Here is a 60,948-nt window from a genome sequence, read left to right as displayed (position 1 = left end):
ATGCAGGAGGGGGCTCCAGGCTGGGACCAAAGGGTTTGGAGTGCAGGAGAAGGCTCAGGCATGGGGCAGGGCACTGAGATGCGGAAGGGGAGGCAGGCTTGGGGAGGGAGCTTGGGTACAAGGGGGGTACCCAAACTGGGGCAGGGGGTTGAGGGTGGGGGCTCTGGCTGGGCGGACGCTTACCTCAGGCAGCTCCCAGTCGGTGGCGCAGTGGGGCTAAGGCAGGTTACTGCCTGCCCTGGCTCTGCGCTCGTCCCGGAAGTGGCCGGCATGTTCGTCCCAGAGGCGGAGGCGCAGCCAGGTGGCTCTACGTGATGTACGCTGCCCGCGCCCGCAGCCACCACCCCCACAGCTCCCGTTGGCCAAAGGGGGGTGCGAAGCTGGTGCTGGGAGCGGTGGCAGCACTTGGTGCTTGGCTGATCGCCACTGCATCTAGGGGCCGGACATGCCAGCTGCTTCCGGGGAGTTGCGCAGACCCAGGGCAGGCAGGAAACCTTCCTTAGTCCCACTGCGCCGCCAACCAAACTTTTAATGGCCTGGTCAGCGGTGCTGTCCGGAGCTGCTAGGGTCCCTTTTCGACTGGGCATTCCAGTCGAAAACCAGACGCCTGGCAACCCTAGTATCACCAGCTAGTCTTATGAGACAGGGATAAATCACGCATACAAATCATGCATCAAAGTAATGAAATGGGCTACAAATGCAATAAAAAATAAGGCATTTAAAAGCTTAACAAATGGAGGGGTGGTGTGCGTGCCATTTGGTCTAGGGCCGGCCCTGGATGCCAGTCCTCAGTGCCTCTCAAGATTTAGCTCCATTTGTAGGATTTCCAAGTGCTTCTAGTTTCTCCCTTAAAGTAATCATGATCACAATTTTCATTTGCAATTCTGTAATACTAACAGCTTTTTAAAGGGGAAGCTGCCAAAAGGACAGACCCAGAGTTACTGCTACTTCATTCTCCCTCATGCCTTTCTGATAGACCTCCAGGTACTGAAGTCCAGTATAGGAAATCTCCAGCTACTGCTTTCTGGGCCCACCTCTGGCTTTTCAGTATGGCCTAGTGACACTATTAAAAGACCTCTCAGTGGGACATGGCAGCAGAAAGAGGTTCTTGTCCACCATGGGACAGAGTATGAGCTGACTAAAACTTGAATACCCTAAAGAGTTTCAGAGGGAGAAAGAGGGAGTGAATGAATAAACAAACACAGAAAAGGAGAAATTATCCCTGACACCGATTCTTCCCTGTTCTCAAAATTCTGGGTTTTCCCTTCAGGGCCTGTTTAGAACCTGAGGTGTATCCACCCCTTTGGGCATTCCGCTACTCCTCATGACCCGGATGCAGTGAACCCCACATTAGCGTCCAGATAATGCTGCTGTGAGCTTCCAAGCCAATACCAGCTTCATTGCAGACAATCTGTATGGGACTCACTTATTATGGGCAAAGAAACGTTACACAAGGCATTATGTTTCACTAACCGGAGAACTTACCAATTGTGTTTGTCCTCTGGACGCTTGCTGGTGGTAGAAACCAGAACAGTCCAAGGAAGAAAAACACTTGAAAGAAGATGAACAAAACTCTAAGATATGGCAATAAACATCACAGGGAGACATTACTAAATAAAGGATTCTAAGCATCTTTGTATGAGTCTGACCCTAATCTCAGTTACACTGGTGTAAATTTGGAATGACTCCATTGGTTTACTTTTATTAGAGTTACCCTGGATTTATTCCTGGGACCTAGGAGATCAGAATTAGGATCAGGGAGTTGGACCTCATTGAGGTGGGGAGAATGGAAGCTAGGCACTGGATTTTTCCATTCTAGACTCATCCTGTGATGCTCTGTAGGAGGCATCTGGGAGTCGGGAGTCTGAGTGGCTTCTGAAAGCCCTGGGATAGGTTGTCATGGATTCACAGGGTCTGGTCTATGCTGCAGCCTGTAACCAGTCCCTTTGGAGAGATCCCTGTAGTGTGCTGGGCCCAAGGACCTAAACAGTTCCACAGGGGCAGACCTTTGGGTGCCAGCAACCCCTGTCATTTTCCATGGCTCCCTGTAGTAAGTCCAGCAGAGTCAGATTCCAGTGGGAGGTTTGTTCTTTACTCCTTCAGGGAACAATGCTCTCAGTGAGTATTTGCAGTAATGCCAGGCAGCCTTTTCAAAACAAGGTAAGAATGTATTAGCCACTTGGCCTACAGAATCTGACAGTCCTTACTTTAGCATAGAGAGGCACAGAGTAAGATATGCTCCATGCTGACCAATGCCAAGACTCCCATGGGCCAGGCTGCTGTAGGGCAACATGCACAATAAGTTTGCAGGAGAGCATGTATCTTGCTAATCTCTTTAACCAACAGTTGGTGCTGCAGCTGCTCTTTGTCCACCTGTGAAGCCCAACTAGCAACCGAATGTCCATCTACACCGCACAGCAGCCTGCAGCAGCAAGACTCAGAACCAGCTCGACAGACTCGGGCTCGTGCGACTGTGCTGAAAGTAGCTGTGTACACAGAGCTTCTAAGTTGTGGCTTGGACGGGAGGTCAGGCTCTGAAGTGTAGGGAGGGGGATGGGCCTCGGCTGGTCCAAACCACAACTTAAAAGTGTGTCTGCACAGCTATTTTTATCATGGCAGCACACGCCCAAGTCTGTCAAGGTGGGCTTGTAGAGTCCCTGCCACGGGCTGTGTAGATGTCCCCTGATAGGCCAGGGAACCTCCAAAATACCTGAGGACAGAACCCTTCTGGCTTCCCCTCCCTGGCATCTCCAATTAGTTGCCAGCTGGCTACTCCCAGCTATTCAGAGGATAGCGGCTTGCCTGCCACACTCTCCCCTACATCATGGCTCTGTCATCACTAACTCGGCTCTACTTACTTGGAGGAAACGCGAAGCCTCGGTGTCCCATGGCTGCTCAGAAGACAAGTTCTGGGATTATGACTCTTGCAGCTTCCTTATTAACTAGAAACAAGACCAAAAACAGAACTGACACACACTCGGTCACAGCATCTTCCTCTTTAGTCCCCTTATCTCTGGTGTCTGGAAACAGAGTCTTTGGGCCAAGTTCACCTCACTGGAGTCAGTAACTGATCCCACTAAGGGGATGGGCCCTTTATTATTTATTATCTTCCCTAACCCCTGCAGTGTGCTGGGTGCCCTCACAGGGCAACAGGGAATCAGACAGTCCTTATGCTGCAGTTTGTGAAAGAAAATGTACAATCAAATGAAGTAAAAATCTTAAGCAAATCTGCATGTGCCATAGAATCTCTATGGATAGAAATTTTATGCTCTAATAAGAATATAACATTAGGGATCTATTATCGACCACGTGACCAGGACGGTGATAGCGATGATGAAATGCTAAGGGAAATTAGAGAGGCTATCAAAATTAAGAACTCAGTAATAGTGGGGGATTTCAATTATCCACATATTGACTGGGAACATTTCACTTCAGGACGAAATGCAGAGGTAACATTTCTCGATACTTTAAATGACTGCTTCATGGAGCAGCTGGTACAGGAACCCACAAGGGGAGAGGCAACTCTAGATTTAGTCCTGAGTGGAGCGCAGGAGCTGGTCCAAGAGGTAACTCTAGCAGGACCGCTTGGAAATAGTGACCATAATACAATAGCATTCAACATCCCTGTGGTGGGAAGAACATCTCAACAGCCCAACACTGTGGCATTTAATTTCAAAAGGGGGAACTATGCAAAAATGAGGGGGTTAGTTAAACAAAAGTTAAAACGTACAGTGACTAAAGTGAAATCCCTGCAAGCTGCATGGGCGCTTTTTAAAGACACCATAATAGAGGCTCAACTTCGATGTATACCCCAAATTAAGAAACACGGTAAAAGAACTAAAAAAGAGCCACCGTGGCTTAACAACCATGTAAAAGAAGCAGTGAGAGATAAAAAGACTTCCTTTAAAAAGTGGAAGTCAAATCCTAGTGAGGCAAATAGAAAGGAGCATAAACACTGCCAAATTAAGTGCAAGAATGTAATAAGAAAAGCCAAAGAGGAGTTTGAAGAACGGCTAGCCAAAAACTCCAAAGGTAATAACAAAATGTTTTTTAAGTACATCAGAAGCAGGAAGCCTGCTAAACAACCAGTGGGGCCCCTTGATGATCGAGATACAAAAGGAGTGCTTAAAGACGATAAAGTCATTGCGGAGAAACTAAATGGATTCTTTGCTTCAGTCTTCACTGCTGAGGATGTTAGGGAGATTCCCAAACCTGAGCTGGCTTTTGTAGGTGACAAATCTGAGGAACTGTCACGGATTGAAGTGTCACGAGAGGAGGTTTTGGAATTAATAGATAAACTTAACATTAACAAGTCACCGGGACCAGATGGCATTCACCCAAGAGTTCTGAAAGAACTCAAATGTGAAGTTGCGGAACTGTTAACTAAGGTTTGTAACCTGTCCTTTAAATGGCTTCTGTACCCAATGACTGGAAGTTAGCTAATGTAACGCCAATATTTAAAAAGGGCTCTAGAGGTGATCCCAGCAATTACAGACCGGTAAGTCTAATGTCTGTACCGGGCAAATTAGTCGAAACAATAGTTAAGAATAAAATTGTCCGACACATAGAAAAACATAAACTGTTGAGCAATAGTCAACATGGTTTCTGTAAAGGGAAATCGTGTCTTACTAATCTATTAGAATTCTTTGAAGGGGTCAACAAACATGGGGGATCCAGTGGACATAGTGTACTTAGATTTCCAGATAGCCTTTGACAAGGTCCCTCACCAAAGGCTCTTATGTAAATTAAGCTGCCATGGGATAAAAGGGAAGGTCCTTTCATGGACTGAGAACTGGTTAAAAGACAGGGAACAAAGGGTAGGAATAAATGGTAAATTCTCAGAATGGAGAGGGGTAACTAGTGGTGTTCTCCAAGGGTCAGTCCTCGGACTGATCCTATTCAACTTATTCATAAATGATCTGGAGAAAGGGGTAAACAGTGAGGTGGCAAAGTTTGCAGATGATACTAAACTGCTAAAGATAGTTAAGTCCAAAGCAGACTGTGAAGAACTTCAAAAAGATCTCACAAAACTAAGTGATTGGGCAACAAAATGGCAAATGAAATTTAATGTGGATAAATGTAAAGTAATGCACATTGGAAAAAATAACCCCAACTATACATACAATATGATGGGGGCTAATTTAGCTACAACAAGTCAGGAAAAAGATCTTGGAGTCATCGTGGATAGTTCTCTGAAAATGTCCACGCAGTGTGCAGAGGCAGTCAAAAAAGCAAACGGGATGTTAGGAATCATTAAAAAGGGGATAGAGAATAAGACTGACAATATATTATTGCCCTTATATAAATCCATGGTACGCCCTCATCTCAAATACTGCGTACAGATGTGGTCTCATCTCAAAAAAGATATACTGGCACTAGAAAAGGTTCAGAAAAGGGCAACTAAAATGATTAAGGGTTTGGAACGGGTCCCATATGAGGAGAGATTAAAGAGGCTAGGACTCTTCAGCTTGGAAAAGAGGAGACTAAGGGGGGATATGATAGAGGTATATAAAATCATGAGTGATGTGGAGAAAGTGGATAAGGAAAAGTTATTTACTTATTTCCATAATACAAGAACTAGGGGTCATCAAATGAAATTAATAGGCAGCAGGTTTAAAACAAATAAAAGGAAGTTCTTCTTCACGCAGCCCACAGTCAACTTGTGGAACTCCTTACCTGAGAAGGTTGTGAAGGCTAGGACTATAACAGAGTTTAAAAGAGAACTGGATAAATTCATGGTGGTTAAGTCCATTAATGGCTATTAGCCAGGATGAGTAAGGAATGGTGTCCCTAGCCTCTGTCTGTCAGAGGATGGAGATGGATGGCAGGAGAGAGATAACTTGATCATTGCTTGTTAGGTTCACTCCCTCTGGGGCACCTGGCATTGGCCACTGTCGGTAGACAGGATACTGGGCTAGATGGACCTTTGGTCTGACCCGGTACGGCCTTTCTTATGTTCTTATGTTTTTATGTCGTTTACACTCTCATGGGATATCTGACACACCAGGTGAGAGTTGTATACAATTGGTGCTGAAATAAGATGAGCAAAGAAGGGTTACAAAACAAAGATCAGACGAAAAAACAATGAGGAGTCCTTTTGACACCTTAGAGACTAACAAATGTATTTGGGCATAAGCTTTCATGGGCTAAAACCCATCAGATGCATGGAGTACAACATACAGTAGGGAGGTATAAATGCATAGCATATGAATAGATGGGAGTTGCCTTACCAAGTGGGATGTCAATGCTAACGAGCCAATTCAATTAAGGTGGAAGTGAGCTATTCTCAACAGTTGACAAGAAGGGGTGGAAATCACTTTTGAAGTGCTAATGAGGCCAATGTAAACAAGGTGGCCCATTTCAAACAGTTGACAAGAAGGTGTGAGTATCAGCAGGGGGAAATTAGTTTTTGTAGTGACCAATCCACTCCCAGTCTTTATTCAGGCCTAATTTGATGGTGTCCAGTTTCCAAATTAATTCCAGTTCTGCAGTTTCTTGTTGGAGTTTTTTTGTTGAAGTATTGCCACTTTTAAGTCTGTTATTGAGTGACCATGGAGATTGAAGTGTTCTACTGGTTATCTACAATGTACTACTGTTGCAAAAAAACAACAACATAATAATAACCCATTCAACCACTTTCTACCCTCAAATAACCCACGTTAAGGAAATGTAGCTCTCTAGTTACTTTCACATAAGAGAATAAGAATCTACTACTGCTGCACACTAGAGAAGCATATCCTTTAGTTAAAAGGGTCCAAATTCATGCTTTTAGTGCAGAAGATACTAGGTATAATCCCTGCTGATGACCCACAGTAGATAAATAGCTAAATTCACTCCACACTGCAACCCAGATCTGGGGGTTATAGTGGATTACAAACAAAAATCTGAATCAACAATGTATTACTGTTGCAAAAAAAGAAAAACCCATAATTCTGGGATATATTAGCAGGAGTGTTGTAAGCAAGACATGAGAAGTAATTCTTCCACTCTACTCAACACTGATAAGGCCTCAACTGGAGTAGTGTGTCCAATTCTGGGCACCACATTTCAGGAAAGATGTGAATAAACTGGAGAAAATCCAGAGGAGAGCAACAAAAATGATTAAAGGTCTAGAAAACATGACCTGTGAGAAAAGATTGAAAAAATTGGGGTTGTCTAGTCTGGAGAAGACTGGGGGCGGGTGGGGAGGGGAAACACACATGATAACAGTCCTGAAGTACATAAAAGGTTGTTATAAAGAGGAGGGTGATAAATTGTTCTTCTTAAGAACTAAGGACAGGACAAGAAGCAATGGGCTTAAATTGCAGCAAGGTAGATTTAGGTTGGACATTAGGAAAAACTTCCTAACTGTAAGGTTAGTTTAGCAGTGGAACTAATTACCTAGGGAGTTGTGGGATCTCCATCACTGGATGTTTTTAAGAATATAAAAAAATTGAAAGATTTGTTGGGCAAATGGATGAGGGGTAAAAAGGTGGCAAGTTTTGAAGGAACGCTTGATCTTGTTGCTCAAGAGCATTTCTTAAGCATATGTAAGGCCGAAGTAAAGCAGTGTCTATGGGACAAAGATGTAAAGACTGTGGATGAGATGGCTTTTTTAGCTGATGCCTTTGAACAGCATTGAAACTGCTTCAAACAGCAGTTTGTTCGAACATTTTGTTACTTGAACAAAATGCTTTTATTTCATTTGACCAAATTTGACTTGTTTTGCTTTGACTTATAAACACTTAAAACCTATCTTTGTAGTTAATAAATCTGTTTGTTTATTCTACCTGAAGCAGTGCATTTGGTTTGAAGCATGTTAGAGACTCCCCTTGGAATAACAAGCCTGGTACATATCAATTTATTTGTTACACTGATGAACGCATATAAGCTTGCAGTGTCCAGTGGGCATAACTGGACACTGCAAGATGGAGGTTCCTAGGGTTGTGTCTGGGACCAGAGATATTGGCTAGTGTCATTGGGTTGCACAATCCAAGAAGCAGCTGACATACCAGAGGCTGTACGTGAACAGACCCAGGAGTGGGGGTTCTCACAGCAGAGCAGGGTAAGGCTGGCTCCCAGAGTCAAGGATTGGAGTGACCTAGCAAATCACCAGTCCAGATAACACCAGAAGGGAATGTCACAGTGGCACAGAAAACACGATGTATGTGCAGCTTGTTACTCCAATTGGAGTTCACACTTTAAGCACTGATATTTGTGATTTTAACTGAAACTTAAGTGCAGTGGCTAAGAACAGTCTGGAGGAGGTCACAGTTTTGTTATTTTCTGATTGTTTATTTCGGGTGAGGGAAATAAGCACAAGAAAGAAGAAAAATGACTACCAGTGAGGCAGCTACAAAACTAAAGGTGGCCAGACTGGAAGCTGCGGAGAATAAAAAGGACTGCGAGTTTCAAATGTGGTGGGCAGGGAGGCAGCCAGGGAGGTGGATGCACACAGAAGGGCCATGGAAGAAAGAGAGGGAAGAAAGAGAAATGGAGAGAGAAAAAACACCAACTGGGCCTATTAGAGAAGCAGAACCAGAACTCCCCAGCCCCAATGACTCTCATCACTCCAAAAATACACAAATGGGAACACTTATGTCCTGCATACAGTGAGGATGATGACATTGCTGAATATCTGACTACCTGTGAAATGCTGTGTGTAATACATGAAATCCCTGATGATAAGAGAGTTTCTACCCTGATTGCAAAATTAACCGGTAAAGCTCAAAATGTATTCAGTGGAATGTCTATTGAAAATGCTTTAGATTATTGTAAATTTAAAGATACTGTTTTGCGAAGTTTTCAGATTACCCCTGAAACATATAGAGTTAAATTTAGGAATCTTAAGAGGGATATTGATATGAGTAATGGGGAATATGTAAACAAAATGAAAGATTTGTTGGGAAAATGGGTGAGGGGTAAAGAGGTGGCAAGTTCTGAGGGAATGTTGGATCTTGTTGCTCAAGAGCATTTCTTAAGCGTATGTAAGGCTGATGTCAAGCAGTGTCTATGGGACAAAGATGTAAAGACTGTGGATGAGATGGCTTTTTTAGTTGATGTCTTCGAACAGACTCAGGCATCTATTGAGGGCAGGCCACAGAAAGAGGGGTTTAAAACTGGTGGGAAGGGAGGCTTCCATTTCTCCCCTGGACTATTTAGAAAAGATGGATGAGCACAAGTCCATGGGCCTGGATGCTCTGCATCCGAGGGTGCTAAAGGAGTTGGCGGATGTAGGTGCAGAGGCATTGGGCTTGGCCATTATCTTTCAAAACTCAACAGTGTTGGGGAGGTCCTGGATGACTGGAAAAAGGCTAATGTAGTGCCCATCTTTAAAAAAGGGAAGAAGGAGGATTCAGGGAACTACAGCCCAGTCAATCTCACCTCAGTCCCTGGAAAAACCATGGTATAGAGGGGGAGGGATAGCTCAGTGGTTTGAGCATTGGCCTGCTAAACCCAGGTTTAGGAGCTCAATCCTTGAGGGGCCACTTAGGGATCTGGGGCAAAATCAGTACTTGGTCCTACTAGTGAAGGCAGGGGGCTGGACTCAATGACCTTTCAATATTCCTTCCAGTTCTAGGAGATAAAATCTCTCTCTCTCTTTATTTTATTTATTTTATTTTGAAGCACTTAGAGGAGACGAAAGTGATCAGGAACAGTCAGCATGGATTCACCAAGGGCAAGTCATGTGTAACTAACCTAATTGCCTTCTATGAGGAGATAACTGGGTCTGTGGATGAGGGGAAAGCAGTGGACATGTTATTCCTTGACTTTAGCAAAGCTTTTGATACGGTCTCCCACAGTATTCTTGCCATCAAGTTAAAGAAGTATGGGCTGAATGAATGGACTATAAGGTGGATAAAAAGCTGGCTACATCATCAGGCTCAATGGATAGTGATCATTGGCTCCATGTATAGCTGGCAGCCGGTATCAAGCGAAGTGCCCCAAAGGTCGGTCCTGGGGCCGGTTTTTTTCAATATCTTCATTAATGATCATTCTGGAGGATGGCATGGACTGCATCCTCAGCAAGTTTGCAGATGACACTAAACTGGGAGAAGTGGTAGATACTCTGGAGGGTAGGGATAGGATACAGAGGGACCTAGACAAATTAGAGAATTGGGCCAAAAGAAATCTGATGAGGTTCATCAAGGACAAGTGCAGAGTCCTGCACTTAAGACAGAAGAATCCCATGCACTGCTACAGACTAGGGACCGAGCGGCTAGGCAGCAGTTCTGCAGAAAAGAACCTAAGGGTTACAGTGGATGAGAAGCTGGATATGAGTCAATAGTGTGCCGTTGTTGCCAAGAAGACTAACGGCATTTTGAGCTGCATAAGTAGGGGCATTACCAGGAGGTCGAGGGACGTGATCATTCCACTCTATTCGACATTGGTGAGGCCTCATCTGGAATACTGTGTCCAGTTTTGGGCCCCACACTACAAGAAGGATGTGGAAAAATTGGAAAGAGTCCAGCGGAGGGCAATAAAAATGATTAGGGGGCTGGAGCACATAACTTATGAGGAGAGGCTGAGGGAACTGGGATTATTTAGTCTGTAGAAGAGAAGAATGAGGGGGGATTTGATAGCTGCTTTCAGCTACGTGGAAGGGGGTTCCAAAGAGGATGGATCTAGACTGTTCTCAGTGGTGGCAGATGACAGAACAAGGAGTAATGGTCTCACGTTGTAGTGTGGGAGCTTTAGGTTGGATATTAGGAAACACTATTTCACTAGGAGGGTGGTGAAGCACTGGAATGGGTTACCTAGGGAAGTGGTGGAATCTCCATCCTTAGAGCTTTTTAAGGTCAGGCTTGACAAAGCCTTGGCGGGATGATTTTGTTGGGGATTGGTCTTGCTTTGAGCAGGGGGTTGGACTAGATGACCTCCTGAGGTCCCTTCCAACCCTGATATTCTGTGATTCTATGATTCTATAATTACACCCGAGACCTTTCGGCAGCAGCTCCGAAAGGCGACCTACCCTCTAGGGGCCTGACCTCGCACTGTTGCCCATGAGCTAGAGGACCTCTGCTGGTGGTGATTGCTTTTTACAGATCCAGACTAACACAGCTACCCCTCTGATACTTAAGGTTTGTAATGATACCTTACAAGAGACCATTTGCATAAAGCATATTCCAGTTACATCATATTCACACTCATAAGCATATTTTCATAAACATATAGAGTGCAATGTCACACCCTCCTCCTCAACTTACTGCCGGAGTCTGACACTGTCCATGGTGGAGGCAGTACATGTAAAATCCCTGTTTGTCGCTGGTCACACCCCCTTCCAGTACCTTTAAACCCTATGATGGCATTCATAGGTGTCCTAGAAAGTTCTGGTCCCTGGGTGCCTGAAAACATGATGGGGTGCAGTATTGCTAACACTATGCATGCATAACTGGGACCTCAGTCTTGCAACTTAAACTTCCCCTGATGAAGTCTAAGCAGATCTGAGATGACAGAATCAGGACCCAAGGATCTTTTACACAATTTCATTTCCTTTTTGACAAGTTCGGATTCCCTTTGGGAACAAAAGATAATTAGGATGACTTTGAAAGAGATACTTAGCTATACGAATAAGGCCATTTGGTTTTTCCTCCACCATTCACAGTACATTTCAAAGAGAGATGAATACCGAGATATCCCACATTTACAATTCATTTAAATTATATCAGAATACAGCATAGACAGGGACTGTTGATTACATTGTGAACCCTACTCATACATATGTAAACACACAAAAACACAAACATTATCTCCCTACATGTTTTTTGAGGGTTATTTATTTTACAGGATGTTTAACCCTTTCTAGCCATGCATCACACCCCTTCTGGAGCCTTTTGCTTAAAATACAACCCTCTCTGTAAGCAAAATTCTTCCAGGCTTTTTCTGTCGGGATCCTGATCATGGGTCACTCACTGTAACTGATTTTTAACCCTTAAACTCTCCAATATAAATATTAAATTTTGACAAGTGTGTGGTTCCGATCCAAAAACCCAATTAACCTGTGGTAATGTGTATCCAAGCACAACTATGCCACTGTGACGGGTTCGGTCACAGAGACTCCCTTGGGACTGTCACCTGATGTGCTGAGACTACCTCTAAGCCCGTTTTCTCTGGCAGTTTGGGTCTCCAGAACCCTGCCTTGTTCAGCCAGACATGCAAGCCTCCTGCAACACAGACCCAGGGTCTGAACCACGCCCCCAAAGTTGCAGACTTAACTGAAAACAGCTTAAAAAGTGCTCCTATCTCCATCACACAGACACCGAGCTCCAAATCGGATCCAAACCACAAATTCATCTGTTTTACTTACTTTAAAGCTTATACAGGGTAAACTCATGAATTATCCGCCTTCTATAACACTGATAGAGAGATATGCACAGCTGTTTACTCCCCCAGGTATTAATTACTTACTCTGGGTTAATTAATAAACAAAAGTGATTTTATTAAGTATCAAAAGTAGGATTTAAGTGGTTTCAAGTAATAACAGACAGAACAAAGTAAGTTACCAAGCAAAATAAAACAAAACACGCAAATTTAAGCCTAATACATTTAAGAAACTGAATACAGGTACATCTCACCTTCAGAGATGTTCCAATAAGCTTCTTTCACAGACTAGACTCCTTCTTAGTCTGGGCCCAATCCTTTCTCCTGGTACAGTCCTTGTTAGTTCCAGCAGGCATCTTAGGTGAAAAGCAGTGGATTCCACAAGACTGAGACCCCTTTGTTCTGTTCCATCCACTTTTATAGCTTTGGCACAAGGTGGGAATCCTTTGTCTCTCTCTGGGTTCCCACCGCTCCTTTTAAATGGAAAAGCACCAGGTTTAAAATGGATTCCAGTATTATGTGACATGGTCACATGTCCCGTGAGACTCCTAGTCTCCATTCTTCCAAGACTGGCCCGCATGTCTGCAGTGGAGGCTTGCAGATAAACAGAGTAAATGGGAGCCATCAAGATTCCAAGCCATTATTAATGGCCCACAGTTTGCATAATTACAATAGGACTTCAGAATTATACTTCATATTTCTAGTTTTAGATACAAGAATAATACATACATAGAAATAGGACGAACACACTCAGTAGATTATAAGCTTTGTAATGATACCTTACAAGAAACCTTTTGCATGAAGCATATTCCAGTTACATTATATTCACACTCATAAGCATATTTTCATAAACATATAGAGAGCAATGTCACAGCCAGCTGTGCACAAACTTCATTGGTTGGTTGGGGCCTGGGTGCACAAAACCTGATTGATGTGGTGCGGAAGGGAGGGAGGCAAGTGCATGCACGCCTGATTTTGAGAACCAGGGGCATATAACCCTTTCTCTGGCCAGAGCTACCATCTCGTGCAGCAGAGAAGAGCTCAAGTGCAGCTGCTGGATAAAATATTTTCCACCGGCAGCTTCTCCCCCCAATTTTCTCCCCTACTGGGACCTGCAGTTAAACTTGAACAACAGATTGAAAATGAAACCCACAAAAGGAAGGAAATAAAAAGCACAGCCAGTTCCCATGACATGGCTCCAACTTCTCCAGCACAGTCACACTGTGTCATTACCACAGCTTCCATGCCCCACAAGCCCCCCCGAAACACCAGCCGGGTGCACTCAGTGCTCCCGACACAACCAGCCACTGCATCAAACATCCACAACACTAGTGCTGCTGGGGAAGAACTGCTCTGGCGAGGGGAGAGCGTTCCAGTTGCAGTGCGTGGTCTGTGATGTGTGGGGACGTGTAGCTCAGCCTATGCTGGGAGCCTCACTAGCCCTTGCAGTCTGGGCTTGGCCTCCTGCATCAGCTCAGTGTTTTGGCTCAGACAGCCTCTGCAATGAGCCTGAGTTGAACTTCCCCAGGTTGGACATAGAACACTTCTGAAGAACTTCCTCATTCTCGTTAATTGCCCCTTCTTGTCCCTGGGCTAGTTCTGGGCATGACGCTACGCCCGAGTGTGTGGAAGTTCATCATATAAAGCCAGATCCTCAGTTGGTATAAATTGGTGTGTTGACTCCAATGGATCTTTGCCCATTTTACCAACTGGGGACCTGCCCCACAAGCCTGCTCCTTCCCCACCCCCCTCAGAGGCCTGGGGGTGGGCTGCGTACCACAATGTCTAGGGACAGCCCTGGGTGCTTGACTAAAGCATCTTCCAGAAAGACAGTCAGTCTGGATTTGAAGACTCTGGAACTGGTGAATTCCCCTCTTGATCTTCATTTTGATATGCTAAACAGACAGAGCTCTTTAAGTCTCTCACTGTCAGGCAGAGTGGGAGAGGGACAAGGATCTGGGCCAGAATGGATGGATTCCCGGGGAAGTGGTTTCACAGTGGGAAGATCTGTCACTTCCCCCCTCCCAGGTACTGAGACTTGGCTCGTCACAGGGAACTGCAGTGCGGACAGCGAGGCCGTCAGGCTGAGAGCTCAGGAGGAGACAATGGACATTCACTGTGATACAGTCACCATGGCAACTGCACAAGGTACCATCCAGGGGATGGAGATGCCCAGGGACCAAACTGCAGCACAGAGCAATTCCCAGGCACCAAACCCCAGTCCTGGTTCTATCTTTGCTCTGTCCCCAGGATCCCCAGGCCAGGACCCTCGTCTCTGGCTCCAGCACTAGTGTGGACCTTGCTGACTGAGCCAGTGGTTCTCAGGCTGTCGACCATGGGACTGTGCAGACACCTTCATTTCTGGTTGTCTCACAGAGGTGGGGGCTCAGAGGGGAGATGGCTCAGCAGAGGGGCTCTGTGATATAAAGTGGGCCCAGAGAATGGAAAGGGGAGGGAATTCATAGCCCAGCTAAACCCCAGGCTGGAGAAGAGCATCTCCCTGGATAGGGACCAGAATAACATTTTCCCTCAACTCCCACTTTTGGGCTGATATGACCTAACTGAGAGTTTGTCCACGTGGCAAGTTACTGCACTGCAAGTCAGGTTGTGAATCTCCAGCGCACCAGCTTGCGGCTCAGTAAAATCCCCTGTGAGCATTGCTGCAGTTCAGGGTGCTACAGCAGTGCCCTCAAAGGATGTTATTGCGCAGCGAGCTGGTGCACCATAGATTCTCCACCTCGCTTTTACAGGCTCCAGGTATTAAGGTCAATAACTTGTGCTTGTCTAAATTGCCGAGTGCCTTTCAGAAGGGCAGTCTGTCTGGATCTGAAGACAGCATGGGCTGGAGAATCCAGTGGTTCCCTGGGAGTTTGTTCCAATGGTTAATTGCTCTCGCTGTGGTGTCTTATTTCCAGTTTCCTTTTGTCTGGCTTCAGCTTCCAGATGTTGGTTCTTGTTCCCCTCCACCCCTCCCCGCCCTGAGACATGAACAGACTTCTCTCACCTGACCTGTCCAGGGGCCCCAAACTGCAGCTACATGGAGACAAACAAACCAACACCAGACAACTTGCCAAGTCCCTCTACCTCCAACCCTGGGCTCTGCAGCTATGCTCTCTGAAATTCCCCTGCTAGCCGCACCTGGCTGGCTCTTTCTTCACCTTCAGCGTCCCTATCTCCAGAACGAGGTATCATCTCCTGTTCCAACAGGTTTCACCGCTGTTGCTTTTATTACTTATTCCACCCTGGACTCCATCATTAACGAGACATTTCTCAGTGAGGGGAAATCTACCAGCTGGTGAGAAGCTGAGGAATGTTCGGCTGAACTCCAGGGTGGTGAGTGGGGCCATCAGAGACCCATTCACCTCTCCAGGCCTGTGAACTTGACCCTGCACCATAGAGAGGTGTGTGGAGATCCCCTCACGTTGCTCCCTGTCTGGGGCTCCCCTACTGAGTGTTTGGATTGTGCTGCCTTTCTGGGCTCCCACTGGGTCTGAGACGTGGACAGACCTCCTTATTCCTGATGCACTGGGGCTGTTTTACTAGGGGATGTTACACGGGTTCACATCGTGTCACACTGGGTTATGATTCATCGTACAAAGTGCTCATGGGGTTCAGGGAATCAGCATGAAACAGTGCTTTCTTTGATACAGAAATGAGCTGGGAGCGGGGCAGTTGTACTCCTGCCATCTACTGGATGGAACGAGACTAGCTCGGCCATGGGCCACATGCCCTGTAGTGCTTCTAGCTAACAAGGGCTCTCAGGTAGCAAGGACTTTGCTTTTGGAGCTCTGGGATCTGAGTTCTCTCTCCACCGTCATCATAAAATGACCCATGGGCACTGGGTGCTGTTTGGGGAGAGTCATGGGGCACTATGTTGCCTTGAGTTTGTTACTGTTTGGGATATAGACCCACAATAACAGAAACAACATTGTCTCAGTGATCTCATGAGGATGATGATGGTGTTATTGTGTTTCCAGGCAAAGACAGCCAAGGAAGAGGCTCTCTGCATCCACTGGAAATTCATCACTGGCAAAGGCACCTGGTCTCCAGCTGGCTGCACCGCTCTGCACACAAAGAGCACTCACACCACCTGCAGCTGTGACCATCTCCCCAGCTTCGCTCTCCTTAAGGGTCCCACCGCAGTGGAGGTGTCTCACTCTCAGACTCAGCTCAAAGGGCTGGACCCTGAGCCACTGGTGGCTTTTCTGGGGTAATGTCTGAGTAGGAACCTCAGGATCTCAGGGCCAAGCGGGCTGGGCTGGGCTCACTGGTGATTCTCCCTTTGCTGTATTACAAAAGAGTTACCCACTGACCATCGTCACCTACGTGGGACTGACCCCCTTCCTGCTGTGCCTCCTCCTTGCCATCCTCACCTTCCTCCTGTGCTGCTCCATCCACAACAGCAGCACCTCCCTCCACCTGCAGCTCTGCCTCTGCCTCTTCCTGGCCGACCTGCTCTTCCTCACCATGGTAATCCGCAACGGCAGTCAGGTACGGCCTGATTCTCCCCTGCTCTGTTCCTCCACTCTCAGCAGGGCTGGGGTGTGTGGCTTTGAACACCTTTGTGCTCCCTGGATTCTAGGCTGTGCAGGACACAGAGGGGATTCTCGGGGGGATGTTTCCACCCCCTGTTAGGCCCCTTCACACTGGGCACAGTGGACTCAGTCTCCCCATCCCCAGGAGTTTGGCCAGTTCTATTCCTGTGTCACAGGAGAGGAATTGAGGCATAAGGAGACTAAGTGACTTGCCCACTATTACCCAGGGAATGTGTGGCAGGGCTGGGAACAGAACCAGGATCCCCTGACCCCTGCTCTAACCACTAATCTCTGCTCCTTTCCTGCATCTGGGTCATGGAGCGCTATAACTGGAGAGCTGTGCTAACAAGAATCCCAGTGTGACCCCCCAGTCAGGTCTCCCCCATACACAGCATTTACCTTCCTCGCTGCAGTATCCCTAGACTCTCTGTCTCCCCCAAGTGGTGTGCGCTGTCATTGCTGGCTTCCTACACTATCTCTTCCTGGCCTGCTTCACCTCGATATTCTGGTTCAAGAAGAGATTCATGTCTCCGTTCAGCTACGGATTCCCAGCCCTGGTTATGGCTATTTCTGCAGCATTCAACCCAGATGGCTACAGAACTCCCCGACAGGAAGTGCAGACCCGTCGCCCTCCCCAGTTACACTAAGCTGCCACGAGCACTGTAGTTGAGTTGCCCACCTGCCATAGATCTACAGACCTCACCCTACTAATGATCCCAGCTCAACTCCCAGGTCCAAGACTGGGTTTGTGGTTCTCGTGAATAAGAAACAAATGACCTTCTTCCTGTGTACTAAGCCCTGAGGATCCCCTCTGCCTTCTCCCTCCTCTAAAATGAGGAACTTCCACTAAGAAGGGTGTGGCTTCTTCTAGACACTCCAGGCGAGCTCCTCGGATGGTGTAAATCAGCGTAGTTCCACTGCTTTCAATGCAGCTAAGCCGATTTACATCAGCTGAGTCTCTGGTTCTCCATCAATACTGCACGAATCTGCCAGAGAGAGAGTAATCTGCACACTCCGTTGGCACCAGCAGGCCAGACTTGCTCACATCTCTCTTATCTCGCTCTATCCCCCCAGGTTCTTATTCCACACCCATCACCATGGTATCTGAGCTCTGAGTGTTTACACCTGGATTAACTCCATGGATTCTTATGGAGTGTCTCTGGATTCACACTGGTATAACTGGAGTCCACACCTGGCTCTGGGACTGTGTTCAAGGTTTTCAGTCTAATCCATTTTTTGTTTCAGGACACAATCCCCGTCTCTGCTCCAGTGGCTGAAAAGGGGTAATATATTCATATTAATGTCACTGAGCTGGGATAATGTACTTCTTCTTCCTCCCTGCCTGTAGCTGCTGGCTCAGCCTGGAGAGAGGCTTTCATTGGAGTTTCCTGGGTCCACTCTGTGCCATAATCCTGGTGGGTACCTCACAGAACCACAGGGCCCCATTCTCCTCTCACCTCTGTGACCCCATTGATTTCAGAGCAGCCAGGAGGAGAATATGGCCCATAAAACACAGTGAAAGAGTGTTAGGTCCCACATGGCTCATCTGCTTTGGTTAGTCCTGGGATTAGTCCCTGTGCTGTATCCCCAGGCCAGAGCCTTTACATGGGCACAGCTCCCACAGAAACCAGTGGGAGCTCACCTTGAGGATAGCAAGAGTTTGGTCTAGTCCAGTTACTGACCCAAGGAATGAGGAAGGGAAGGGCTGAACCATGCAGTGTTTGGTGGGGGAAAGGCCCTACGTTGGGTAGAGTGAAGATGACAAAGTCCATGCAATTTCTTCCCCAGGTCCCGGGGATGCGGAGATTAGTTACAGCCTGAAAGTGGCAGGGAAGAGCCTAGAGACAGGGCGCTGGAAACTCTGACTCAGATCCTGCTCTCAGTTACACTGGTGTAAACTGACCCCACTGGAGGCTGGAGTCACTTTTTTAACTCTGAGCAGAATCTGGCCTCTGTGATCCCATTGATCCATCTCAGCCCTGGCTGTGCCATCAGCTCCGTGCATGGGGAGGGACCGAGAGCAGCCAGAGGATATTACAGGAGAGGGGATGAGCGGTCCCTGGTTCTGCAGCATTTGGATCGGTCCCTGGGATCGTTCTATGCCTCAGTTGGAGTCATCAGCCCCAGATGAAATGTTTCCACAGATGACATTCTTTGCCCTGACCCTGTGGATCTTGAGAAACAGACTCTCCTCCCTCAGCACAAATGTGTCCACTCTCAAAGACCACAGTTGAGAAGGCAACAAAGCAATCCTGGAGGGTCAGATGCCTTGGTTTGGAAGGTCCTTGGCACCGGGCGGGAGTGAGAAATTGCAGGAGGGGAACAGCATATTTAGGATCCATTGGAACGAATTTCCAGTGTGTTCGCATTGACAGTAACCCTGTCCCACACAGGAAAGCCGGGGCCAGTAGCTCCACCCCGCTCTGTCCAGATCCTCCTGACCCAACTGCTCTCCATAGGGTTATTGTAACTGGATCTCTCCATCTGCCTTTATCCAGGTTACTGATCTTTAAAGCCATCACCCAGCTCTTCATTTTGGGCTGCACATGGAGCTTTGGTCTCCTCCAAGTCGGCGCAGCAGCCATGGTCATGGCGTATTTATTCACCATCGTCAACAGCCTGCAGGGAGCCTTCATCTTCCTGGTACACTGTCTCCTCAATCGCCAGGTAACTCCCGTGCCTGTCATCAACCCACCCCCCCAGCACCTTCAGTAGTCTCGAGGTGGCCATGTCTGATCTTCTCAGCGTTAGTTACATAGTGCAGTGACCATGTCCCTCACTCTCCAGGTGAGAGAGGAGTACAGGAGATGGATCAAGGGATTCCGAACGTCCAGCACGAAATCTCAGACATCGGATCCATCCATGTCTGCTGTCCCCACCACCAGCACCAAGACGGTAAGAGGTCCTCTGCTCTGTTCCAGTACCAGCCTGTGAAACAGTCATCTGTAGCTGGGTCTCATTACTGCTCTAACGGTGCTTTGTCCCCTGAGCGAGCCAGGATTTGTTATAAGCCAGCTGGGAATGTCATTAAGAGTGTTAGTCAATCGCATCGTGATTGAAGGGTATCCTACATGTCTTAGGCATCAACACCGAATGATCCTTTCCTAGCAGCTCCACATTCCCTCTCCTTGTCTCCACTGAGAACTCTGGTGGTCACTGATTGCCGACTGTGTGGGTGTTGTTGGCACTTGCAATGTAATGATCTGGACGTATTGGATCAGGATTGTTTCCTGGGGCTGAAACCTTGTCAGTCCAGATGGACCAGGCCCAGTGAGCAGTCAGCACTTCGAGGAATATCCTTTAGGTCCTTTACCCATATTGAGTAAGGAGCCGGGAGCTTAGATTTTTGTCACCAATTTGTACATGACACTCACAGGGGCTTCAGACCCCATCATCATGTTGCTGCTTTTCTTTCCAGGAATGAAGAACATGGAGGAAAAGGGCAGATTCTTGCGTCTGACGCACCTCCCTGCTCCAGTCCAGCACCAGACACTGAAGCCTTTGCATGGAAGACAAAATTGTTGCTTTATTGAAAACAGCTGATAGCTGCTACTTGTTGGCTTATCTGTGTGTGAGGTGGGAGCCGGGGAAGAGAGAGGACTTTGTCTCTGCTGAGCATGATAAGCCCTCTTAGAACCCCACCAGAAGCTGGACCAGTCCTCATTTCTGACAGGAGGTGCATGTGAGGGAACAGACAATTCCCTGGAGTGTTCGTAGCAGGTACAGATGGAGCACGTTCACCATTGTCTCCGGCTAATATGTCAGACGTGTTAGTCATGTAAAAGGAGAGATGTTTTGTTGGAGGCAGGAGGACAGTTTTATCGACAGGTCAGTTAAAGCAGGATGCACAGCTCCTGAGATTGGAGGAAATCCATTAACCTATTAAGTTTGAATCTGATGAGGACGTCTGGTGAGGAGGCAGAACCTAGATCCACTATGGGGATGAGGAATGGTGCCAGGAGCACGTTTGCAATTGGGGAACCTTTTGCCCTTCACACGGATTGGCTCAGAGTCTTGCTTCATCTTAACACACCCTCTCCACACCCAGAATCCGTAGGGTGTCTGTGTGTATTTTAATGTCATGCACTGCATACCCCTTCCACATATGGGGCATCTGTGGCAGAGTCAAGAACAGACTGCAGATCTACCATCCCACTCCAGGTCATAGCCTGCAGATCAAGCAGAGAGCTGAGTCCTACTTTAATCAACACTTCGTTGTACAGCTACATCTCAACCCAGCCCCTATTACCGCCAAGGGCCAATGTGCAGTGAAAGAGGTGCAACTTAAATCTATTTTTAGAAAAACTTGTACTGAGTTAGGCCCTGAGCACACCTCCTTTTTGGAAGTTCACAGCCACTTTTTCTGCAGCTCTTCCGAAGTGAACAAGATCGCTGCACTGCCTGATACCCTTCCACACACCTGAATCTACAGGGACCATTAGGCAACATCTCCTTAGAACGACAAAGTTGATTATCACCAGCTGAATATCTGAATGGTGCTGAGGAGATAGGGGAGATATGGCGAAAGTCCAACGTCTTAATCAAAAAACATCCTAAGGCAGCAGAACTGAATTTAGTTCCTGATTCTGCTACAGGCTCCCTATGTGACTTTAGCCAAGTCACCTGATCCCCTGTTTCCCCTCTGTCTAACAGGGGTAATAATCCTTCTGTTCTCCCATCTTGTGTCCATCTTGTCTACCTAGCTTGTAAGCTCTTAGGGACAGGTATTGTCTCTGACTGTGTGTATGTACAGAACCAACCATCGTGGGACTGTACGTGCCCAGATAATATAAATAAATATGGGGAAAGAGCAGTGGGCTGACACAGTCATTGCTCTCAGTTTGGAGAAGTTTCTTACGGAAAGATGACATCAGCGAATTTCATAGTGTTGTGGGGAAAACACGGTTTGAAAACAAATTTTCTTAAAAAAAAAGTGGAAGAGCATTTAGTGGTGCAGTGACAGTGTGGTTCAGCCATGTCCTCAGCAGCACCTCCACCCCACCAGTCACAACCCCCATGCCAGGGCTGGGAGCGGGGCTAACGTAGAGATTTTATGCCAGCTCTACAGCAGCCAGGAAGGACTCCTGCACAGGAGGGCTAATCACAGGCCATTTCTGCCCATGTTAAAGCTCCTTTACACTGCCAGATTGGCACAAAGAGGCTTTAGAATTGGGCCCTAGGTTTCCAGGACAGGCCGACCGTGATAACAAACCCTCAAACCAAAGACGCAACCAAGGTTCATAAGCAGGTTATTTTATTATTTACACATTACAGTGAAACAGCAGAGCTAGCTCACACACATAGTAAGCAAGGGCTCTGAAATCGTCTCCCCCCGCCCCCCAGGGTGTGCTTTCCCTAAGAAATAACTGCTCTCTGACCTGGCATCTGGCCCTTTAAATCTGGGACAGACAGCCAGCGACAAGCCTAGGGTGGCCTTTGAATTCAGGAGTTGTGGATTTGGATCAGCGAGAGGATTTGGTCCAATCCTGCTTCCCCTTCCAGGTTGTGTATGTAGTTGCGATGAAGAATGGCGGCTGAAGCACCTGCCCCACTGGCACAGCAAAGCCGGCTGTATGATAAACATCGGTGGTTGGAGAGGTGACTGTTTCACAGAGATGAAGTGGAGGGGTCTCCCCAACTCACCTGCCAGCAAAACAAATATACATTGAGTGTCAATCCCATGGGAAAACTCCAGTCAACTTCAATGGGATCAGGACTGGGTCCTCATTCAGTAATAGTGCAGAGTCTGCAAAATTCAGCCAGCCTCCACTGAAGTGACATCACGTGCAGGAAAATACCTAAACAAGTGTAGACAAAGCCAGCTCCCTTCCCCCACCCACGCACAGGTAAGCCATAAAGTAGCAGTTCATAGAATCATAGAATCACAGAATATTATGGTTGGAAGTGACCTCAGGAGGTCATCTAGTCCAATCCCCTGCTCAAAGAAGGACCAACACCAACTAAATCATCCCAGCCAGGGCTTTGTCAAGCCGGGCCTTAAAAACCTCTAAGGATGGAGATTTCACCACCTCCCTAGGTAACCCATTCCAGCGCTTCACCGCCCTCCTAGTGAAATAGTGTTTCCTAATATCCAACCTACACCTCCCCCACTGTAACTTGAGACCATTGCTCCTTGTTCGGTCATCTGCCACCACTGAGAACAGCCGAGCTCCATCCTCTTTGCAACCCCACTTCAGGTAGTTGAAGGCTGCCATCAAATCCCCCCTCTTCTGCAGACTAAATAACCCCAGTTCCCTCAGTCTCTCCTCGTAAGTCACATGCCCCAGCCCCCTAATCATTTTTGTTGCCCTCTGCTGGACTCTCTCCAATCTGTCCACATCCCTTCTGTAGTGGGGGGACCAAAATTGGACACAATACTGCAGGTGTGGCCTCACCAGTGCCGAATAGAGGGGACTAATCACTTCCCTCTAACTGCTGGCAATGCTTCTACCCAATATGCCATTCTCCTTCTTGGCAACAAGGACACACTGCTGATTCATATCCAGCTTCTCGTCCACTGTAATCCCCAGATCCTTTTCTGCGGAACTACTGCTTAGCCAGTCGGTCCCCAGCCTGTAGCAGGGCATGGGATTCTTCCATCGTAAGTGGAAGACTCTGCACTTGTCCTTGTTGAACCTCATCAGATTTCTTTTGGCCCAATCCTCTAATTTGTGTAGGTCACTCTGGACCCTATCCCTACCCTCCAGTGTATCTACCTCTCTCCCCAGCTTAGTGTCATCTGCGGACTTGCTGAGGGTGCAGTCCATCCCATCATCCAGATAATTAATAAAGATGTTGAACAAAACCGGGCCCAGGACCAAACCCTGGGGAAAGCCGCTTGATACCCACTGCCAACTAGAAATCGAGCCATTGATCACTACCCGTTGAGCCCGACAATCTAGCCAGATTTCTATCCACCTTATAGTCAAGAATACTGTGGGAGACGGTATCAAAAGCTTTGCTAAAGTCAAAATATATCACAGCCACCGCTTTTCCCTTATCCACAGAGCCAGTTATCTCATCATAGAAGATAATCAGGTTGGTCAGGCATGATTTGCCCTTGGTGACTCCATGTTGACTGTTCCTGATCACCTTCCTCTCCTCCAAGTGCTTCAAAATTTATTACTTGAGGACCTGTTCCATGATTTTGCTGGGAATTGAAGTGAGACTGACAGATCTGTAGTTCCCCGGGTTCTCTTTTTCCCCCTTTTTAAATATGGGCACTATATTTGCCTTTTTCCAGTCATCCTGGACCTCCCCCGATCAACATGAGTTTTCAAAGATAATGGCTAATGGCTCTGCATTCACATCAGCCAACTCACTCAGCACCCTTGGATGTATTAGATCTGGACCCATGGACTTGTGCATGTCCAGCTTTTCTAAACAGTCCTTAACCTGTTCTTTCACCACTGAGGGCTGCTCACCTCCTCCCTATACTGTGTTGCCCAGTGCAGCAGTCTGGGAGCTGACCTTGTCTGTGAAGACCGAGGCAGAAAAAGCAATGACTACTTCAGCTTTTTCCACATCTTCTGTCACTATGTTGCCTCCCCCATTCAGTAAGGGTCCCACACTTTCCCTGACCTTCTTGTTGTTGCTAACATACCTGTAGAAACCCTTCTTGTTACCCTTCACATCCCTTGCTAGCTGCAACTCCAGTTGTGCCTTGGCTTTCCTGATTACACCCCTGCATGCTCAATAAATATTTTTATACTCCTCCCTAGCCATCTGTCCAAATTTCCAATTCTTGTAAGCTTCCTTTTTGAGTTTAAGCTCACCAAAGATTTCACAGTTAAGCAAAGCTGGTCACTTGCCATATTTGCTATTCTTTCTGCACAGTGGGATAGTTTGTTCCTGCACCCTTAATAAGCTTCTTTAAAATACAGCCAGCTCTCCTGGACTCCTTTCCCCCTCATATTAGCCTCCCAGGGGATCCTGCTCATCATTTCCCTGCATTTCTGAAGTGCAGGGTCCGTATTTTGCTACTCTCCTTCTTCCTTTTGTCAGGATCCTGAACTCAACCATCCCATGGTCACTGCTGCCTAGGTTGCCACCCACTTCTACTTCCCTACCAATCCTTCCCTGTGTGTAAGCAGCAGGTCAAGAGGAGCACGGCCCCAGTTAATAGAGGCTGCTCTAAATAAACCAGAAATGTCCACTTCCAGACAACGGTTGTGGTGTGTCGTGCTGGGACTGGAGCAGGGAGGTTTTTCCAGATATAAGGCTCCACTTTTCCCTCCAGACAAAGCTTCTGGATCCTTTCCCAGTAGAGGTAATGGAGCCAGAGGAAATTCCATCCAGTGCTAACGCTGCGTTGGGGATGGCCCATCTGCACTGACAAGATTTCCACCCAGGTTTTGATTTGTGAGCTTCCCCAATTGGATAATTACCTGAATGTGTGTCAAAGCCAAACACCTTCTCAGCCCATTCCACAGTGAGTGACGCATGGAGTTTGCAAAGAAGCAAAGGGAAGGGAACGTGGAGGTGCACAAGAAAGGAGGAGATCTGTGCTGGGTTCTAGGAGACCTGGGATTCCCCCTTGATTTGGATGCAACTGAATCTCACTAAGGCTCCCAATGCCGTTCTCAGATGGATTAAAACAAGCCTGTGTCACTCAGGGGACAAGGTACCTCAGGAGCTACAACAGGCCCAGATGGATGCGACTTTTGGATGCTGGTATTGGAACAGAATAGAGGATCTCTTACCATCTTGGGGCTGGTTGTGACAGTGGACACGGACAGACTAAACGTTTGGGTTGGGGGGCTGGGTTTTCTTGTGCCTTTAATCCATTTCCTGTACTCCTCTCTCACCTGGAGAATAAGGGACATGGTCACTACATCATGTAACTAACACCCTCAGACCAGGCCACTGCTAGGCCCGTGAAGTCACTGGGTGGCTGATGACGCGCCAGGGGCATTACCTGGCGATTGAGGAGACAGTGCACCAGGAAGATGAAGACTCCCTGCAGGCTGTTGACAATGGTGAATAAATACGCCATGACCATTTTTGCTGAGCCGACTTGGAAGAGACCAAGACTCCATGTGCAGCCCAGAATGAATAGCTGGGCGATAGCTTTAAAAGTCAGTAGTCTGGATAAAGGCAGACGGAGAGATCCCATTAGAACGACCCCATGGTAAGTCAGGGGGCTCTGGTGGTGTGGGGCAAAACAGTTGGCACCCACTTTACTGTGTCTTAGGGTTACTGTCAAGGCGAACACAATGGCAACATATGCCTATGAATCCAAAATACAATATCGTGCCCAACCATCTTCCCAGACACATACTTTCCCCTCTCACAGGTGGTTCTTCCAAAGTAAATGGTTCAATCTCTCATTACGGTTTTGTTTTTAATCAAGTGGGAACAGGATATTGGGCTCCTGGGAACCTATGTATGTTGTTCCATAAATAAACAGAGGGGTTGCTACAGAGCAACAGTAAGCCACACTTGCCTTCCTCCTCAATGGATGGCACTTTACCTCGACAGTATCCACAGCCCCAGGGAAAAGAGATGAGTTTCCTCCCTAAGTAGCACATGGCCCAGCTCTGAATAGCAGCACAGACTTGCATTTCTCCTTACAAAGCACTAGGCATGTGCAATAATACCATGGCTTTCTGAAGCCTCAACATTCTGATCTGGTTCTAAAATCTTTTCCCCTCTCATGTCTCCATCCAGCACTCCCAGCTGGCAGCCCTGATCTTGTTCCTCCCCAACCCCCAGCCCCAGCCCTACATTCATGGCCCTGCATGCAATTTCCGCACCCGGATGTGGCCCTCAATACAAAAAGTTTGCCCACCTCTGTTCTAGTAGATTTAACGCTGTCCTACCTGGTGTCTTTGAGAGTGGACACATCTTCATTAAGGGAGGAGAGTTTGTCTCTCAGGATCCAGAGGGTTACAAGAAAAAATGTTAAATTTATCTGTGGAAACAGCATGAAATATTCCTTGTAAAACATGCCAGCCAAGGCCAATCTCTCTGGCTGAGGCACGGAACAGTTCTATGGGATCAGACTGCTGCACACCAGTGACTGCTCGTCAAGGTGGGTCACACACCATTCCCTGCCAGACCTTGGTCCCAGGCTGTGTAGGGAACTGTTGGCAGAGGCAGGGCTACAATGCATCACATGTGATCATACAGCCAGAGAGCCACATTCTGCTCTTATCTGAATCTGAAGTGACTCCACTGATTCCAATGGGGTCTGCAGTTATTCCAGATTTAGAGCCATGTGATTTGGCCAAAGCTTCTAGATCCTTTCTACAGAGTATACCCTTCAATTCTGAGGTGAAATTAATTCGTAACCCGCTGCCTGATATGGGGAGGAATCTGCAAGTACATTTGCTATCTTTATCTCTTGCAACACATGTACCCTTCCATCCTCAAACTCCCGACGCTGCAGCCACCTCCCTTTCCCGATCACTTGGGTTATTTACCAACCAGCCCAGACAAGGCAAGGGACAAAACTATCCTCATTCCGGCTGAGGTTCCACTTGCTTCCATTGTAGCATTGCATAAGTAATGACATATTTTAATTAATCATATTATGGTAGCACCTAGAGGCTCCAATGAGATTGCACTGGGTTCTGTACTCACACCTAGAAAGGGGAAGCTCCTGTCTTGGAGCATTTGTTTGCAAAATAACTAGGCAAGACCACAGGCACCAGCTTCCCCCAGGTCCCGGGCCACTCCATCCCCCCATTCTGCCCGAGGCCCCATTCCACCCAACCCCTTCTCCCAAGCCCCCACCCCACCTCTTCCCACCCCTGTTTGGCCCCAAGCCTCGCCCCCACCCACCCCTTCTCCAAGCTCCCACCTCTTCCCACCCCGCCCCACCTCTTCCCACACAGTTCTACCCCCTTCCTCCCAGTGCTTCCTGCACACCACAGAACATCTGACTGCGGCAAGTGGGAGGCACTGGGATTGAGGGGGAGAAGTTGATCAGCGTGGCTGCCAGTGGACGGGAGGTATTGGGGGGGGATGATGAGTGGGGGAGCTGACTGCCAGTGGATGCTGAGCATCCACTAATTTTTTTCAGTGCCTATGGGCAAGACAGACAAAGGGTGGGAGGAGAAACAGAGGTACAGCGAGGGGAAGCTACTTCCCAAGTTAACACAGCAGGCCAGTGGCAGAGTCAGGTCTCCTGATGCAACCCAGTGCCCGACCCATTAGGCCTAACTGCCTCCATAGAATCTAGGCTCTTGTGTTGGGGGAAATCCTGCACTGGCCAAAGAGGGGTGGATGAAATGGGATCTTATAGGACTCTTTCATCTTAAATTCTCTGGGAGATATTCTTCTCTTGGCTCCACTGGAGTCCACAGGGTTGCAGAGGTGAGAGGAGAATGGAGCCCTGTGATTCTGTGAGGTACCCACCAGGATTATGGCACAGACTGGACCCAGGAAGCTCCAATGAAATCCTCTCTCCAGGCTGAGCCAGCAGCTACAGGGAGAGAGGAAGAAGGTGACTTTAATGGGATTACTGCCCTTTTTCAGCCCCGGGGGCAAAGAGGGGGTGTCACAGGGCAGCTGGCTCTCAAAAGCGAAATGGATCTCAGCCTGCCTGTGACATGGCCAACTCTCTTGCAGACAGCAAGGAAACAGCCCTCCGCATCTACCTCAGCATCTCCTGCTTTCAGCCACCACTTCCTCTTCCACCTCCTCAATGACCCTTTCTGGTGGACGGGCGCAGTATTGCTGGAGGGCCAGACATGCAGCGGATGGACATTGGCCTCGCTGCACTGAAGGAAGTGGAGCTGCCCTGATTTACACAAGCTGAGGATCTAGCCTGAGGTGTCTAGTACATGCCACACCCTGTTTTAATGGAGTCGCTCACTTTAGAGAGAGGCTTCTCAGGGATTTGCACACAGGAAGAAGGTGCATTTGTTTCCTACCCACCAGCACCACAAATCCAGCCTGGGACCTGGGAGTCAAGCTGGGATCTTTCTGGCTTGTTCTTCCACATCATTAGTGGGGCAAGGCGTGTAACTGTCTGACAGGTGCGCATCTCAACTAAAGCACTCGGGGTAGCTTAGTGTTCCTGGGGATGGGAAGGGTCATTCAGCCTCAAGGGAGGCTGAGCAGGGAAATCTAGGTTTAAGTCAGACCTGGGGTGAGCCGGACAAACGCATGGAAGCCACATCCCAGCTCCACTTTGGGATGGGCGCTGCACGTACTGTTTGGAAGTTCCGTAGCCTTCAGGATTCACCGCTGCCGAAATGGCCACCACCAGGGCTGGGAATCCATAGCTGAACGGGTACATGAATCTCTTCTTGAACTGGTTGGCCCTGGTGTAATTCACAACCTTCAGGTTCCTGACGGTGAGGAAGAGGTGCAGCCCCTCCAGGAACATCCAGGTGAAGCAGGCCAGGAAGAGGTAGTGTAGGAAACCAGCAATGACAGCACATACCACCTGAGGACAGGACAAGACAGAGCTTTGGGACTTTGCTTCTGGGAAAGGAAATACTGAATTTGGAGGTGGGGGAACTTTTGTGAGGATCACATAGGGCTTTTTATTAACACATCTCTCCAGTTACAGAGCTCGCTCAGAGACAATACATTCTTCAGTCTAAGGGGGGCTTGTCTAAGGGCAAGCTGGCTGGCCCTTTCAATCATTCAGAGTCCAGCCCAGTTCTGATCTCCACTCAGAAAAGATGGTTTCTGGGGGTTGTAGTTCCCAAATGAATCATGGAAATTGTTGGATACTGTAAGGAATCCTAGGAAAGGAAGCAGGGATATAAACAAGTTCTCGGTCCTCATAATAGGGAGAGACCTGGAGGGTGTAGGTTCTCTTCTCTATATCTGCTTCAGGCAGGGCCGGCTCTGGCTTTTTTGCCGCCCCAGGCAAAAAAGCCTCCCGCCGCTCCACCCCTCCCCCCCCCCCCCCGGCAGGGAGCGCAGCAGGGAAGGACGCCAAGCCCGGCTGCGGCTCTGCTCTCCCCAGTGGCAGGAGCGCTGCAAGGAGGGCGGCGAGCCCAGCCAGGGCTCCGCTCTCCCCAACCGGCCAGAGCGCCGGGGGAGGGCGGTGAGCCCGCCGCGGCTCCACTCTCCCTGGCGGCCGGAGCGCTGCGGGGAGGGCGGCGAGCCCAGCTGGGGCCCAGCTCTCCCCGACCGGCCAGAGTGCCGTGAGGATGGCAGAGAGCCCAGCCGGGGCCCCGCTCTCCCCGACCGGCCGGAGCACCGGGAGGAGGGCGGAGAGCCCTGCCGCGGCCACACTCTCCCTGGCCGGCTGGAGCGCGGCGAGGAGGGCGGAGAGCCCGGCCGGGGCCCCGCTCTCCCCGACCGGCCGGAGCGCCGGGAGGAGGGCAGCGAGCCCAGTTGCGGCCCCGCTCTCGGGCCTGAACGCCGCCCCCAAGCACCTGCTTGGTAGGCTGGTGCCTGGAGCCAGCCCTGGCTTCAGGGTATAGGTGTCTTCCATCTGCCCATCAGTGTGGGGGCAGAGAGGACTCTGGAAATCGGCACTCCTTTGTCTGAATGATGAAGGAAGGAGCGCACAAGGGAAAGGGAAGGACTGGTTTCACCCATAGAGATTTCTTTTGGATGGGGAGTAAATAATTATTTCTGCAGGACTAAAGAGCATGGAATAAACATTACCGTCCATCTGAGGGTATAAAAAGGTGCTGGAGTGAGGGGAGCTTTAGAAATGCTGACAGAAGATCTGGACACAGCTCAATTTTAAACCAAGAATAAAAGTGGATAACAGACCCGACTCCTGCTGCGGGTCACTGCGGTGAGGAAGAGCAGGTTGGCCAGGAAGAGGCAGAGGCAGAGCTGCAGGTGGATGGAGGTGCTGACGTTGCGGATGGAGCGGCACAGGAGGAAGGTGAGGATGGCGAGGAGGAGGCACAGCAGGGAGAGGGTCAGTCCCACATAGGTGATGATGGTCAGTGGGTAACTCTCCTGTAACACAGCAAAGGGAGAATCACCAGTGAGCCCTGGGACGCTATATAGTAAATAAAGGGAAGTAAGGACACCCTGGGGAATTATAGACCAGTCAGATTAACTTCTGTACTGGGAAAGATAATGGAGCAGATAATTAAGAAATCAATTTACAAACACCTAGAAGACAATAAGGTGATAAATAACAGTCAGCCTGGATTTGTCAAGAACAAATCATGTCAAGCCAGCCTAATAGCTTTCTTTGACAGGGTAACAAGCCTTGTGGATGGGGGGAAGCGGTAGATGTGGTATATATTGACTTTAGTCAGGGCTAGTTTACACAGGACATGTGACCATGTCACATGATACTGGAATCCATCTTAAATATGGTACTTTCCCATTTAGAAGGAAGGGTGTGGACCCAGAGAGACAAAGGATTCCCGCCTTGTGCCAAAGCTATAAAAGGGGGTGGAGCAGAACAAGGTGGGGTCTCAGTCATGAGAAAGTACCTGCTTTTCACTTAAGATGCCTGCTGGAACTAACAAGGACTGTACTGGGGAAAGAATTGGCCCCAGATGAGGAAGGAGCCTAGTCTGTGAAAGAAGCTTATTAGAACATCTCTGAGGGTGAGATTTTACCCTTAAACAGTTTCTTAATGTATTAGGCTTAGACTTATGTGTTTTGTTTTATTTTGCTTGTTAACTTACTTTGTTCTGTGTGTTATGACTTGGAACCACTTAAATCCTACTTTTTATACTTAATAAAATCACTTTTGTTTATTGCTAATGCCAGAATAAGTGATTCATACCTGGGGGAGCGAACAGCTGTGCATATCTATCTATCAGTGTTATAGAGGGCAAACAATTTATGAGTTTACCCTGGATAAGTTTTATACAGAGTAAAACAGATTTATTTGGGGTTTGGATCCCGTTGGGACTGGGTGTCTGGGTAATGGAGATAGGTGACCTGCTGAGTGGTTTTCTGTTAAAGACTGCACCTTTGGGGGCGTGGTTCAGACCCTAAGTCCGTGTTGCCGCAGGTTAGCATGTCTGGCTCAACAAGGCAGGGTTCTGGAGTCCCAAGCTGGCAGGGAAAACGGTCTCAGAGGTAATCTCAGCAATTCAGGTGACAGTCACAAGGGGGTCTCTGTGACTGAACCCATCACAGCACGGCACTGGCGCATTCAGCTCTGTAAATATGGTCCCTGCCTAAGGACACTGCAGCGCCTGCTGGGTATGTGGGAGCCAACCCGCTATTATCTGCTGTCATGGGCAGTGGATGAAGCTGCAGCTTGGGGAGGCTAGCCCCCCCAGCCCACCTCTTCTGCCTGTGGCCCCACCCATACTCCACCCCTGCTCTGCCCCAGGCCCTGCCCCCACTCTGCCCAGGCATCGCCCCTCCCCACTGTCTCCCTCCTCTCTTCCCTCCCCCTCCCTGCTCACCTCCTTCCAGCCAATCCTGAACCCAAATGAAGCTAATGACATTAGAAAGAAATTGCAGAAGAGTTTTTTTTTTTTCAAAAGAAAATGTAGCATGTTTTCCACTGCATACCAGAAGGTGAAGACTGGACATGCAGATGGTACCTAATTAAAAGCACTACATTTAGGAAAAAAAAAATGTCAGTCACAAGTATTTTGATATACCCTGAAGTTTGTCAGAGATTTATTTGCAAAAACTTTGTAGTAAGGGCAAGTCAGCTGTCCTGCTGAATACAACATTAAATATTATGGAATACGTGATGCAGCTCTTCTCTGTTTTACATTTTCTTAATCAGTATTTCTAAGCTGATTTTATATTTTAAATGTACTCTTAAGCCTTCATAAAGCAACCATTCCAGATTACTACATACACCTCTACCCTGATATAACGCGGTCCTCGGGAGCCAAAAATCCCTACCGCGTTATAGGTGAAACCCCGTTATATCGGGGTAGCGGCGGCAGGGCTCCAGCAGTGATTTAAAGAGCTCGGGGCACCGGCCCTGGGGAGCCCTGGGCCCTTTAAATGGCCACTTGAGCCCCGCTACTGCAGCCCCAGGGGTAGCAGCAGCAGGGCTCCAGTGGTGAATTAAAGGGCCATGGGCTCCCCACAGCAGCTGGAGCCCCAGGCCCTTTAAAGCGCTGCCCGAGCCCCACTGCCAGAGCCCCAGAGTTACCATGCTATCTGGAAGGAAAGGGATGTTGTCCCTTTAAGAGCTAGCCTCTCTTCAATTGGGGAGGGGAGGGGGGAAAGGGATGGACAGACAGGACAGGAAGACTTTGGAAGCAAGTTTTTTGTACTATAGTAATTAAAATTAAAATGTGTATTTTAGATAAGAGTGGTCTTTTGAAGGATGTATTTAAAAAACTATAGTCTGAAGATCGAAGCATTTAAGGCTAAAGATGAACACTCAGATTGTGGATCTAAAAACCTATGCAAGGATTTTTTAGAGATGTGATTTTATAATCTCCAGCAATCTTCTAATGAAATATTTTAAAGCAAATTTTAAAGTAAGGTTCTGTAGACTAACATGTTCTGAGTAAATATTACAGTAATGCACAACGGTTTCTGTCAGTAAACTCAGAAACTGACAGTATATACCTAGGGGGTGGCAAATGCCTGTTAAATGGCTTCATTACCACTTGAATGAGTCTTTAACAGTTTCAATGTTGTGCTAATAGGTCTGGCAGGCTGGAGACTTTTTCACTTTTAAGAGTAGCAGCCCTGTTAGTCTGTATCCGCAAAAAGAACAGGAGTACTTGTGGCACCTTAGAGACTAACAAATTTATTAGAGCATAAGCTTTCATGGGCTACAGCCCACTTCTTCGGATGCATATAGCTATACTACAGTCCACTATGCATCCGAAGAAGTGGGCTGTAGTCCACGAAAGCTTATGCTCTAATAAATTTGTTAGTCTCTAAGGTGCCACAAGTACTCCTGTTCCTTTCACTTTTAAGTTACTAGATCCCCTCTGGAGTAAGAGTCACCAGGCTGCAGCAGCCAGCTGTGGGAGCCTGCAGACAGGGTCAGAACAGGGAAAGGAAGAGGTGGGAGGTGGACACTAGCATCCAGGGGTGCCCCAAATTTTCAGGTACCCTACACTGCCATCTATGCAGCTGCATATGCCTAAGGACAGCTTTGAGTGGATCACAAGCTAAATATGAGTCAACAGTGTAACGCTCTAGAAAACACGATCACCAGTTTTGGGGGAATCTGCTCTCCTTTTTACAGCCTATCCTGGCCTTGGCATTGTCAGTGTAGGCTACTCTAGGCACCTCAGATCACAATCCCAGCCCAGCCCCCTTGACCCTGACCCATTCTGTGTGGCCACAGATTACACCCTGAGGTTCCTACGCAGCGTTCATTCAGGCAAAATTCCCACTGATTTTGCCAAGGTCAGGAGCTCAGAGTCCAGCCCTTTGATCTGAGTCTCACAGTGAGATACCTCCACTCTGGTGTGACCCATAAGGAGTGCGAAGCTGGAGAGATGGTCACAGCTGCAGATGGTGTGAGTGCTGTTCGTGTCGAGAACGGTGCAGCCATCCTCAGCCCAGGTGCCTTTCCCAGCGATGAATTTCCAGTAAACACAGCGAACCACTTCCTCCTTTTTCTTTGCCTGGAAACAAAAACACCCCATCATCATCCTCACTGGATCATGGGGAGAACACTGTTTCTTTTGTCACATATCTCTAATAGACAGTAATAAACCTGATCTCACCAAAGCGTTCATGGCTCTCATTGTACTGCATGTAACAGCCATTTGGGACTTCCCATTGGCAGTGAAAATACAAGCGAGATCCTCCAGCTCCAATAGCACAAGCCCCTGAGCCCAGAGCTAAAGTGGTAATTCCCTTAACTCTCAGCACTGAATGCCATTAAAAGGCATTCACACACCTGCCCACAAATACCCACATGCATGCTAGCAAGTTCATTACTTCATCAAAGAAGGCACCATCTCATGCTGTTTCCCTGAACTCTGCTATCTATAGGGCAGAGGTCCCCAAACTGTGGGGTGCGCCCCCCTATGGGGACACGGAGAAACCATCAGAGGGACATGACAGGTCCTGGGTCAGCCCCCATGGGGTGCGAAAAGGGAGCACCACCCAGCCCCTCCCCACCCTGAGCTCTGCTCTGGTCCCACCAGTAGCCGCATCCTTGACTTCCAGCCCCAGGTCTGGCACCGTCCCCAGATTCAGCATGGCTTCACTCCCAGCCCCCGCCCCTTGCGGCTCCAGTCCCAGCCCAGGCTGGCGGCAGGGGTGGGGCTGGGAGCGGAGCTGCACCTGCCCATGGGCTTAGCTGCTGGCCCCCACCACAGCCTAGCTGTTGCTCCACTCCCGCCCCCAGCCTCAGCCCCCAGCCATGGCTCTGGCCCTGCTCCCAGCCTGGCCCCAGCCTCACCCCCAGCTGCGGCCTGAGCCTCAGCCCCCTTACCCCTGTCTATGTCCTTCCCCATCCCCCCCAACCCACAGCCCCGCTCCCGGCCCTGGCTCAGGGGGAGGAGCGTGAATGGGCTGGAGGGGTGCGACCCTCAAAAGTTTGGGGACACTGCTATAGGGAGATGCCTTCCAATTATTCCTGCTCTAAGGGGTGAGCCAGACAGTTGTTACTCCTGAGCATTTTACATGATGAATCATAGCCCAATCAGGCCTGGTGCGAACCCTATGTAATGTCCTCCCCAGAACAGCCCCCATGTCAGGACTGAAGCAGCTCCCTCTCTTTCTCAGATAACTGTTTCTCAGTCCAGAAAGGCAACACAACTCAAATGCCCTGCAGGAGACGCACCTTTGAAGTGACCAGCTGGAGTCCCTGGCACAGAGCAAAGTAAAAGGATCTACACTCACCTGTCTATGGCGCAGGGTGAAGTTCACAGGTTTGGAGAGGTTCATGAGCCTCCCAGCTCCGACAGCCCCACTCACCACCCTGGAATTCAGGTGAAAATTCCTCAATTTCTCATCAGCCATTAGATCTCCCTTGTTGACAAATCTCTTGTCAATGATGGAGTCCAGGGTGGAGTAAGAAATAAAAGCAACAGCCACAGAATCTGAAAACATGAAATGATGCTTCATCATAGACACAGGGACACTGAGACAAAGAAAGAGCAAGCCAGGTGCCAAAGGTCACAGCGAGTCTGGGGCAGAGGCAGGAAAAGAACCAAGGAGTCCTGCCTAGCAGTTTGAGCTTTAACCACTAGAGTATGTTGCCTCCTCCCTCTTCTTCCACAGAACTTCTGTGTTGGAAACATCTGGCGTGCCCTATGGGAGTGTGATTCCTAAAGTGCACTAATGTACATTCAAGCACACTAGGGAACCTTTAGTGCACACTAGTAGGGTCTATATGGAACAATTAATGCACAGTACGTTAGTGCTCTTGAAAAATCATACCCCCATACTGCACATTATCCAGCTACGTAGACAGCCCGACGTGAAAGGCACTGATGTGAAGCCATAGTTTTTCTTGGTTAGGAGAGGCAGAGGGGTTGGTTAGTGAGGAGCTTTCCCTGGTAATAAAGAATTAAGAACCAGTCCCAGTTAGGTCATACTGGCCTGAAAATTGGAGTAAAATCAGTAAATATCATCCTGGTTCCATTCCAGGAAGTCACACACGTCAACCTGGGGCCTAGCTGGGCTCATCATTAGGACATCATGTGTTGGACCAACGGATCTCTGATCTTTCCATTCTCTGGACCAGTTCATATGCCTATCAAAGCTGCTCTCTCCTCCCTGCCCCCCCATTGCACAGTTTTCATGCTGTGGGAAGGACTCTGCAGAGCTCAATGGCCTGAGAAACACTGGCTCAGCCAACAAAATCCGCACTAGTGTTAGGAAAACAGAGGCAAGCAGGCTAGCCTGGGGCGAGAGGAAGGGGAGAACTAGGGCTGGGGTTTGGTGTCTAGTTACAGGGGTTAGTGCCTGGGAACCACCAGGATAGTACCTTCTGTGGGTGCTGGGGTGACCGTATCACAGTGAATGTCCATTGTCTCATTCAGAGCTCTCAGACTGAAGACCTCATCACAGGGACCAGCAGCCGGGACAACGAGGAGCGTCTCGATAGCTGGGGAGGGAAATGGCAAAGCCTCTTGCTGCAAGCGCAAGGCAGGTTTGGAGCTCCACTCTCTCTGAATCCCACCACTCCCCACCTCTTTCTCCTCACCTCCATTTCTCTGTGTTTCCCTGAGCCCCTCTGGCTGACCTTCTATGATCCATCATCCCTGCGTCCCCATGAAGATGTCAATGTGCCAAGAGGCAGAAGACAACTTCTCCCTGCTGCCTCGCCTCTACGCTTTAGCAGGGGAAGCAGCAAGAAGGGGTTTTGCTGGGGCAGGAAGTGAAAGGAGGACGCAATGGCAGCTGCCTGTGGCGACAGGAGATTGGCACTGCTTTTAAAACCCTCCCAGGCTGCCATTACTGCAAAATCCCAGGGCTGGGTTTATGGGTGGCGGGTAGCATAGGCCGGGGAAGGCTGTGCCTCCCCAAACACCCTGGCATGCACATGCTCATGCTCTGTCCTCAGGCCCTCTCCTGCCCGCTTCCAGTTCCCTTCCTGCTCTTCCGTGGCTGAGGGGCTGGGGCAGGCAGGCTGGGGCCAGTGCTAACAAGGCCCAGGGCTGGGGGCGCTGGGGCTGGGGCCATGCCGTGTCACACTGCCTGCCCATCCGCCTGATGCTTCAGCTGCCCGGCACTCCAGGAGTGGGGGCACTACCGCTGCACTGCCCGCCTGACGCGATGGGGCTGGGGTAACACAGGGGGCGGCAGTTTGCTCTGGGCGCCAGTGGAAGAGAGCGGGTGGAATGGGAGGGGCGGGGCCATGGGCAGAGAGGGAGGGGTCGGGGGCTAGTGTCTCTCAATGGCTCGTTCAACTGCCACCCGTGGCTGGGTTATAAACCCCCAGAGAGGCTGCAGGACTGTTCTATATTGAAAAGAGTATAACCCCCTATCTCAGAGCCGCCACGAGGCGATGTGGGAGTCTCCCATCCTCCTCACCCATAGACTCTGTTGTCACGGTCTGGATCTTCATCTCCGGAGACTTCAAAGCAGCATTCAGTGCAGCCAATTCCACACTCTGCAGGAGAAACGTCACGGCGGAGGCCACCTCCCTCTTGCTCTCGTTCCCACCAGCACTGAGGGTGGAGCTATTCAGGAAGGAACCAAAGGGGCCAGCAACTTCCTGGGATTGGGAAAGGAAACACCCTGAGAAGGAGGGAGGATTTCAGTGGTTCATGAGCCAAATTCTTCAGACTCCCAGGGAAACAATGACCCTCTTGGGGACGTATGGGTTCATAGTGACCTTCCCCACTCAGTGGGACTGCAGCATTCTCAAAGAGGGAGCTCTTTACAGAGCGAGTGAGGCTACTGAAGCTTGCTCAGGACTCCACAGTAGGCTGAAGCCAGGGTAGGGCCAAAACCCTGTGTCATTCCCTCCTCATCCCTGGTCCATTCAGTGTAGGTGCCAGAGAACATTGCAACAAATCAGCAGGCATCTAGGTTCTCTTTGTGTTGCCCCTGGAAGCAATCTGGATCTTCCTAGGACCAGTGGGGACAGAACCCAGATCCCCTGCCACTTAAGCTAGAGAGCACACACACACACACACACACACACACTGCTATTCCAGTGCTCAGGGCATTTGGCCATAGAGTGCCCACACATGTAGGGGCAGAAGCTCTGACCTCCAGCGATGCTGCTCTGTCCTGGGCACACATGGTCTCCAAATTCACTAAGGTTGAATTCATGAAGGAGCAAAATTCACTGGTGCTGCCCTGCAGAACAATCAGAGGAAATGGGTTATTTCTGAAAGCATGGAAATGCCACCCAAAATTAAGGTTAATGGTTCTGCAGAGCGATGTTGCTTTGACCTATGGCTGGCGGACTGTGCCACTGAAATGCCTACAGATTACGACATGTTAAGGCTAAGTGTGGTGAAGCCCACAGACACGCTGATATATTACATAGTATTGAAGCTTTCATGCATATTAATGAATTTCTCCTTCCCTTCCTCACAGGGGTTTGTAAGGATTATTATCCTCCTTCTACAAGTGGGGAACCGATGCACAGAGAGACTGAGAAAATTGCCCAAATTCCCACAGTGAGTCTGGGGCAGAGATGGGAACCAAACTCTGACTTCCTATATCTCTGGCTGGTGCCTTAACTGCAGAACTCTGATAGACTGTGGGGGTGTCACACACCATGATAGGGTTGAGTTTTCAAAAGCACTTGGTGTTGGACTGATTCTGCTCCCACTGAAGTCAGTGGTAAACCCTGGATAGACAGAGAATCCTCAGGCTCAAAGTATTCTATGTACTCTTTGTAAAAACCCTCAAAAACCCAAATAAACCCCTTCCACGTACCTGCAGAAAGACATCTTTGCACATCTCCAACTGCTCTTGCATCTGTGGAGTCTCAGTCTGGCATTTAAAGGTAACATCTAGCAACAGAAAGAGAGGCAGGACAATAACATCAGGTCAACATCTGCAGGGCTAAGGTTTTCAGAAGTGTCTCGTGATTTGAGACCTCTTAAAAGGGCCCTGACTTTCAAAAGTGCTGAGCACTCACCCTCTGAAAATCAGGCCCCTTTAAGGTCTCAGGTTAGGCAACCAAAATCACAACGCAATTTTGAAAACCTTGGCCTAAGTGACACACCTAAGGCCACACACACAGGGACTCTAGGACAAAGCTGGGAATGGAAGCTTGATCACGTCAGTCCTAGCCTAGCATTTTAGCCACAAGGGCCATCCTTTCTTCCTACCAGAATACAAAGTTGATGATCTACCTAAACCCAGCAGGTGCTGTCTCCCTTTAACTCCATTGATCCCTTAAGCTCTGTCCATCTGACAACTTTCAACTGAGTCTCTAAACAGTCAGCAATACATTCGGCCTTAAAAGCCTGGTGTGTGTCCACACATCACCTGGTTAATACTCACTTAAGCTTTGTCTGTGTATCTCATTGATCAGTGTGTGTTATGTGTCCTCTAGGGGATGGTCCACCACGGTCTGGTTCTGCTACATCTCTAGCTATGGGAGTTCGTCCCTTAGCTCAAATAGTAGTAGGTCATGCAGTTACAAGGTCCTAGGTTTGATCCTTGGAGATAACCAACATGACTTGTTCTTACACCGAGACTCGAGAAGTTTCCCTTCCCCAGAGGTGTTCTAACCCTGCTATTGTACTTCTAAAAGGCCTGAGTCTCATCAAGGTATGTCTGCACTAGAAACGCTAAAGTGGCACAGCTGCAGCTGTGCCACTGTAGTGTAGACACTGACTACAGTGATGGAAGGATTCTTCCATTGCTGTGGTAAATCCACCTCTGAGAGCTGGTAGCTAGGACAAGACAAGAATTCTTCTGTTGACCTAGTGCTGCCTATGCTGAGGCTTAGGCTGGCTTATGGTTGACTGAAGTTTCAGGTGTTGAGCAGGCCTCAGGCTACATCTACACTACCCGCCTGAATCGGTGGGTAGAAATAGATCTCTCGGGGATCGAATTATTGCGTCTCTTCGGGACGCGACAATTGATCCCCGAATCGACGCTTGTACTCCACCAGCGGAGGTAGGAGTAAGCGTCGTCGACGGGGGAGCCGCGGAGGTCGATTTGCCGACGTCCTCACAGTGGGGTAAGTCAGCTCCGATATGTTGAATTCAGCTACACTATTTGCGTAGCTGAATTTGTGTATCTTAAATTGACCCCGCCCCCGCCCCGTAGTGAGGACGTAGCCTAAATTACACTAGAAGCTTTATGTTGCTCTGGCCTGGAAAAGGTGATTAAACTGGGTGTAAATGGCTCCTAAGAATGTTCCCTGTGAAGGGCCTTTACATGAACTTGGCTTCATATGCAAGGCAGATCAAGGATGTGGTCAGATTGCACCATGCTAAAGCTACTTCCTGGTTCTCAGGGGCCATGGGAAGCAGAGGGTAAATTACAGCAACCCTGCATGGTCCCAGAATGCATAGAGCACAAAGGTGGCTTAAAGCTACCTTTTCCTCCACCCTTTCTATTACCTGCCAAAAGCACAGGAGTGGCACAAGTAATAACCAGGCACCAAAATTCTCTTTGGTACCGAGAGGGCGTGACAACCAAGTGTGGGAGGAAAAGTGCAACAGTTCTTAACCAGTTCAGAACAGCTGGCGAGCATCTGCCTACAAGGCCGCCCACAGGAGTCAGGGTGCCTGGGGCAAAGCGGGGAAGCTGCGGCACTTGTACTCACACGGCGGCGGTCCAGGTCTTCGGCGGCGGGGGCGCTTTCAGTCGCTCTGCGTCTTCGGCAGCACTGAACAGCCCCCCGCCGCCAAAATATCACCGAAGACCCGGAGCGGGGGCAAATTACCCCACTTGCCCCCCGCCCGGGAGTCCCTGTCTGCGTAACTGCATAGGCTGGGCTGAAACTAGATCAGTGCAGATCACACCCCTGAGAGACTTAGTTAAGGCGTCCTGAGCCCAGTGTTGACACCACTAGGTTGACAGAAGAATTCTTCCATCAACCTAGATACCACTTCTCGGCAGGTGGATTAACTACAGTGATAGAAAAAGCCCTTCCATCACTGTCCCAAGTGTCTACACTACAGTGCTACAGAGGCACAGCTGCAACGCTGTAGCTGTGCTGCTGTCACTGCTGTAGTATGGACACAGCCGGAGTAACTGTGGCTAGTGGTAGCCTAGGATGGCGTGTTGGGCCAAATTCTCAGCTGGTGTAACTCAATGGAGCTCCATCAAAATCAACAGACTTTACACCAGGCCCATGGTTGCCTGCCTGGTTGTGACACTGTTTTCTTTGCAGCATGGACACAAACTGGGGTCAAAATCGATTTAAAACCCATGCTACTCACCCTTCCTGCAGGAACCCGGAATCCCATAGCTGTCCATGGCGGCAGTACCAACACTCAGGAGCGCAAATGGAGAGCTGGGATGTTCCACAGCATGGGATCTGATGGCAGGTGCAAGCGTATGCATGCTCCAAACGAACTCAGTGCCAGCGACTCGGTTCCACACCACATCCCTTACAGGCTGATTGTCTAGGATGATGGCGCCAGTCTCTGCTGTATTGGCCACCATCAAGGCAAAGTTTTTGAAGCCCTGCTGGGCATTTATAGAATACATCCGGCAGTAACTGGCAACATCTGGAACATTCATCAGGAAGGCGTGGGAGGAATTAGGGAGAGGTGCGCCCACGCTGTAGAACACCACCTGGATGCCCACATTAGCAGAGATGTAGACTGGGATCGAGGGCTTGACAGGACGCTGGAGTACACTGCCTCCTGCTAGAGTAACAGTCTCTTGCTGTTCCCCTAGTTGATACAACACAGTTGTGCTCTGGGAAGCAGTGATGTAGACTACTTCATCTACTTTCTGCCAGGGTAAGGGAGGAATGATGTATGTTGTACCCCAGCTGCAAACTGGTAGGAGCTGCTCAAAGACATGGTTGCATTTAGTGTTATTACAAAAACACCTCTGGCCAACCAAGATGGCCACTGGCTTTTTTGAGACAATCCTGGTGCCAGACAGATCTCCTATGCCTTGAAACTGGATGCCTTGGAAAGCACGGAGGTTAATTGTCAGTCTGGAGCCAGTGGGGTGGACCTGTGTTAGGTAATGTAACTTGCCTTTCACATGGACCTCCACGGAATTGGGCTCTTGGTATGTCATAACAGAGAACTCTGGGTACCTAGCTAAGGATTCTGTAGAGGGAGTCACTATGTAGTGTTCATTTCCCAAGCTGGAGACAGGATACAGCACAGTGGTCTCAGGGCTCACATGTTTGTTGCTGACGGACACTACTGAGATATCTTTGTCAGCCTTGACTAGGACCACCTTGGAGAAATTGGTAGTGCCCTTAATTCCCACTGACTCTGGTAGGCTGACCCGCACCATCTCTCCCTGATTTACCATAATCTTCTCCTCAAACCTTCCCCCATCACCCGTGTAATTGGAGATGGAAACAGACACTGAAGTGAAGGCAAAGTAGCCAGTAATTTGCACTTCAAATTGACTAGAGTTCCCACAGTCGTCCATGTAGGAGGTGATGAATTCTCTTCCCAGAGTCTCAGTCTGACATGTGCCTGGAAGGAAAAATAGCAATAAAACGTTGGAGGTGGAGAGAGATACTGGCAAGAGGTGGATAGAGTAAAAGGGACTGGATCAACATTGTTCAGGCCAAAAATTAAGGCCCAGCAAAAAAGAAAAGGAGCTTGAAAACCTTAATGTAGCTAGAAATGTTTCCCATTATACTTTTAATCTAAATTAAAATATTTTTTATTAATAGTAAACATTATTTTAAATAATGAACAAGCACAACTTAGACAGCTTAGAACCCAACAAAGGCCTTGGAACCAAACACGACTTCGGGGAATGTTCCAATCTGGATCAGAACTCGATGATTGTCCCTGATCTCTATAATAGTTGAGAACCAGAATCCTGGATCTAAACACTCATGGAAACACAGAAAAATTTCAGATCCAGATGATCACTTAATGATTTGGACTCAGCTCTAAGAATAATTGTTTGCCCTTCCCTAGCACCTCCTGTCTAAGCTCAAAACACTTTACAGACAGACATTAAATAATTCTCAGTCCCACCAGGAGATGCGTGAATATTACTGTCCCCATTGCACGGAGGGGGAAACTAAGGGACAGAGAGGGTTAGGAGCTTGCTCAAACTAACCCCACAAATCTGCAGTAGAACTAAGTATAAAACCCAGGTTTCCTGACTCTCAGTCTCTTGTGCTCTAACCATTAAAATCAATGCTGGGAAGAGAACTTTAGTCTGTTGTGTTGATAAGGGCAGGTGCCTTGGGGATATTGGGCTGAGGTGATAATAAAACCCTTTTGTACTGTTACAACATTAAACACATAAGTGTGGTTTGGGGTCTTGTATCAAGTTATCACTGGTACATTCTTCTGTTGTAACCACCACTGTTATATGTATATATACAGAGAGAGAGAGAGAGAGAGAGAGAGAGAGAGAGAGAGAGAGAGCCTTTTATTAAACACACATAAGAAACAGAGCAATAAAATTACAATTTTAAAAAGTTAAATAAAACTTTTATTTAATGAGTTTCCTTCATTTCCCTTTTAGTTATATAGGGCCAGATCCTCAGCTAGTGTAAATCAGTGTAGCACCACTGACTACAACAGACCTTTGCTGATTTACAACAGATGAGGATTCTGCCCATTACCCCCAGCTCACATCCCACTTGGCTCTTTATAGAGAGATCCAGAAACATCGCATCTCCCAATAAACATTTTATCCTCACTCCCGGAGCTCGCTCTCTCTGCCCTGAGTGGAAACAAAATTAAGGCCAAAAGTAAAATAGCTTCTTAAATTTCCACTAGCTGAGAATCTGGCTGTCTAGCTTCAGGCCCTTTAATACGATCAGTGAGGGGAGATACTGTGAAATGCTGGGCCTCCTTCTCCTCTCCCTTACACCATATGACGGCCATTGATTTCAGTGCATTTCTCCTGATTTACACTGATGTATGAGAGAAGAGATTGAGCCCCATCATTCTTAGGCTCAATGGGAGGTGGCGGCAGGGCTGGATTTAGGGGCAGATGACCCTGGCAACCACCTGGGTGCCAGGTTTGTGGGGCCGTGGGCTCAGGGTGCTGTTTTTGTTGTTAGAGACAAAAGGGAAACCAGAATGTTTGAAGTAAAATGTTTCAGGTATTCCATATGTGGATTCATTTTTCACTAGCCTCCTAGAATGTTGTGAACCTTTATAGGATCTCATGGAACCTTCCAGATTTTCTGAGAACTACATTTTCCTCCAGCCTCCTAGAATGTTGTCAGCCATGCCCTCGCGACTATACACGGAGCAGGGGATCACCTACGGTTGGCAACATTCCAATTGCACAAAACTGAACACGTAGGCCCCGCCCCTTCCCCAAGGCTCCACCCCCACTTACTCCAGCGCCTCACTCTCCCCCACCCTCACTCACTTTCACTGCACTGGGGCAGGGATAGGGGTACAGGAGGGGGTGAGGGCTCTGGCTGGGGGTGCGGGCTCTGGGGTAGGGGTGGGGATGAGGGTTTTGGGATACAGGAGGGGGCTCCGGGGAAAGACCAAGGGATTTAGAGTGCAGGAGAAGGCTCAGGGCTGGGGCAGGGTATTGGGGTGCAGAAGGGGATGCCGGCTGGGGGAGGGAATTTGGATTGCAGGAGGGGGTTACATCTTGGGGCAGGGGGTTGAGGGTGGGGGCTCCGGCCAGGCAGCGCTTACCTCAGGCACCTCCCGGTCGGTGGTGCAGTGGGGCTAAGGCAGGCTCCCTGCCTGCCCTGGCTCCATGCTGCTCCCGGAAGTGGCCAGCATGTTCAGCCCCTAGGCGGAGGTGCAGCCAGCTGACTCTGCGCAGCGCCCCTGCCCACAGCTGCTGCCCCCACAGCTCCCATCAACCACAGTTCCCGGACAATGGGAGCTGCGGAGCTGGTGCTGGGAGCGGCGGCAGCACTCAGAGCTTCACTGATCACCGCTGCGCCTAGGGGCCGAACATGCCGGCTGCTTCCAGAGAGCTTCAGAGAGCCAGGGGTGGCAGGGCCTGCCTTAGCCCCACTGCACTGCCAACTGGACTTTTCAAGGCCTGGTCAGCAGTGCTGTCCGGAGCCACCAGGGGCCCTTTTCAACCGGGCATTCTGGTCGAAAACCGGACACCTGGCAACCCTAATATCTCCAGTTAGTCTTATGAGACAGGGATAACTCATGCATACAAATCATGCATCAATGTCATGAAATGAGCTACAAATGCAATAAAAAATAAGGTATTTAAAAGTTTAACAAATGGAGGCGGGGGGGTGTGCCATTTGGTCTAGGGCCGGCCCTGGCTGCCGGTCCTCAATGCTTCTCAGAATTTAGCTCCATTTGTAGGATTTTCTAGTGCTTCTAGTTTCAACATGAAATTAATCATGATCTCAATTTTCATTTGCAATCCTGTAATACTAACAGCTTCTTAAAGGGGAAGCTGCCAAAAGGACAGGCCCAGAGTTACTGCTACTTCATTCTCCCTCGCTCCTTTCTGACAGACCTCCAGGTACTGCAGTCCAGTATATGAAGTCTCCAGCTGGCTTTTCAGTATGGCCTAGTGACACTATTAAAAGACCTCTCAGTGGGACATAGCTGCAGAAAGAGGTTCTTGTCCACCAGGGGACAGAGTATGAGCAGACAAACTGGAATACCCTAAGGAGTGACAGAGGGACAAAGAGGGAGTGAATGAATAAATGAACACAGAGAAGGAGGAATTATCCCTGACACCCAATCTTTCCTGTTCTCGAAATTCTGGGTTTTCCCTTCAGAGCCTGTTTAGAACCTGAGATGTACCCACCCCTTTGGGCATTCTACTACTCCTAATGACCCAGATGAAGTGAACCCACACATTAGAGTCCAGATAATGCTGCTGAGAACTGCCAAGCCAATACCAGTTTCATTGCAGACACTCAATATGCGACTCACTTATTACGGGCACAGAAACTTTACACAAGGCATTATGTTTCACTAACCTGAGAACTTACCAGTTGTGTTTGTCCTCTGGGCACTTGCTGGTGGTAGAAACCAGAACAGTCCAAGGAGGAAAAATACTTGAGAGAAGATGAATAAAACTTGTTTAAAATCTAAGATATGGCAATAAACAACACAGGGAGACAACGCAGGTAGCAATTCTGCAGAAAAGGACCTAGGGGTCACAGTGGACGAGAAGCTGGATATGAGTCAACAGTGTGCTCTTGTTGCCAAGAAGGCTAACGGCATTTTGGGCTGTATAAGTAGGGGCATTGCCAGCACATCGAGGAACATGATCGTTCCCCTTTATTCGACATTGGTGAGGCCTCATCTAGAATACTGTGTCCAGTTTTGGGCCCCACACTACAAGAAGGATGTGGAAAAATTGGAAAGAGTCCAGTGGAGGGCAACAAAAATGATTAGGGGTCTGGAGCACATGACTTATGAGGAGAGGCTGAGGGAACTGGGATTGTTTAGTCTCGAGAAGAATGAGGGGGGATTTGATAGCAGCCTTCAACTATCTGAAGGGGGGTTCCAAAGAGGATGGAGCTCGGCTGTTCTCAGTGGTGGCAGATGACAGAACAAGGAGCAATGGTCTCAAGTTGCAGTGGGGGAGGTCCAGGTTGGATATTAGGAAACACTATTTCACTAGGAGGGTGGTGAAGCACTGGAATGCGTTACCTAGGGAGGTGGTGGAGTCTCCTTCCTTGGAGGTTTTTAAGGCCCGGCTTGACAAAGCCCTGGCTGGGATGATTTAGTTGGGGATTGGTCCTGCTTTGAGCTGGGGCTTGAACTAGATGACCTCCTGAGGTCCCTTCCAACCCTGATATTCTATGATTCTATGATTCTGTGCCTCTCTCTATGCTAAAGTAAGGACTGTCAGATTCTGTAGGCCAAGTGGCTAATACATTCTTACCTTGTTTTGAAAAGGCTGCCTGGCATTACTTGAAATATTCACTGAGAGCATTGTTCCCTGAAGGAGTAAAGAATGAACCTCCCACTGGAGTCTGACTCTGCTGTCAAGCCATGGCTTAAAAACCTCAAAAACCTTAAAAACCTTAAATAGCTCTCATTTCTTTTCCCCAGTTAATAAATCTTTACTTAATTTATTACAGGACTAGCTACATGCTCTTTCTTTGGTGAGAGACTAGGGCACAATTGACCTGGGTCCTTTGGGACTGGCAGTAACCTGCATACTGCTGTGACTCTTGGTGTAAGGGACCATCTGTCACAAAGGGAGGCTCCCCTGGATAGCGAGGTAGATCAGAGTGCCTAAGGGGACTGTCGGTGACTCCATGTTGAGGTGGTTCTAGTGCCTGAGGAGGTCACACTGGATACTGGTTGCTGAAATCGAAGTATAGAACTCAGAACCAATCTGGGGTTTGTGCCCCGTTTCCTACAAGTCTGCCCCGAGATTGGGACTTGTGCCCTGGAGTCCCTGCAGGGCAGCTTGACACTCCCAATCCCTGCATTGTCTTTGACTCCTCTCTGGGCCAGACTCCCCAGGTTAAGACATGGTCCATGCCGACCAATACCAGGGCTCCCATGGGCCAGGTTGCTATAGAAAGAAACCATCTTGGCTTTCTCTCGCCATCTCTGTTCCTTTAGTTCCAGGTGTGTTTCCTGTGTCTCTGAAAGCTCAGCTCTAAACCCAGCCACCTGTCACCTTTCCCCTTTCTTCTCACACTCAGGGCGTTTGGTTTGCTGCCCTGCAAGGGGCCGGGAAATCTCCTTCCTATCAGCTGTTGGTCACTAGGAGTGAATGTCCCGCCCACTGGGGTTTCCTTTGTCTCTTCCAGACCCTCCATTCACATGTGTAGACTTTCTTTACTTAGTTTGTTAGTGACTCTGGTCTCCAACCAGACTGCTGAATCAATTACCACATCACGTCCCTTTACGCTCAATGCACAGAAATACAAAGGCCAGAGGGAAACTGAAGCATGCACAGGAATCATAAATCGTTACCAAAATTCACACAATCACCACACGGACTTTCCCCCTTTGCCCTTGTCATTTTGGGTTCTGTCAGATATAACCTTCTCCCATCTGTTCCTCATGGGTCAGCAAGCCCTGTGCTAAGCAAGGAAGCAAACACACACCCTAGAGAGGGGCAACATGCACAATAAGTTTGCAGGAGAGCATGAATCTTGCTAATCTCTTTAACCAACAGTTGGTGCTGCAGCTGCTCTTTGACCACCTGTGAAGCCCAACTGGTCACAGAATGTCCATCTACACTGCACAGCAGCCTGCAGCAGCAAGGCTCAGAACCAGCTCGACAGACTCGGGCTCGTGCAACTGTGCTAAAAGTAGCTGTGTACACAGAGCTTCTAAGTTGTGGCTTGGACGGGAGGTCAGGCTAGGGAGGGGGATGGGCCTCAGCTGGTCCAAACCACAACTTAAAAGTGTGTCTGCGCAGCTATTTTTATCATGGTAGCACAAACACGAGTCTGTCAAGGGTCCCTGCCACGGGCTGTGTAGATATCCCCTGATAGGCCAGGGAACCTCCGAAGTACCTGAGGACAGAACCCTTCTAGCTTCCCCTCCCTGGCATCTCCAATTAGTTGCCAGCTGGCTACTCCCAGCTATTCAGAGGATAGTGGCTTGCCTGCCACACTCTCCCCTACATCATGGCTCTGTCATCACTAACTGGGTTCTACTTACCTGGAGGAAATGTGAAGCTTCGGCGTCCCATGGCTGCTCAGAAGACAAGCTCTGGGATTCTGGCCCTGGTAGCTTCCTTATTAACTAGAAACAAGACCAAAAGCAGAACCGACACACATCCAGTCACAGCATCTTCCTCTTTAGTCTATTTATCTCTGGTGTCTGGAAGCAGAGTCTTTGGGCCAAGTTCACATCACTGAAGTCAGTAACTGATCCCACTAAGGGGATGGGCCCTTTATTATTTATTATCTTCCCTAACCCCTGCAGTGTGCTGGGTGCCCTCACAGGGCAACCGGGAATCAGACAGTCCTTATGCTCCATATCTCTTAGCTAAAGGGGTAAAAGGCTCATGCTTTTAGTGCAGAAGATTCTAGGTACAATCTCTGCTGATGACCCACAGTGGAACGTGTCTTAGGAGGGGGCCCAGAGGAGGGAACTGGGGAAGGAATAGTGGGGGTACAGGAATGTCTCCTCACTAGTCACTTGGGGCAGGATGCCCAGGACACTAGGAGGATGGCTGGGTCAGCATCTGTGCAACCAGGCACTAAGCCTGTGACCCAGGCTTTGAGAAGGAACTGTGTAACTGACCTCCTGGAGGGGAGCAGTCACACAGCTGACTTCTCAGGGACAGAGAAAGGGGTGGCGAAGGTGTGACGGAGCGGGGAGCGGGGCGGATTTGACCTAGGAATGTTGCCTGGGAGTTACATTGAGCTACCTGAGCTGTAACCTGAGCCAGGAGGGGGGTGGGAGAAATGACACCTTCTGCCCGGGAGACTGAACAAAGGAGAGGAGGAGCAGAGGGGAGGGGAAAAGAAAGCGGCTGGAGGGATTTGGGAGTTTTGAGTTGGGAGCTGGGTGGTGCAATGCAGGGAACCCCAAGCTGGGGTCTAAGCTCCCTGAACCCCCAAAAGGACTTGATTAGGGGGTCCTGGTTGTACCTACAAGCCCTGCTGTAGACTGCGTTTGTATTGTCCAATAAACCTTCTGTTCTCCTGGCTGGCTGAGAGTCACAGTGAATCTCAGGAAGAGGAGTGCAGAGCACTGATTCCCCTACACTCCGTGACAGAAGGATACCCCAATCCAGGTCCCAGTTTTTCAGAATGCTATTTCTCATAAGCTTTTGGAAAGTAACTGTGTCTCTAGAAATCAAGATGCAGCTCCAATGCCTGTGATAACAGAGGAGATCGGACCAGGAAATTACCAGGTGGCAGTCTTCCAGAATAAAAATGACCCAACTGACAGAGAAGGGGGTGTTTTCCCCCAGGCTGGTGAGAGACAGGGAGCAGTTATGGGAAAGCTGCTGGGAGAAGGTGAATATGATCGAAGGGTAAACACACCTAGACCAGAGAGCACACAGTACAGCCCTCTAGGGGGCAGAGAAGGTCTCAGTGCTGGGAGGAGGAAACACAGGGGAACCCCAAAAGGGGAGCTGGATTTTTTGCATATGTACAGTCCTGGGGTTGGGAGACCACTCCCCAAAGGACCAGCCAATGTGCAGGATCCCCCTGAACACCTATCTTGCCAGACTCTGAGGCAGCAAAATTCCAGAAACATGATTAAATTAAGAGCCCACATAGAGGGGAACACTGGAGGGAAAGAAAATCCAATGACTGATTACATGGGAGAGAGTCAAAGGACAGCATGGGTAATGAACAAACTAACTTCAAACTAGAATATCTGAACAGGGGGCATGATATCATAAAGATACTTGTAAACGCACACCTGAGATAAAAATTTTGGTATTAATGTTAAGAACATAAGAATGGCTGTGCTGGGTCAGACAAAAGGTCTATCCAGCCCAGTATCCTGTCTTCCGACAGTGGCCAATGCCAGGTGCCCCAGAGGGAGTGAACCTAACAGGCAATGATCAAGTGATCTCTCTCCTGCCATCCATCTCCACCCTCTGACAAACAGAGGCTAGGGACATCATTTCTTACCCATCTTGGCTAATAGCCATTAATGGACTTAACCTCCAAGAATTTATCCAGTTCTCTTTTAAACCCTGTTATAGTCCTAGCCTTCACAACCTCCTCAGGCAAGGAGTTCCACAAGTTGACTGTGCGCTGAGTGAAGAAGAACTTCCTTTTATTTGTTTTAAACCTGCTGCCCATTAATTTCATTTGGTGGCCCCTACTTCTTATATTATGGGAACAAGTAAATAACTTTTCCTTATTCACTTTCTCCACATCACTCATGATTTTATATACCTCTATCATATCCCCCCTTAGTCTCCTCTTTTCCAAGCTGTAAAGTCCTAGCCTTTTTAATCTCTCTTCATATGGGACTCATTCCAAACCCCTAATCATTTTAGTTGCCCTTCTCTGAACCTTTTCTAATGCCAGTATATCTTTGTTGAGATGAGGAGACCACATACAATACCCAGTATTCAAGATGTGGGGCGTACCATGGATTTATATAAGGGCAATAAGATATTATCCATCTTATTCTCTATCCCCTTTTTAATTATTCCTAACATACTGTTTGCTTTTTTGACTGCCACTGCACACTGTGTGGACGTCTTCAGAGAACTATCCACAATGACTCCAAGATCTTTTTCCTGATTAGTTGTAGCTAAATTAGCCCCCATCATATTGTATGTATAGTTGGGGTTATTTTTTCCAATAAGTTTTGGGGATAAGAATTTTGACATGGATGTTAAACCTTATGATAATGCTACTTTTCAATTAATACCTGTAAACAGGTTTAAAGCTTATCACAGAAGAGAACCCATAAAAAACCCGGTTTGCTATGTGTGAATGAGGAAACTGTGGCACATTGCCTCATAGTCTTGATGGCTGGGTGCCAAGAGAACTATAACACAAACTGCCTTTGAGCTAGTCAGTGACTAACCCTCTTGCAGTAAACTAAGGGGGGAGGTTCTGTACCTCGGGGGAACACTCTGCACCCCCATGTTCATCCTTATAATATGATTGTGTGGTATCCAATGCAAAGTTTGTCATGTTGGGTTTCTTCGGAAGGCTCATGATGCACTGAGCATTGTTGTTATAGTGATGTTATAGTAATGTTATAGGTTGTAAATTCATGTATATAGTTATGAGACTGAAAATGTGTCCTCATGGCTTAAAACAGGCCCAGGAAAAAGTCTTCAAGAGCAGAGGTGCAGTTCACAGCTCATCAGGGCATGTATGGGACAAACCCAGCCCAGCCTCACAGGAACAAAGGACACTGGCCTAGGTAGCAACAAAGGATCTGTTGGACTCTTGAATGAGTCACCCCCCTTCCTTTGGTCAGTTTTGGACTGTGATGAGGTAATGCTCACCTGACTCTGAAGTGGGGGGCAAAGCCAAGAGGGAAGAAAGAACATGATAAAAGGGAGAGACATTTGCCATGCTCTTCCTCTCTCTTCCCCCTCTATCAACACACATCCCCACCAAGCTACTGAAGCACTGATCAAAGGGGTGAGCCTGGCTGAAGAGCAACCAGCCAGCCTGTGGTGAGAACCATCTAACTTTGTAAGGACATTGAAAGTGTTAAGATCAGCTTAGAATGCGTTTTGCTTTTATTTCGTTTGACCAAATCCAACTTATTTTGCTTTGACTTATAATCACTTAAAATCTCTCTTTGTAGTTAATACATTTGTTTGTTTATTCTACCTGAAGCAGTGTGTTTGGTTTGAAGCGTGTCAGAGACTCTCCTTGGAATAACAAGCCTGGTACATATCAATTTCTTTGTTACACTGACGAACTTATATAAGCTTGCAGCGTCCAGTGGGCATAACTGGACACTGCAAGGTGGAGGATCCTAGGTTTGTGTCTGGGACCAGAGATATTGGCTGGTGTCATTCAGTTCCACAGTTCAAGGAGCAACTTACATGCCAGAGGCTGTGCGTGAACAGCCCAAGAGTGGGGGTTCTCACAGCAGAGCAGACACTGGCTCCCAGAGTCAAGGATTGGAGTGATCTAGCAGATCACCGGTCCAGATAACACCAGAGGGGAACGTCACAGTGATGCTGCGAGCAGCGTTGTATGTGCAGCTTGTTACTCCAAGTGGAGTTCACACTTTAAGCACTGATATTTGTGAATTTAACTGGGTCTTAAGTGCAGTTGCTAAAAACAGTCAGGAGGAGGTCACAGTTTTGTTATTTTCTGTTTGTTTATTTCGGGTGAGGGAAATAAGCACAAGAAAGCAGAAAAATGACTACCAGTGAGGCCGCTACAAAACTAGAGCTGGCCAGACTGGAAGCAGCAGAGAAGGCAAAGGACCGCGAGTTTCAAATGTGGCAGGCAGAAATGAGGCTCAAAGAAGCAGCTGCAGCCAGGGAAACTATGGAGGCAGAGGCAGCCAGGGAGGCAGCCAGAGAGGAGGCTGACCACAGAAGGGCCATGGTAGAAAAAGAGAAAGAGGGGGAAGAAAGAGAAACAGAGAGAGAGAGAGAGAGAGAGAGAGAGACTGAGAGAAACCACCAACTGGACCTGTTAGAGAACCAGAACCAGAACCCCCCAACCCCAACGACTCTCATCACTCCAAAAATCCACAAATGGGAACACTTATGTCCTGCATACAGTGAAGAGGATGATATTGCTGAATATCTGACTGCCTTCGAAATGCTGTGTGTAATACACGAAATCCCTGATGATAAGAGAATTCCTACCCTGATTGCAAAATTAACTGGTAAAGCTTGAAATGTATTCAATGGAATGCCTGTTGAAGATGCTTTAGACTACTGTAAATTTAAAGAAACTGTTTTGCAAAGTTTTCAGATTACCCCTGAAACATATAAAGTTAAATTTAGGAATCTTAAGAGGGATATTGGTATGAGTAATGGGGAATATGTAAACAAAATGAAAGATTTGTTGGGAAAATGGGTGAGGGGCAAAGAGGTGGCAAGTTTTGAAGGAACACTTGATCTTGTTGCTCAAGAGCATTTTTAAGCATATGTAAGGCCGAAGTAAAGCAGTGTCTATGGGACAAAGATGTAAAGTCTGTGGATGAGATGGCTTTTTTAGCTGATGCCTTCGAACAGACTCAGGCGTCTATTAGACTCAGGCCACACAAAGAGGGGTTGGAAGAGAGGATCCCATTTTGCCTCTGGGAAGAGAGAAGGGGGTTGGGAGCCTAAACATGTGTTCTAGAATTTGACCCTAAGTTAACTTTGCCTGTTTGCAAATTTCTCCCAACTGGATTGCAATTCCCTTGAATAAAAACAATGAGGAGTCCTTGTGGCACCTTAGGGACTAACAAATTTATTTGGGCATAAGTGGATGCATCCGATGAAGTGGGTTATAGCCCACAAAACCTTATGTCCAAATAATTTGTTAGTCTCTAAAGTGCCACGAGGACTCCACGTTGTTTTTGCTGATACAGACTAATACAGCTATCCCTCTGAAACCAATTTCCCTGAATATATTCATTGTTCAACGTTATCCATGGAATAATTTTGCTAAATGATTTATTCGATGTTCAGTTCTCAAGCTGTTTTAATTGATTGCTTAAGTCATCCAGTCTTATTTCGAACTCTTAAATTCTGGTGCCTAAATCCCAGTTACTATTTTGATACTCACTTCCTACTAAATCTGTGTGGGCGGGGAAGATGCAACAACAAAATTGTTGATAAATATTTTGTACTTATTCTATGAAATTTTGAAATATAAAAAATTTCAGCCAGCTACATCGTTGCTCAAAAACTAAAAAAACTTTGACATTTTTCCTCCATACATTCTCCCTGCCCCCAACCCCCATTTGTTGAAATTCAAAATCTTCTTGATTCTTCCCCTACTCCTTTTTTTTGGTTAAAGTTTGCAGTTGAAGGGGGAAGGGGATAGCTCCCTTTTATGGACACCCATCCAGCCAGTTAGCTATAAAGTCCCTCTTGGTGGCTGTTCTCTGCTTGCTTTACCTGTAAAGGGTTAACAAAGTTCCCCAGGTGAAGGAAAGGGAGTGGGCACCTGACCAAAAGAGCCAATGGGAAGGCTAGAACTTTTTAAAATGGGGAAAAAACTTCCCTTTTATGTCTCTGTTGTTGCTCTCCGGGAAAGAGGGGAACAGGGAGCAGTTATGCTATGAGAAGCTTTAAGGCAGGTATGATCATAAATCATCAGATCATACCTAGAACTACTTATTTGAAACCCCCAAATGTGTAAGTAGATCAGAAATGTTTAGAAAGATGCGACTAGGGTTATTTCTGTTTATTTCTTATGGTGAATGGACTCCTCTGTGCTAACCCCAGATGCTTTTGTTTGCTTGTAACCTTTAAGCTGAACCACCAAGAAAGCTATTTTCGGTGCTTAATTTTTGGAATTGCTCTTTTAAAATCTAGCAAAATCCTAAATTCCAGATGTATTTTTCTTTCTTTTTTGTTTTTAATAAAATTTACCTTTTTTTAAGAACAGGATTGGATTTTTGGTGTCTAAGAGGTTTGTGCATATGTTGTTTAATTAGCTGGTGGCAACAGCTAATTTCTTTTGTTTCCTTTCTCAGCTCTTCCCTGGGGTCTGTTAAAGGGCTTGAGGATACCCTACAGGTGTGTCTTCCTGGGTTCCAAAAGGGGTTTTGCATTTGGGTGGCTCAGGCTTTGGTCCTTTTTCCTGGCGTCATGTAATATTTTTTGTTGTCAGAAGGGGGTTGCAGATGGTGCAATGAAGTTTGAGAACTGCTGAGCTGAATCAAATCTAGCTTGGCTATTCCTGCCTCCTTATTGCAGTGTAGACATTCCCTGAGGGGTGCAGGCAAGAGGGTTTGAAGGGGTGTTGGCCTAGCAGATGTGCTCACAAAGACACACGGTATGGGTAGTACAGAAGACCAGAAGCTGCAAACTTGGGAGTGGGCAAGCAGTCATCTCCTGAAAATACAAGGAGAGAAGAATTTTAAGGTCTTCTTTCCCCATAGAAGACATCTAGAGGTAAGATGTCTTCCAGATCCCTAATAGAAATCTTTGTGCTCCACCACTGAGCAATGAGGAGTGGAGGGGAGAGTCCTGTATAACCAGAGCCCAAACTAACAAGGGCGCACAGGGAAAGACCTGTCTCATCCTCAAAACATGCAGTGCTGGGAGAATGAAAAATCACTCAGACCCAGGCCCCTAAGCAATATCAGAGGATGAGACCTGAATGAAAAAAATCGAGTGTCTGGGCTTTAGTCCCCTGTCATTTACATCGGGCTTTTACTGGAAATACTCCTGATCTTATTTACACTGGTATAAATCTGAATGACCTCAGTAACATCGGAGCAACCCCATTGTTTTCAAAAGGTTTTCCCAAATCTAACCGATTGGAACTAAGGCCTTGTCTACACTAGGAAGGATTTGCTGGTATAACTATTTTAAAGAATCTGTGAGGCTCCTTAGAATGGTACCCGTATAATGTATTTAGGGCTGCCAACGTTCTAATAGCACAAAACCGAACACCCTAACCCCACCCACTGCCCCACACCTGCCCCGAGGCCCTGCCCCTGTCCTGCCCCTTCTCCAAGGCCCTGCCTCTCATTCACTCCATGCCCCCGCTCTCTGTCGCTCGCTCTCTCCCACCCTCACTCATTTGCTCATTTCACCAAGCTGGGGCAGGGAGTTGGGATGCAGGAGGGGGTGAGGGCTCCAGCTGGGGGTGTGGTCTCTCAGGCAGGGCCAGAAATGAGGGGTTCAGGGTGCGGGAGGGAGCTCCGGGCTGGGCCAAGGGGTTGGGTGCTGGAGGGAGTGGGAACTCCAGCTGGAGATGTGGGCTGTGGGGTGGGACCAGGGAAGAGTGGTTTGGAGTGAATGAGGGGGCTCCAGGCTGGGGCTGAGAAGTTCAGAGTGCAGTAGGGGATTCTGATCTGGAGCAGGGGATTGGGGTATGGGAGGGGTACAGGATGCGGGCTCCAACTTCCTGGTACAAGTGCTGGAGGAACCGACTAGGAGCCGTGCTCCTCTTGACCTGCTGCTTACAAACAGGAAAGAATTGGTAGAGGAAGTAGAAGTGGGTGGCAACCTAGGCAGCAGTGACCATGAGATGGTTGAGTTCAGGATCCTGAAAAAAGGAAGAAAGGAAATTAGCAAAATACGGACCTTGGACTTCAGAAAAGCAGACTTAGACTCCCTTAGGGAACTGATGGGCAGGGTCCCCTGGGAGGCTAATATGAGGGAGAAAGGAGTCCAGGAGAGCTAGCTGTATTTTAAAGAAGCCTATTAAGGGTGCAGGAACAAACCATCCCGAAGTGCAGAAAGAATAGCAAATATGGCAGGCAACCAGCCTGGCTTAACAGTGAAATCTTCAGTGAGCTTAAACTCAAAAAGGAAGCTTACAAGAAATGGAAATTTGGACAGATGACTAGGGAGGAGTATAAAAATATTGCTCGAGCATGCAGGGGTGTATTCAGGAAGGCCAAGATACAATTGGAGTTGCAGCTAGCAGGGGATGTGAAGGGTAACAAGAAGTGTTTCTACAAATATATTAGCAACAAGAAGAAGGTCAGGGAAACTGTGGGACCCTTACTGAATGGGGAAGGCAATATAGTGACAGATGATGTGGAGAAAGCTGAAGTACTCAATGCTTTTTTTTGCCTCGGTCTGCACAGACAAGGTCAGTCCCCAGACTGCTGTACTGGAAGCATGGTGTGGGGAGGAGGTGAGCAGCCCTCAGTGGTGAAAGAACAGGTTAAGGACTATTTAGAAAACCTGGACATGCCCATGTCCCTGGGTCCAAATCTAATCCATCCAAGGGTGCTGAGTGAGTTGGCGGATGTGATTGCAGAGCCACTGGCCATTATCTTTGAAAACTCATGGCGATCGGGGGAGGTCCCGGATGATTGGAAAAAGGCAAATATAGTGCCCAGATTTTAAAAAGGGAAAAAGAGAACCCGGGGAATTACAGATCAGTCAGCTTCACTTCAGTCCCCAGCAAAATCATGGAGCAGGTCCTCCAGGAATCCATTTTGAAGCAACTGGAGGAGAGGAAGGTGATCAGGAATAGTCAACATGGATTCACCAAGGGCAACTCATGCCTGACCAACCTAATTGCCTTCTATGATGAGATAACTGGCTCTGTGGATATCGGGAAAGCAGTGGACGTGAATATACCTTGACTTTAGCAAAGTTTTTGATATGGTCTCCCACAGTAGTCTTGCCAGCAAGTTAAAGAAATATGGGCTGGATGAATGGACTATAAGGTGGACTGAAAGCTGGCTAGATTGTTGGGCTCAATGGGTAGTGATCAACGGTTCGATGTCTAGTTGGCAGCCGGTATCAAGCGGAGTGCCCCAGGGCTTGGTCCTGGGCCCAGTTTTGTTCAGCATCTTTATTAATGATCTGGATAATGGGATGAATTGCACCCTCAGCAAGTTCGCAGATGACACTAAGCTGGGGAGAGAGGTAGATACGCTGGAGGGTAGGGATAGGATACAGAGTGACCTACACAAATTAGAGGATTGGACCAAAATAAATCTGATGAGATTCAACAAGGACAAGTGCAGAGTCCTGCACTTAGGAAGGAAGAATCCCATGCACTGCTACAGACTGGGGACTGACTGGCTAAGCAGCAGTTCTGCAGAAAAGGACCTGGGAATTACAGTGGACTAGAAGCTGGTTGCATCCCTTCCACCTTCCACTAGGGTCGGGACCTGGGTACAGAACAAAACCACATGTAAAGGTGAGTTCTCCCGCAGCGGGTATCCAGCAGGTCTGTCTGTGGGGTAGATGGAAACACATCAAGAGGTCTATGAAGCTGGCTTGCAGGTGAGGATGGGGTAAGAATTAGCTTCTTCCACCCTCCCAGACAGGGTGCTCTCTAGCGCTGATGCACAGGCTCAAGGCCACCAGCTCCCTTGTGTTTGTAGGGGTATGCCTTAAATTCCTTCCATCACCTTGTAAAACACTCTGAGCAGCTGAAGGGAGGCAGAAGACCAGGGTCACATGAGGGATCAAAGGAATAGGAGCAGGGAAAGGGAGACAGGGGAGTGTCAATGGAGGGAGAGAAAGGCAGGGGGAGAAGGGAAGGAAGTTGAGAGGAGTTTTGCAGCAGGCACTTAGTAGACTATTGGCAGCACAGGACTGGCATGGAGTCAGAGGGCAGCCTTCGCGGTTGGGAAGATAAGGGGATTTTTCCCCCAGTGTGATCTGATGCAAAAGCTCTAATGTCTGTGCCTCTCTTTCCGTTGCTCCAAGTGCCCATCTTTAACTGCAGCCCTGAGTTTGCGGGAGTCAGAGAGGTGCAGGAACTTCTCTCTGCAGGTACCTTTGAACTGATGATTCATTTGTTGAGTGTTTTGTTCAGCGTTTCTGCCAACACTATGGAAATGTCTAGACTAAAACTTTGGTATTTGTATTACGGAAGTGCCTAGAAGCACCAGCCAAGATCAGCTCCCACTTCTTCTCCTCGAGTGCTTGCAAACCAAATAGAGGAAGGAGGATTACCCTTGCTTTGATTAAGAGGAAACTGAGGTGCAGAAAGATTACAGTATCTGCCCCGGGGCACCCAGAGTCAACAGCAGAGGCAGGAGCTGAACCCAGATCTCCTAAGTACCAGTCCTGTGCCTTACCCACAAAGCCATTGTCCTTCAGCATGGGCCAGACCTGACATCAGGAATTTAAGATTTGAAAGGTTGAATCGTCACTTGGGCCTCTGGGTTGATGAATTTGGGGTCCACTAAGGATTGGTGGATAGCTGACACCTATGCTCCAGTGTCCCTCCACACAATAAGCCTTTTCTCGCCTACACTGACAGTTTCCCTTCACTCTGAGGGTATCCGGGAGGCATCTGGGCATGAGGATCTTTGGTGTGAGTCGGTGTAACTAACTGTAATCTGTTGGGGTTCTTGGGGCAGTTGGCCTTCACATGCCCCCAGCTTGTTACATTTAAAACATTGTCCAGCTGACTGGTCACTGGGGTGAGGTGGGTTGCTGGAGATAGGTGTGGTGGGACGATAAGGTGTTTGGGGTTTTCCTTGAGGTGTAGGTGGAGCCCTGGGCTGCCCCCGGTGGTAGGGTGTTGTCTCGGGTTGCTCCTTCTGATATCCGCTCCAACTGCTACTAGCTTTTTTCTTTTCTGTAGCCAAGGCAGGCCCTTTTTAAATTTTCTAAGAAGGCCTCTGTATCATCGCCTACCTTGTAGATGGGTAATTTCTTGGAATGGTGAGTGGTACCTGGAGAAGGACTGTTAGGGTTATCTGATAGACCCAGCTTAGCCCTTTCCAGCTCAAAGCGCTTCAGCTCTAACTCCGATTGCAAGCGTTTCATCAAGTGTTTTGCCTCCATTTACATCTCCAAGCGCTTTGAATCCATCTCCAAGCGTTTTGCCTCTTTCCTATCTTCCACCTCCAGCTCCAAGCTCTTTAAGTCCATCTATCTTTCATGTTCCTTCTGTTTTTCTTCAGCTTCCAATCTGGCTAATTCCAGTTTCTTCTGGACCTCACTTTCCGTCATCTTTGCTAACCTTCCTTCCCTTAGCCTAGCCTAGACTGAGAGCTAGAAAAAAAACAACAGCTTGTGAATTCCCTTGCTGTAACTTAACTACTCTGCTGCTCCAGCTTAAAAAAAAGAACTCCAGCTGCTCTCAGCTTAAAAAAAAAGCGTCTTTAAAAAAAAAACACACCTCCCCGGTTTTCAAGCAGCCAAAACAATGTGTCCTTTTAAAATCCTGAGGTCTTTGCTTCTGATTCAAAATGATCCCATCTCTCTGCCACCATATCAGGGTTCCCCCCCACACACACTCTGAACTCTGAGGTACAGATGTGGAGCCCAAAGACCCCCTAAGCTTTAAAAGATTTAAAACACAGAGGATTCCCCTCTGGCTTAGTTTCACAGTTACAAAAATGGGAATAAAACTACCTCTTAGCATAGGGAAAATTCACAAGCTAAAACCAAAGATAATCTAATGCATTTCCTTGCCCTTACTTACAATTTTTGTAATCTTAGATGGATCATTTCAGGTATGTTTTCAGGAGACATTTTACCTGCCTGGTCTCTCTCTCCATCTGGACAGGGAATAAACAAAGAGAGCACCAACAAAACCTCCCCAGTCCCACGATTTGAAAGTATCTTCTTTCCTTATTGGTCCTTCTGGTCAGGTGCCAACCAGGTTATTTGAGCTTCTTAACCCCTTACAGGTAAAAATTCAGTATAGCTGACCAGGAGGAATTTTATGCTACCCTTATTTGTATGTTTATGACAGAGGTGTGTGGAGATCCCCTCACTTTGCTTCCTGTCTGGGGCTCAC

General features: G+C 48.2%; 1 protein-coding gene and 1 pseudogene across 1 annotated transcript; one reads left to right on the top strand and one right to left on the bottom strand.

Annotated features, from left to right (window-relative positions):
* The first annotated feature begins 9,146 nt into the window (after positions 1-9,146).
* On the top strand, positions 9,147-20,259 carry LOC128828454 (adhesion G protein-coupled receptor E3-like; annotated as a pseudogene).
* Positions 20,260-22,101: 1,842 nt separating this feature from the next.
* Positions 22,102-48,867, bottom strand: LOC128828184 (adhesion G protein-coupled receptor E3-like). The gene is made up of 16 exons (XM_054012628.1): positions 48,806-48,867; positions 46,159-46,224; positions 41,489-42,718; positions 39,021-39,097; positions 38,343-38,432; positions 37,659-37,842; positions 36,610-36,729; positions 35,520-35,719; positions 34,121-34,291; positions 30,525-30,719; positions 28,997-29,232; positions 28,197-28,263; positions 26,657-26,748; positions 25,753-25,921; positions 25,538-25,642; positions 22,102-22,478 (listed from the first exon to the last, which is right to left on the bottom strand). The coding sequence occupies exons 1-16, from the start codon at positions 48,834-48,836 to the stop codon at positions 22,443-22,445; spliced, it is 3,069 nt and encodes a 1,022-aa protein (XP_053868603.1). The 5' UTR covers positions 48,837-48,867; the 3' UTR covers positions 22,102-22,442.
* Between the last annotated feature and the right edge of the window lie 12,081 nt (positions 48,868-60,948).

The sequence above is a fragment of the Malaclemys terrapin genome, chromosome 23 (genome assembly GCF_027887155.1).
Source record: "Malaclemys terrapin pileata isolate rMalTer1 chromosome 23, rMalTer1.hap1, whole genome shotgun sequence".
Taxonomy (NCBI): Eukaryota; Metazoa; Chordata; order Testudines; family Emydidae; genus Malaclemys; species Malaclemys terrapin.
Note: the sequence above shows the minus strand (reverse complement) of the source record. Positions and strands in the feature narration are given on the sequence as shown.

Excerpts from the sequence above, each read along its gene's own strand:
- LOC128828184 (XM_054012628.1), bottom strand. The coding sequence starts at position 48,836 with ATGGGACGCCGAAGCTTCACATTTCCTCCAG. Across the intron at positions 30,720-34,120 it reads TGGGTCACACCAGAGTGGAG|GAGAGTTACCCACTGACCAT; the intron begins GTATCTCACTGT and ends GCTGTGTTACAG. Across the intron at positions 22,479-25,537 it reads TCACAACCAGCCCCAAGATG|GTGAGTTGGGGAGACCCCTC; the intron begins GTAAGAGATCCT and ends TTTTGCTGGCAG.